Below are 72,089 nucleotides of genomic sequence, written 5' to 3' on the forward strand. Positions count from 1 at the left end.
TTATATGTGAAATCATGAGAGTCTGTTTTCAGAGCATTTAGAAAATGTGTATTTTGTGTATACTATTTTGAAATAACCTCATTTTTTAATCAATATATCTCTCCTTAAACCCCAAAGGAATATATTGCCATTTTACTTTGTTAATTTGACTGCTTAACTTATTCTTATGTACAATATTTTACTAAAGTTGTCTTGGTGAAGGTCAGAATATGGAGGGTCAAATCAGACAGAAAAAAAAAAAAAAGTCGTCCCTAATCAAGAAGCTGTTATCAGTGGTGATACATTCTGGAAAGGGAAAATTAGTTCTCTGCAATGTCACAGTCAACCACAGTCTTGGACAAGCCCAATGCCCAGAAGTAACTGGGAATACTAAACACACTCATATTGGTTTTGCTTGTTTTTGTTTTGTTTTGGTATTTTGAACTATTTTTGCTTGTTTTATTTTTTGGATTATGTATCTTTTACTTTTTGATGGAGAACATGAAGCTGGGTGCATAATGAGAATGAAGAAGATCTAGGAGGAGATGGGAGAGGGAAAAGAATGTGGTGTAAATGTATTGTGTGGAAAATACCTAATGAGTTATTGCTGTGACCAGCACAACCTGCATAGCTAAGACTGGCGGGGAGTGCCAGGATTGAGACACGGAAGCTTCTTTTCAGGTGGAAGAACAGCAACCTTTAGTTTGCCCAGCAACCTTTTATACCTCTACCCCTTCTGTAGAGACCCACCAGCCAGAAAGAACACAAACATCCTTGTCAATTACAGACTACAAGGAAGTTCCTTTGTCTGTCAGGGGGAGTGAGGGCAGCTGGAACCCAACAAGTTATTTTAAAAATTTAGAAATTCAAAACTATGTACCTTCAAAATAAACAGAACAAACATATTGTTTCATTTTAAAGATATTGGAGATGATTTTAAGAATTAAGAAAAGAAGAACAAATGTGTTACGTGAAGATCTGTGGGTACACAGGTCGTTCCCCATTTCCCCCCCCCCCCAGGTGCTTTGCAGGGCTGTTCTGCTTCCTGGTTCCATTGCATCAGTTTGAGGGTGTAGCATAGAACTGCCCTCTCCTGTTACGTTAATTTCACCTATGGCCCAAGGGTGTAGCTTAGAGAGAACTCTTCTGTCATGGTAATTCCACCTGCAAGCAAGGTTCTCACCTGCAGGCAAGGTTCCCGGGTCAGCTTTTCTCTGAGCCTGAGCGCGCCCACCTGGCTTCCTCTTTTCTCTGTTCAGCTGCTCTCTGACCTTGGGTGCGGCCCCCTGACTTTTCTCTTTCCTTGATCCTGATGGGGGGCTGGTGTCCTTTTGCCCCACAGTATATATACCCGACTTATGCTTAATAAAGCTGCCATTTGCCACTTGCTCCTTGGCAGATGAGCCCGGTCTCTTTGTGTGTGTGTTATGTGTTTAAACCCTTAGGACAATCGTCCGTTCTCATGGGCTCGAGTCAGGAAAAGCGTGCGCCTGTTTCGAGGTTCGGGTGTCCACAGAAAAGTGCGGAAGCTTACAAAGGTCTGGTTAAGGAATAACTAACATTGTTCATATAAGAACCATACACGATACTGGAATAGCTTGTATTTTTTTCTTTTTTTCGTTTCCTCTTTATACTCTTTTCTGGTTTCATTCTGTTGCGGCGATAAAACAGCATAATTAGAAGAGGAACATATTTATTTAGCTTATACGTTTAGGTCAGTCTATCACTGAGGGAAGTAAGGACAGAAAGTCAAAGAGGACATCAAAAACAGGTTTCTTTGCTATTAATTCTAGTCGGGAAACTCACTCATAGTTAAAGAAGTACAGCAGAAATTATAAGAGTGTTACCTTTTCATAGGGCCATGCTTAGCTAGCTTTCTTATACAGCCCAGGACCACCTGCCTAGGGATGGTTCTGTCTCCAGTGGTCTGAACCCTTCTAAATAAACTAACAAATGAGACAATTGCCCATAGATAGATTCATAGCTCAGTATTATCAGGGTAATCCCTTCACTGAGACTCCCATGGGTGTGGGAGGCCCTTCTGTCTATGTGTTGTCTTTATTGGCTAATGAATTAAGAAATTTGCTTGGCCTATAGCATGGGAAGGATAAAGTAAGTCAGAGGGAAAGAGAAGCCATGGAGCCACCAGAGACAGATGTTGGGAACTTTACCCAGTAAGCCACAGTTATGTGGCAATATATCAATTAATAGAAATGCATTAAATTAACATAAGAGTTAGACAATAAGAAACTAGAACTAATGGGTCAAGCAGTGATTTAATCTTTTTTCTTTTCTTTTTTTCTTTTCATCATTATTATTATTATTAAAAATTTTTACCTCCTCCCATTTCCCTCCCCCTCCCCCATTCCCCCCTCCTCCTCCCTCTCCAGTCCAAAGAGCAGTCAGGGTTCCCTACCCTGTGGGAAGTCTAAGATCCTCCCCCTTCCATCCAGGTCTAGGAAGGTGAGCATCCAAACAGACTAGGCTCCCACAAAGCCAGTATATGCAGTAGAATCAAAACCCAGTGCCATTGTCCTTTGCTTCTCAGTCAGCCCTCCTTGTCAGCCACATTCTGAGAGTCCAGTTTAATCACATGCTCCATCAGTCCTAGTCCAGCTGGCCTTGGTGAGTTCCCATTAGATCAGCCCCAACATCACAGTGGGAGTGGGTGGGTGCACCCCTCGCGGTCCTGACTTTTTTGCTCATGTTCTCTCTCCTTTTGCTCCTCATATGGACCTTGGGAGCTCAGTCCAGTGCTCCAATGTGGGTCTCTGTCTCTATCTCCATCCATCGCCAGATGAGGGTTCTATGGTGATATGCAAGATATTCATCAGTGTGGCTATAGGATAGGGCCAGTGATTTAATATTTTGAGAATCTCTTGGATTCTACTGCCAACAACTTGAAGGATGTGTTCTCATGCTTGGTAATAAGGTTTTGATTAGTTTTTGGTCTTGGGTAGAATATTATCAGCCGATGTGGTAACACCTAGCATTTCTAAAGATACAATAGAGCCTCCTCACTCATTTAAACATACTTGTCTATCACAGTTTCCAATCCAAACACCATTCTCTTGGGGGGACTAACTCAATCAGTTCATTTGCAGATAAAGTTACTAAATCCAAGATGACATGTCTAGTTTGACAAGGCACATAGATAACAAATATTTTAAACTTTACCTTCCCTATTTTAAATAAAAACAACACCTCAAATTTTGTGTGCATTGTAGTTAACATGCAATTTATTGAAAGCAATTTTAAGCCAAGAGAATGAATAGTGTTTATATAAAAAGCATCCATCATTAAAATAATAACATATGATTCTTCTGAGATCACACAGAATCTCAAAATTGCAAATTTCACATAGCATAGAATCAATTTAAATATTGCTTTAAATTTATTTAGCATATTCTGTTTGATGTACAAGAGAAATGAGACTTTAGAAAGCAGTTGTCAAAATCCTCATTTATTACTATTATTTTAAACTGAGGCAGCTGGAGAATGCTGTCAATTACGCAAAGTTAATCTGGTAACTTTGCAAAAAACACCCCTACTGGGTAAATAAATGAGAACCACATGCAAATTAACTGAATAGCTCACTGTCTGGACAATTGCTCATTTATCACTGTTTGTAGGGGTGATTTAAGAAGTTATTATTATTTTTTTGGATAGAAAAACTTTACTTCTTGACTTCAGATATCACCTGACTAAGATATCAAGCATCGGCTTGCTTTCCAGTGCATACAGAATAATCAAAACCTAATTTTGGCCAAATAATGGAAGCAACTACAAGCAGGTCTACCAGCAAACTAGACCGGAGCGAAAGTTCAAGTCTGTTTTTCCCAAAGGTGGGTGATAGAGGAATGTAAAGGAAGGAAGGGAAAGGAAGCTGCTTGCCCATTGTGTGGCCAGAAAGGCGGTGCTTACATTTCTTTCATCATGCATCTTCATAGGTCACATGATTAAACAGGTAGATGGAGAAATCATCTTGTTCTATGCAATATAGATTTTACCTTAAATGTGATGAGCTGGCTCCATTTGGACATGTCTGTTCTTTGACTACTCCATTTAGAGCCATCCTTGAATAAGTTCTAGAGGCATTTTTCTGTAAAATGCTTTGTTAATCAAGGAATTTAGGCCCATGATGTCTAAGATGTAAATTGTTTGGTTTCTGTACTTCTCTCACCTACTGTTGTATATTCCAGCCAATCATATTTCTTTTAGAGGAATGGTTTTCTCAATTTTTGGAAAGTAACCCAAATGACATATGAGGAACTTATATAGCCTCATTTACATATACCAAAACTGCTCATTTAAAATACCAACATTTTGTTGTTGCTCTTGACTATAAACTCTCAAATATAATGCCCTAGTATGTGGTGTTGTCTGGTGCCCACAATATATATATTCAGACATTGATATCTCTACTAAATCATGATAGGTAAAAAATTGCTTAAAGTCAACATGTTCTGTCTCAGTTTCCCAATCAATAGCACAAGTATAACACTTTATCCTAACACACAAGACTAGTAGAAGAATTAAGTATTTTGATTTTAAAATGGCTGTCATAGTACTTTGAACATGTTAATATCATTGTTTTAGGAAAACCTATGGTTATTATTAAGCATATGTATGGTAGTTGCCTGCTGAAGTGTGAGAGTATTCAGTTTTGAGATTTGAAGATGAAATTTGAAATTTATTTCTCTGCATGCATGATGGGGTATAGATTTGGAACTGAGAAATCCCAGATTGAGTAGCAAACAGCTTTAATCTCTGATCTGGTTCTTTGCTTTCAAATCATGTAGTTTTTAAAATTTGGATATTTTCTACTGTGTGGTTGTTAAGTTTTATTTTATTTTTACTTTAAAGTAAAATTTATTTTTTATATTTTTATTATATTTGTAAATTTTTAATTTAGTTTTTTATTTTTGGAAAATAAGAATTTAAAAAACACTCTTACTCCTTTTATTCTTATTATAATATTCTTCCCACTCTTTTTTCCCTTTCTTAATTTGATCATAACTATTCTTTGCTTTCTGTTTCCCAAGTCTCCCTTAATTTCATTCATTTACTACATCTGATTTAGATTTAAATAAAATATAATTTCATACAACACTCTCTGTATATATTTTTGTAATTTTCTGTTTTATAGTCATTGATAGTACATGAGTTGACTTCAATTTATTGAATTGTTTGTCTAGGTCATGTTCATTTTGGTTTTGGTGTTGAAATAGTTAGTTTTCTTCTCCTTAATGCTACTAAGAATGTCCCCTGAAGAGTAAGTTGTTTACTGTAATACTCATAAAATCTTAAGAGATATTCAGTATAGCAAATACAATAATCATAATACAGAAACAAAAAAAGCAAGACAGCACAAGGTCTCTAAGAAATCATAACTCTTTAATTTCAAAATACAAAGATACTGAGATTGTTGTAAAGTCAGACCAAGAATCAAAAATTTCACTTCAAAAACATTAGGTGATTTCAAAGATGAAACATATACAAAACTGAATAAAGAAAAGAAATCAATTCAAAATGTCCACAGTAAAGTTAGTAGTACAAAAGAGAAAGACACTAACACGGAAGAGAAATTCAGCAATGAAATTGAGATCTTGAAAACAAAAACCCCAAACAGATGTTAACGCTGAAAAGCTCGATCAAATAAAAAATACAGTTGAAAACATCACCAACAAATTAGAGCTATTGAAAGAGAATATCAGGGACAGAAAATAAGAGCAGAGTAAATTCCACATTTAGTTATCGCTAAAAGCAGAAAGCAAACAGGCAACCAAACACCAGAAAACAAAAAGCAAGTAGGTATGACCACAACCTCCAAGACAACTGAAAGATGCAAAAGAGAACAAACACAGTATTCCACGGGGTAGATGAAGGAGCTAAGATGCAGAAAATCTATTTAAGGATAGAAGAAAATTTACCAAACAAAGGAAAAGAAATTGACATCCAAGAACAAGGAATTTAGAACTCCTTTTAGGCACAACTGTAGGTTAAAAGAGGCAGCTGAAGCGGGAAACCAGCAAATCCCTGACTCAAAACCCAGAGTCAGAGAAAAAAGCACACCCTGTAATTGAGACCTGGGCCAAGGAGATAAATATCTTTATCCCTGAAACCAGGACTGAAGACATGTCCCTTGGCTCTGAAACTAGTGTCAAAGAAACACACTTTGTCCCTTGAATCAGAACCAGTGAAAAAAAAATATGCCCTGATCCTAAGATTAGAGTCTAAAAGTTAAAAAGGATCAGTAAAAGTTTGACCATGAAGTCAGAGCCACCTCTGCCCCTGACCAGTTAAACTGACTGAGCAGGGAAAAACAAACCAATCCCCCTTCTCCCTAAGAAACCTCCACCCTTAAGAAGCCCCATATAAGCCTCTGTACCTCTTCAATTAAAGGCAGCCTTTAATCCTTCCCTGGCAGAGGCAGCCACTCTCCTGGACTCCTTCACAGATAAATCTTTTTCTCAAAAGATCTTTGATGACCTTCATTCACCAGTGCAGACTAGAAGAACCTGGCTGGAATGTCCCTTAGGGAACTGAGCTGAAAAACTTTGCTGAGATGCTCCCTAGGTAGGAGGCCTCAGCAAGGCGGAGCAGAACCGAAAAACCTTGCTTGGACACTGCTTAAAGGGGGCTGAGCAAGGCCAGGCAGAAAACAACTAACAACAGATTGTTACATTTATGCAGGAGGGCTTCCCATTTGCAGAGAGTTAGCAAAAGAAGAAACATCTTGGGCCAGAGAAAAAGCAGAGAGCTCTCTGAGAGGATGTTCCCTTAAGGGAGAAAAGAACAGAACTCAGCTGAAGGGGGTCTCCAGGAGAAGAGCAGGATCCTTATATCCTGCGGGGAGACCATCCCCCACTGCACACCAGCTTCAGGTAGCCTGACTTCCAGATAGTCAGGACACCTTTCCTCCAGACTTGAGCTGTCCTGCTGTGTCTCTGCCCCTCCTGAGCTGTCCTATTGTGGCTCCATCTTTCCAGGGCTGAGCTGTTCTATTGTGGTTCTAGCCTCTAGAGCTGTCCTATTCCAGCTCCACCCCTCCAGAGCTGTCCTACAGTAGCTCTAAGTATGTTCTGGCTTTCTGATAAGTCAGGATATCCCTGCAGCACTACAACTAACACATTCCCTTATAACAACTACAGGAGAATTTCTCTGTGAAACTTGATAGTCAAAAACTCAAACTACAAAACAAAGAAATGAGGTTAAAAGATGCAAAAGAAAAATGTAAACCCACAAATACATACACACTGGAGGATCACTGGGATTTTCAACAGAAATCTTCAAATCAAGAAAAATACAGAATAGTATATTTCAGGCCCTGAAATTAAGTAACTCTCAGCCAAGATGCTACATATTTAAACAAACTGAAAAACTGATGGGTAGATTAGACAAACATGAGCTAGCATAATTTATGATCAAACCTACTTACGTGCATAAGATATTTAAAGGAATCTTATGCACAGAAGCCACTTGTGAGAGTCCCTGAAAGCATACAAAAGAAATAAAATCTCTTAGAATGTAAAGGAAAGGCTTAATCATATCAATATCAAGAAATCAACAAGTCTCTAATATGACCAAAAAGAGAAAGAAAAGAATAAAGAATAATTGAACTAGCAAGGAAATAACAGAATTGCAGGAATTAGAAAATCCCACTCAATAAGAATAATACTTATGTATTTAATTTTCTTTTATTGAAAATACTTTTTTCATACAATATGTTCTGATCATGGTTTTCCAACTGTACTCCCATTTCCATCCACCTGGATCTGCTACTGTCTCTCTCTCTCTCATTAGAAAACAAACCGGTTCCTAAGTGATAATCATAATAAGGTAAATATAAGACAAAAATCACAATACAGCAAAAACAACAAAGTCAGAAAAAGAGCCAAAAAACCCATATAGACTCAATTATAACACAAGTCCCAAAGAAACCTCAAAGCAGAAGCTATAATGTATATGCAAAAATCCCTGTACGGTGGGAAAATATAAAACCAAACAAAGAAACAAATAAAAATCAAAAAACTCTGATGCAATTTATGAGACAAAGAACCTCCAAACAGATAATTTGTTTTATGTTGGTCATTTATGGCTGGCCATAAGAAACACCTACCCTTTCCCCAGGGAATCTCCTTTGAAATAAACCAATGTTTTACTTTCACGTGGCTATCCAGTGAAAATAGCTTTTGGGTTAGAGATGGGTGTGTGTCCACTTCTCTTTTCAGTCTTCGGATCCCTTGTGGTGCAGATCCTGTGCAGGCTGCCTCAGTTTCTGTGAGTTCATATGTGTACCAGTCCTATAGTATCTACAATACCCTGATTCTTTGATGTACTCCATCTCCTCTGCCCCTTAAACCCTTTCTGCTTCCACTTCAATAGTGTTCCATGTGTCCTAGTAGGAGGAACTTGAGAGATATAATCCATTTTCAGGCTGAGTCTTCAAGGATCTCTTACTCTATGCCTATTGTCTGGCTGTGGATCTCTGTATTTGTTCCCACCTACTGCAGGAGGAAGCATCTCTGATGATCTATGAGTATAGCAGAATTACTTTAGGAGTCATTTATTATCATTTTGCACAACAACAGAATTTGCTTTTCCTTTAGGTCCCTGGCCTATCTAGTCTCAGTTTCTTGGCACCCAATCAGTGTTGGGTACAGGTGCCATCTTATGTATGGAGTGAGCCTTCAGTAAGATCAGATATTGATTAGTTACTCTCACAGACTATGTGCCACTATTGCACCAGTATATCTTGCAGGTGGATCACTCTTATGGATGAAAGGGCTTGGGCCTGGGTTGGTGTTTTGTTTTTTTATCTTTTGGTAATGTACAGAGTATCATACAGTAGTCCGTAAGATTACAGGCTCTAGGTAGGCACCAACTGGCTTTGTATTCAATACTTAATACCCGTGTTCTCCCTCCATTCATGTTACTATGTTCAATCTTTATTCTTTTGGTCCTTCAGAATATTTGAAGATTGCTTTTCATTTTCATAGGACAAACCTAGAAAATACTATTACATGAGATAGAGCAATGGAACCATCAAACTAAATGCAGGATGTTCCCTTTAGAAGAGATAAGAAAACCATGCAGGAGATCACAGTGTATGAGTTTAGCATGGTTATAGGAAGGGATGTGTTGATGAAGGCAGGAAGGAAATGTATTCTTATCACCTCTTATCCAGCTTCAGATGATTTTATTAGGCAAGGGATATTTTTCCTTGAGAAAGAGTAGAAGGTAAGCCTTAGCCTTTGGAGTCAACTGTGCAGAGTCTCTACCTTTGCATACATCCCCCCATTTTGGGAAACGGCATAGATACAGCTTCTGATCACTGGAGCACAGGACAGAGATGTCATAATAACATTCTGCATTATGTTTCAATGCCTGATCATTGCAAAACAACAGGGGCAATCCAGGTAAACTCTGTCCCTAGGCCAGGTCTTGCAAATGTAGACTCTAGACTCCAATACCAGTTTGAGATGTGGAACCCAATCAGATAAAGCATGCGTGTGGTCAGAATCACTTGAAGTGTATGGCAGCAGGTTCAGGCTAAAAGTATTGTGAAGAGACACATAGGCCATAGCAGGCTCAGTGTCAGTGCTACTAAATTGCTGAGTAGGTGTATGTGAGTTATGTGCTATGAACTTGAGTTCAATCTGGCCTTATGATATTATTGGCCATTGAATTTTATTCAAATGAGGCATGTATGCTATAAAGGGCAAAAGTAAATTGAATAACCATACACATTTGAAACAGCACTACTTTAAGTCAAGAGAAGTTGGAGAATTCAATAGAATAAAATACGAGACAAGAATTTATAAGCATCAAAGATCTTGTCTTTAAGTCTGCAGAAAAGCTGTTTTTGACATGCAAGGAAGCAAATTAATAATTTCTAGGTGTCTATCTTGAAGAATATCCCAAATGAGCTTAGCTAAAGTGAAAAAGCAACTGATATTGATATGAATATTTACCATATGAATGCTAAATATGTAGTGCTTTGTGGGTAAAGATGGAAGAGAATGAAGGGGAGAGAATTGAGTGGAATACATTTTTCAACAGTGTAGACAGTGTGATGTTGCTTAAGAATATGGAATCATGTAGGTAGAACATATGCAAAGATGTGCCTGCTTTCAACAGTTTTATTTGACTAAATCTGTATAAGTAGCATTGCTTTGAAACTGCTAATAAATATGAGTTAAAACAATGAGTGTTTTTTGAGATATTCTAATTCTGTTTCTTGGTTTTGAGAAAGAGCGTTTCTGTGAAAAAGACAAAAGACAAATGTATATTGTTATAATAAAAACTATAAGTTTTCATTTTCGACAATTAAAAATAAATTCTATTTATATTCAGTATGTGAATGTATGTGAGGAGGGGATAAATATATAATGTTCTATAAAGTCAAATTTTCTTCTACTTCTGACCACTGAGTAGGTCTAGAAAAAAAATACAAAAGTTTGTTGCAGTGAGCATCTTGATGTCCAAGTAGTAATGTTGCAGTAATATTTCTCATTAAACAAACCAACATTTCTTATATAGATAGTCAATCTAGTTCTGAGCAGTCAAAGCTTGCTTGTAACTTTTTATTATATCTGAAAGTAAGAAAGTTACCAAAGATGACCAGTGCCACATCAAAATGACTCAGTGACAATATACTTAAAAATTTTTATCCTTACCAGTGGCTGGGCTGCTTTGAACAAGATTGGTGTGCAGGTTTATGATGATTTGAAGAGAAATAAATATGTTGAAATTTAGGGTCGCATAATCACACAGGGGAAGAAAACAAAATGAGAAAATTTGGCGAACTTTGGACTCTGGTATTTAAATGTCCAGATTTAAAAATATTTGCTGTATTTTTATGCCTCTCTCTCTCTCTCTCTCTCTCTCTCTCTCTCTCTCTCTCTCTCTCTCTGTGTGTGTGTGTGTGTGAAAGTGTTTGTGTGTGTGTGTGTGTGTGTACATGTGTATGTGTGAAAGAGAGCGAGAGTGAGAGAGAGAGAGAGAGAGAGACCTGTGTGGGGATACTCAGTGATTCCAGGAGAATGTGCTGAATCCTCAGTACCTTGGGTTATTTGAGTGCTAGGAAAGTGACTTTCTATCTTCTGTGGGAGCTCTCAATTCTTCATCCATCTCTTCAGCCCATAGATAGATGTTCTTTATATTTTAAGGAGAACAATTCTGAAAATATTTTTTGAATGTCAACTGATCTGCTGGTAAAGTTATGAAAAAGAGTAAATATTTCAGGAAGTTGTGTTCCTGGAAATTAATGAAGAATATTATGTGTTCTGCAACATTAGTGAGTTTAAACACTGAACATGACGTTTGTCTCTCTGATAGAAGCACGTAGTTTTGCCTGTGAGATTATCAAAGTCATCAACCATGTGTCAGTTCAAATCTCTGCACACATTTGTAAACTGTAAGAAATATGGAGGGCAGAACATTGTGTTGAATTGCATCATGAGAACACAAGGAAAAACTTAAAAAAACTAAAAATCATATTTGGGGACATCTGTAGTTAAACACTTTTCAGTTCTTCAAGAAGGAGATGCAAGGGAACAAATTTATAGGAAATCAGACATGATTTAGTTTTTGTTAGAAGAGCTTACTAAATTGTAAAGAAAATACTGCATACGTACATACATTAAAAAGTGTCGCTCAATTTAAATAATTATAGATATAACCATTTATTTGTAATTAAAGGAAGAAATATTAAATGTGTTGTTATAGCGTGTAATTCATCTAGTACACCGTAGATCTTCATCCATATATACAAAATTCAGAAGACTAATACATTTAAGAAAGTAGGGACTGTATGGTCCATGGGTCTACCCCTGCTCCTGGGGTTCATCTTGAGGACAGTTCGGCCAGCCAGCTAAACATCCTGTTTGCTCCTGTGCTCCCTCTGCCCCCTCATACCTGCCCCCGTGGTTAGGTATAGGGCCATTGTTGACTCCACCTTGGGCTTGGTAATTTCCCACCTGCCTAGGGGGTGTTCCAGTGTGAAGCAGCTAGGTATTTAAGGTTTTCCTTAAATTTGAATAAAGAGCCTTTGCCTGATCTCCTTTGGAATGACCCAGGTCTCTTGAGTGTTCATTCAATCTCCAGGCCCTTGCTTGGCTGGTTCAGTGGCGTGCGAACTGTACCGAGAGTAACTCAGACGCAGGCGTTACAGGGGCATTTCAAACAATTTTTCCACTTGTTTTACTTTGACAGTTTTGCCCACGTACAATGAAATTCAGTCATTTTCATGCCACCCCTTCCCACCTTTACATCTTCCTCCTTTTCCAATGAAAACTTTCTTCTTCCCAACAGTTCCTAATTTCATATCTTCTTTTCATGTCTGATCCTTTGCCCTTAATTAGAGCTATTTAAAAGGTGGTTACATCACCTAAGAAATAACTTAGTGTCTCCTAGTTCAGCAGCTATTACCTGCCAAGAGTCCCCACGGCCTTGACTGGGTCTCAGCCCCTCTCCATGAAGAAATGCTGCTACTTCCAGGTTGTGTAGATCTTGAACAGGTAACCATGGCTGCAGTGGGTTTCATGAGAAGGGCTGTGTTGTATCCAGAAGACATCTTTTTGCTGCACATTGTCCCATCCTTTGGCTCTCATATCCATGAAGCCTCCTCCTCTGCAACAAACAGATGATCCTTTTAGGGCCCGGTATTCCACCACCACCTATTCTCAGCATTTCGGCCAGTTATGTGTTTCTTTATCAACTACTTTCTGCTGCAATAAGAATCTTCTCTGAAGAAGCCTGACTGTAAATGACTGTTACTTCCCCAAAACAGATTTACAATCTTTTAATAAATATTAATTTAAAAGTTTATTTTTTTTCATTTTATATCACAAAGTTACCCCTCCCTTCCCTCCTTCCACTCCCCCTACTAACCCCCACCCATCCATTCTTCAGGAAGGGTAAATCCTTCCATGGTGTAGTCTACAAAGTCTGACATACCAAGTTGAGGGAGAACTTAGCCTTTCTCCTCTGTATCAAGACTGAACAAGGTATTTCTCTGTAGGGAATGGGCTCCAAAAAGCCAGTTCATTCACTTGGGATAAATTCTGGTTCCTCTACCAGTGGCACCACAGACTGCCCAAACCACACAACTGTCACCCACATTCAGAGGGCCTAGTTGGTCCTAGACAAGTTTCTCACTATCAATCCAGAGTCAGTGAGCTCCCACTAGCTTGGGTCAGCTGTTTCTATGGGTTTCCCCCATCATGATCTTGACACCTTTGCTCATATAATCTCCCTTCCTTCTCTTCGACTGACAGACTTACATTCTTTAATATAGAGTGGAAATTATTCCTTGAAGTCCTGGAGAAGCTCAATTTACTCTTTGGTCCCTTTCTTAAAATGAGCAAAGCTAAACAGGTAAGTATGTAGAATGCAGAGTGACAATATGACTATTAATTAAAACCAAGATGGACAGCACCTACTCAATAGCCAAGGATGAGCTGGAACCCGCTATGACCTCTAACTTGTGATCATTCTCTTCCTTTCACTGCCTGAATTGTAGACATATAAGAGAGACTGTTGTGATCCAGCTGCCCTCACTCCCCCTGACTGACAAAGGAACTTCCTTGTGGTCTGTAATTGGCAAAGATATTTGTGTTCTTTCTGGCTGGTGGGTCTCCACAGAGGGAGTAGAGGTATAAAAGGTTGCTGGTAAAGCTTGCTGTTCTTCCACCTGAAAAGAAGCCTCTGTGTCTCAATCCCGGCAGCCCCTGCCAGTCTTGGCTATCCAGGATGCGCTGGCTGCAGCAAGAGACCTGTAACACAGGCTTTTAAAATTTAGCTTAATTTAGCTAAATTTTGTTTTATACAGACTAACAAAATCAGTAGAACAGATTGTATTTGCAAACACTGAGAAATAGCAAAGATTTATAGTTAATTAAACTTGCTAATGCAAAAGAATGAGAAAAACAATAAGAAATTTAAGCTTTTGTCATTGCTAGAATTTTCATTAATTTGATAAAGATTAAAAGTAATGCATATGATTATTGAGGCAAACAAAATATTCTGAATGAGAATGTGCGTGTATCCTTGAGTTCAAGAGGCTGGGAACCTGTGTGATCTCTAAAGATGCTGGGTCATAACAGCATAGTGGGAGGGGTGGCGAATGCTCATAAGACTGATGTTGCATTATAATGGAGGCAAATAGTTCTACCATATCACGATACTGCTCTTGAGACTGCTCTCCATCATATCACAGTATGCAATTAATGAACTGCAATTAAACATCTGCAAGGCAAAATGTTCATACTGGGTAAATATTTAAACACAGACTATAATTAAATGCTATTTACATATTATTTATTTGGAAATGATGTGGAAATAAACATGGCATTAAGAGTTTGATGGACATTACTGTTACTCCTGAGAAGAAAGAAACTGTGTTTTGTATTCTAGAGTAGGGGATTTTATCTTGAGGTGGCTGCAGAGATGCTTTTCTTCCTGGTTTCTCCCTGAAATGAACCAGGCACAGACATGCATCTGGTTTTGTGAATGGAATGTAGGGAATTTAAACCTTAACTAAAAGAATCGTGGCTTATTTTCTTCGTTCTTTTAAAAGGAGAGTTTGGTTTTTCCATTTGTCTTTATTCTGTCAATAGATGGAGAGAATTTCAAGGATATAGGGGACTGGCAGACAGAGCTAGAAGATGAAAAGTCTGTTTTCTGAATCACAAAGTAACCAACAGCCACCTTTGCCCAAAAAAATTTAGATGCAGCACTAGATGAAGGCGGAATTAGATTACATTTCATCAAACCACTGACATCTGGGTGGCTTACTAATGAAAAAAACCATAAGTTTCCTCATTAAAACATGTCTGATTTCAACCAACTGGTTATATATTTAGGTATATGTACTTACAAATAGAATTAATTAATTTGTAGGGCAATTTTATAAAATACTTATAAACTTGTTTTAAACCTTTAATGCATTTATTATATTTCAGAGGTTGTTATTAAGTGGCATAGTATTAATTATATTACTTTATAAAGAAGTCAAATTTACTCTAATACGTTTCTGAAAATTTCTATCAGATCGAAGTGTATTCATTTTAAATGGAAGTGTGGTTTTTATACAAAAAGATATTGGACTCAGTCATATACATTGAAGTAATAGCAACATGAAAAGCTTTGTATCTCTTTAAGTGTATAATGCCAAGTGCATACGGCTACAGAGTAGTTACTGAAACAAAATCGAGACTTATTGGCCATACTACCATGAAAGTCATTTATCCTAGTGAGTGAGGAAAATGCTGGGCTAAATTTCTTCACTCTGTTATTAACATGCATAAAATTACATAGGACTTCTGTTCCCATAAACTCAAACCGATTAATTTATATGTGATATTCTTCAAGAACTTTCATTGGTACTTTATTTTATGAACAATTTCCGATTATTTTCTCATTCTGCCTTGAAAAAAAAGATAAAATTCAAATAATGAACAGTCTTTTTCTCTCTAAATGGAGCACTTTTAACCTTGCTCATTCTAGACAGCTTTCTATTGTAAATGGATAACACTTGGGTAGAATAGATCCCCTAGACAGTGGTAATCTTTGGAGTACTTTATCACAATGTGTACATGTACAATAGAGTTAAACTAAGAAGTTATTCCCTCTTATATTCCATTTTTCTACTCTAATAAACATTCACCTTCTTTCCAAGGTGATTCTCTTCACTTCTTACTCAACAATCCATAATTACAGCAGAGATTTCAGCCTTTATAATTCCAGGGCTCATTTGGATGCCATGAATTATATTGGGGTAGGAATTGAGAGGATGAAGAGATAAGATAAGGAGAGAAGGAAAACCTATGATAATAGACACTAAAAAGACCTGTATAACTTTAATATAATGAGACATTTTGTAGTTCTGAAAGATTTTTGTTTTATGAACAGTCTTCAAAGGGTAATTATTAAAAGCCTTTGAACAATGTTAGTATGACTCAAAATACACTTTGGGGAAAAAGTTTCCTTTAGCAGTAAAAGATTTAGGGCATTAAAATGGATTATATTATTTCAATTAAATTTTGTATTCAATACTAACTAAAATGAACAGTATTAACCCAGGCTCAAGAAACTTGGAATTTTGAATTTTCATGTTTCTATTTTTTATAATTGAATAAATTTCTAATAGAGACCCAGAACAATAACTAAATGTTCTAACTAATAATTTAAGGATGTCAACAGAGGAAAAAGACACCCTGCTTGAAGGCCAGTGAAAGTAGACACTGCTGTGAGTACACAGGACAATCATGGGTGTCTCCGTAGCATTTAATTTTAAGAAGCAGGGCTGGGGGGAAGGGGTGGGGATAGTGACAGAGGATGCTTAAATATTCTGTCTAGCTTCATTTGGGCGAATTATGAGCCTAAATTTTTATAGCCTGTTTAATAATGCTTAATATTTAGAGTTAGTGAGGCCAGAAAATAATTCATTCTGCCTTAATTTCAGATGCCTTGGGTCATGAAAAAAGAAGGTTTGGCTGGCTCTAAGAGAAAGGTATCAAGCTAGTAAGAGTTCTGTAGGGATTGCAAGATATTATCAATAATTATAACAATTGAGATGAACAAAAGGATCATACCTAACTGAAGAAGAATACACACACACACACACATATATGCTGCTATCTCTGTTTCTTATATTAAGTGAATATTTGATTAGGAGAATGATGTTAAATTAGGAAAAGCACATATACTTTAAAAACACGTTGGAGCAGAAACATATTAGCATATCAATGGGTAATGATGAAATCAGTCTGAGAGATGAATAATGAACAATGTATTAAAGGAGGGATGAAATTGCAGGACTAAGTCCTTGATAACAGAGAGGAAGTTTTTGAGACCTGAACACAGACTATTTGAGAGGAGGTACTACTGAAGACCTGTAAAAGATCAAGGAGCAAGTCTACAATTAGGCAAAGCCTTTTTTTTTTTTTACTGTGTTTATATACTATAATAAAAAGAGATAATTGAGTTATTATCACATCTAATGGATTTTACTTTATTGTACCATAAAGGTGCTTTTCTGTATTTTAAAGTAAAATTAACATTAACTGCAGTTCAACTTTTTGTGGTAATAAATGAGGCAGAAAGATGTTGTATTGAAGGAAAATACAGAGAAAGTAGAATTTTTCGAAGAAAATAAAATCTTGCTTGCGTGTGTCTCTTTGAAAGTGCTGGAAGTGAATAATTCAGGGCAGAGAACAAGCTGTCTTCCAGCCATCACCCTCTCAGTGTTCCAGAGGAGCTACTGCGAGCATGGCTGTGAAATTTTAAGTTCAGGAAAGAGAAAGCTTGGAAATGTCCAGGAAAAACTTACATCACTGAACTAAGAGAACAGAGAACTACAGAGACACATAATGACCTTTAAAAGTATAGAGGATGTAAAAATTAAGCTGTTCTTTCCAAGACTGAGTATAAATTATAATTTAAATTATGGCTAAATGTTACTTACATGCTATGACATATTAAATTATGATTGACAGAATCTCTAAAAGAGTAAATAACATTTTCATAATTTGTTTAATTACTTAGTCTTCAAAGCTTATTGATAAACAATAACTTTGACAGGAGTTATTTAATTCATGTGGCTTTGACATAAATTATTTTTCTATGAGTAAAATGTTTTTAAAGCTTAAGGTGAAGCTTTTGTTTTAGACACAAAAGGAACTCCAGAAAAACAACGAAATAATACATCTTCAGAAAACAGATATATTAAAACAGACATTTTACCAATATATGAATGGTTAACTACAGAAATACAGATTAAAATCACTAGATGCCAGTGTACCATCCACTCTAATGGCTATGGTCATCATCAATAAAAGAAATTAAGTGTGAGTTTGTAAGAGTAGGAAGTTAAGGCCTATAGGGCCTAAAGAAGCAAGCCTGGAAGTCTGTCTAGCTCTGTCAGAGGTCCTGATCGTGTCTAGCCAATGAGGGGCTACCACACTATGTCAACTGTCAGCAGATCAGAATGCCTGGGTGCTGGGAGGATTTAAAAGTTTTTCCCGGTCATTAAATAAGGGAGTCTACTGGGACTTTGGTGGGTGGTCCAAGCGGTGTGACCTTGGGCCTGGATGGCAGAGAGAGGCTGCAGCTGGCTGCTCCAGTGTGCCCTCACAGCTCCTGGTCCGCTTTGACTCTTGGCAGCTGGTGGATGCAGCAGTAGCCACAGCTTCATGTTGCTGCTGCAGGTGTATACCCTCGGTTACCTGGGGCTGATCTTCAGTTGGATGTTGCTGGCACTTGTGTTTCTTGCCTGGTGCTTCTGGAGTCATGGCCTCAAGGTCAGCCACCTGTGCTATGTGTTAGTCTTGTTGGAGGACAAGGAGCAAGCCATGTGCCTGGGATTTTGTGTCTGAAATCAGCTCTCTTTGGTTCATTTTCCAGACATCAAAGAGTAGAATGACTAAATAAGATGGTAAAGCACACGTGGCTCTTTATTATATTTTATAATATATATATATAATATTAAATATATATAATATTATAAATTACAAAACAATATTATATAATAAAGTATATATAATATCAAATATTGTATATATTTCTCAAATTATAGAGAAACTTTTTTGAGAAACTATAGAACCAGCTGTGTTCCGCAAATGCCCACCTTAGCACGTTCAGCTTCACAGAAGTGAACATGGGTCAGCAATGCCTTAGAGTCAATGGTGTTAAGGCTTATATTGAAAAAGTAGATAAAAGACAAGTTATTCTTGACTTTCAGATTTGTTTTGTATGAAATGTGATTGATTTGGAGATGAAATAATATTTTTGTTGAGTTGGTGTGAAAAGTATTTGGATTCATGGGACAAGGTGGATAACACTGGAGCCCTTCCTTCCTTAGGAGATGACTTCTAGAGACTGACTGTACAGGACTGATTAATCTCCTGGACATCCCTGAACTGAATGGTTTATAAGATACTATAATTTTGGATATAATATCAAACTGACAGTCACTTGCCAAAAAACAAGATCTTAGCAGGACTCTGTATTTCCAGTAAAGATATAGTCACATACTGTCCCATCCTCCATTCCCATCCCTCATGTCACCCTTGTCTTTTCAGATTCCAATAAAAATTCAGAGGGCTGATCCCTGTTACCTATCACATTTAGATATTGCTCCCTAAACATTTATATGCCTTTACTTCTCAGAAAAGTTGTAGTCCCAACTCAATTAAAAATCAAAGCTGGCTTTGAAGTTAGAATATGGCTCTCTCCTTTAAAATCAAGCAAGTTGTTAGAAGAAAACTCCAGAGTTTCTGTCTCATCTTAGAAGAGACACCTGGTATGGAACAGAAGAAAACCAAATCTAGAAACTACTATTATCAAAAGTCTGTTATCTCTCCAAAAGTCTATTTCTTCCCTTACTAATTTTTGAAACTTTAGTACCTTTCTTTCGCTAAACAACTTAAGTACACATTGACAGACTGAGAAGTAAGATAGATAGATAGATAGATAGATAGATAGATAGATAGATAGATGATAGGTATATGACTAATGGGGAAAATTGATATGTAGAAGACAGATAAATAGATAGAAGATAGATAGGTGATGGATAAATATATGATATAAAGATAGGTTGGTAGATGAGAGATAATAGATAGAATGGTGATAGATGATAGATTGATGATATATAGATATGACATATATAGTCTATAGAATATTATTACATTTTAAGTATATAAATGTGTCTACATGTATGCCCCTGCCTATGCTGCTCAACAATTCAATGACTTTCTGGGTTCCTGAAAGATTTCCAATATCATTGGCTTTTCCTACAATTCACAGGGACAAGCCATTGTGGAGAAGACCAACAGAACTCTTAAGGAGCTGTTGACTAGTACTATCTCATCAAAGGCTGAGAGAGATCCTCATCTGTCCTTAATAAGGTCCTTTTCCATATGAAATTTCTCAGTTTTGATGACAAGGGACTCAGCCCAACTTAAAAGCATGGGGCATCTGTGCCAAAGAATACACCTTGCCCCTGGAGATAAAGAGATCCTATCTTCCTCCAGTGGTAGCTGCTATTCCCCCTACTAACCTGTGGAAGAGAGTATGCTTGTGTTTTTCTTCAGACTGCCACAATGCCAATCTGTGTCCTGATAAGAGATGTATGTCTGGCCAAGATCAGTCTGCTCCCACCATGGAGGGAATAACCCAGATTGGGTAATGTATATATTTCCCTTTCTTGCCTTCATTGCCCACACAAACAAATTGATTTATTAAGGGCAGAGGTTACAGTCTTTGACTTTGCATTTCTTGAAAAAGTTTGGCATAATATAAAATGGCTGTTGGATTCCTCCTGGATGTTCACAAATGCACTAATTGGTGGGGTGGTATTGTTAATCCTATTCTCTTTAAATGTCCTCTGCAGCAGATCCGACATCAGCAGACAACAAAAAAGGTGGCTTTTCAGGTGTTAATAGCTCTTAGGCATCCTTCTCATAGCCCTTCATATGAAGTTATGCATATTTGGCTATCTGTAATTCTAAAGGCTACTGTCTAGTACCCCAACCCTGGCAGCTCTCCAGGAATAAATGCTCTTCAAGGTATTGTAGTCAATGATGGATAAGAGCTTTTCAGCAGACTAATCTGTGACAGGCACAGTCCAGATGCTGAGCTCTCCTGAGGCAGGGTTAACAAGGCTTGAGCTATGAACTCTGCCTCCCACTGAGCACCCATGTAATAAATAAGAAAGGGTGGATATGTAGAAATCTAAGGCCTACAAGGCCAAAAAAAGCAAACCTGGAGTCTGCCTGGTGCTGTCAGAGGTTTTGATAATGCCTAGCCAATGAGGTACAACCAAGTCATAGTATTTCCTGAATGCCTAGCAACAGGTGCTGTCAGAAGTCCTGATCATGCAAGGCCAATGAAGACAGACCACATGATGTCAACTGTCAATGGATCAAAACGCCTGAGGGCTGGGAGGGTTTATAAGCTTTTCCCCATAGTTAAATAAGTCCACTATATGCCTTCTACCTGACTCCAAGTGTCTGAGACATTGACGCTAAACCTTCTTACCTCCTCCTCCAAGGAAGACACCAGGGCCCAAAAACATGCAAGGAGATGAGAAACCAAATGCTCAAGTATGCTGCTGAAACTGTATCATGGTATAACTACCCTGTCAATCAATGTGTTAGTTTCTTAGTAAGTTTAGTATACAATTGATAAACTTTCATTCAAAATTTTGATCAATTTATGAATTACAGAGTAGAGTACATAATCATACAACAAAGCTATAAAATAACATAAAGGTTTTGCTAACTTATGCTATCACATGATGGACTTCATTCACCAACAAAAACAGATTTTGTTCTTAATATATGAATAGATAATTGAAGGTTATCTATCCAGAAATTAGTATAATGGCTACTTATACTAGATGAACAAATGTACAAAAAGAACTTTAAGATAGGGGTAATATTCAAAATGAGATTACAAAGATGATTGCACAAACTTGAGATTACTAAAAAAATTGAATTGCAAGCTAAAATAGATGAAATTTTATGTAAATCCAAGCTATGTAATGTTTTCAAAAGCAGTAGCCAGTAAAGATACTAATGTTTAATGAACAAAACAAAGTAGTTTCAGAATGATTTTGGAGTTGCAATGTAAAAGAAAGAATTTATTTTATAAAGCTGGTAGATCCATAAAAATACATCATGTAAATATAAAACTAACTTCCTTTTCACAACCAGTGTTAAGCTTTATAGTTTTGAAACAGTAAATCCTGCCACCTATAACCAGTTAATTTCTATCCTGTTCATCAATCAATCAGTTTATAAGGAAACCAGAATTACTTTTTTCTATAAAATGTCATTTCATATATGTATATATATATATATATATATATATATATATATATATATGTTATAAATGGTTGCAAGTTATAAGACTGGATAGATTTCATCTTATTTGAGGTAGTCCCATGAACACAATATAATTACCACCTCAATTTAAAATACCCAGTATTTTTACACCTGAATTTTATTCAATTGTTTGAAAGACCTTTTGATTTTTGGAAATATTTGTGTGAAGATGCCATTGTGATAAACCATTAGATAGGACATGGCTCCTAAAGGAGAAAATGCATCACTATATATCTTCAAATAACCATATTTATAATTTATTTTCATCCTGGGATATTAGAGTTTATGCTTTTCTTTTGAAATTAAAGTATATTTTGAGATACCTTTTATATGTGTTCTCTGTGTTTGTATAAGCCTTATGTATATGTATGTATATATACTTTCTATGTGTGTGTGTGTTAATAACATAAATGAAAGGTAATACAAAATAAACTTTATGTATATACATATTTCTGTGACTTTTTGCACACACATACACACACACATGCATTTTGAGGTGGGGTCTAGGAAACTCTAGTTGTCTTGGCACTCTCTATATAGACTAGTTTTGTCTACTCAAACTCACAGAGATCTACTTTCTTCTGCCTCATGATTACAGAGATTAAAGGCATGAACTACTACATTTAGATATATGTATGTATGTATGTATATTTATGTATTTGTATGCATATTTATGTATATGTATACTTTGTGCTGCATTTGGAAAGAAAACATATCAATGTATCTGTTAGCCTCCGCACTTTTCTGTGGATACGCAGGCCCGATTCAGGAGCATACTTTCCTGAACTCGAGTCCACGAGAATGGACGATTGTCCTAAGGGTTTAAATAGACACACACAAAGAGACCTGCTCACTTACCAAAGAGTAAATGGCCACTTTATTAAACTCAAGTCAGGTATTTATACCAGTGGGCAAGAGGGTTCAAAAGGACATGGCCCCCTCCCATCAGGAGCAGTGGAATAGGATGACAGGTGCCCGGCGCCTCAGGCAGAATCCGCTGGGGGAACCAGGCGTGGCAGACGTATAGGGCCCACAGCTGGAACCTTGTTTACAGGTGGAATCACCATAACAAAAGAGAGCCAAGTTCTTTCTAAACTATACCCTCAAGCCAGTGCTAGTGCAGAATCTCCAGGGAGCCAGAGGTCAAATGGCCCTGCGAATCGCCAGGAAGAAGGGAAAAAGACCTGTGTACCTACAAGTCTCCCTTTAAATATATATAAAATATGATGACTAATAGCTGTCTTAGGCATGTCGGCAGTTGGGTGAGATCTCTAAACCCGTCTTCGGGAATGTGTTCAGGTCCAAATGCACCCCTTGTCTTAGGCGAGACCACCCCCCCCCCGTGCAATAAACCCATAATTGCTTTACTAGTCATACATTGAGTCCAGCCAGATTTATGCTGAAAGATATTTTGAGGCGAATGCCTACTAGGGCCAGGCCATGGCAGACCTGAAGTCATTGGCCAGGTGAAGACACTCCAGCATACACATAAGCATTCCTGGAAGAGACAGTGCTTGCACAATATCTGAAACGTTTGCTCAGAATAGAGCCCCTTGAGTAGGGCTACAGCACCGGCAAATGGGACCCCTGGTATGACTAGTCAAACTAAATTAAAGCCAATTAGCAAATTTGTATTCCGGGGTCCGAGAAAAAGCAGCAAAATCTTATCCTGCGACCAGCAGAGGTCAAAATCCACATCCAGTTGTAAAGATTAACTACAGCGTCCAATTGTGAATTTAGATTACTTTGAATAGTTATGGTAATTCTGTCTATCTGGCAAGGTTTTCACCGTGAGCACCCAACGCTGCAATCAGGGCAGGGGAAGCAGCTGTTTTCCCCTCAGGGGGTCAAGCAGCCTTGGCTGAAACGGGCAGATCAAGGCAGAGCAAAGATAGAAAGCTGGGAAAAGGGGTAAAATCAGGTGCTGGATCATCTCTCAGGAATCTGCCAACTCCGCTGCCGCCTCCACCGTCGTGTCCGTGGGATCTCTTGATCTCGCCTCGTCCTCAGGTCTCTGAATAGAGGAATCCACGGTCCGCACCAATCGCTCGGGGACGGGGTGCTTTGCATCCTGTGGAAACACACAAACCGCTCCTCTACCCCAAATCAAAACCCGGTCCGGACCATGTACATTAGTACATGACCTGGACCATGTCAGATGCTAGCTGAGGCAAATCCCGCCTGCGTGCACCATTGAAATTGGCTCCCCTCGTCGGTCTCTGGGAGCGATGTGCTTAGCTGTTTAGGATCTGAACTACAACCAAGCAGGCTTGGACACATAGAGATCTGTAGGTCTCTGTCTCCAAGGAGCAAATCCTATTGGCCTGTGCCATTGCAACCGGCCTAAATATTGGGCTGAATAGCCAACCTCAAAACATCATTTTTTATTGGCCTGCACAATTGTAGCAGGTCTTGAATTGGGTTGAATGGCCAGTCCCAAAACATTCTTTAGAATCAGCTCCGCCTGGGACTTTACCAGGGGCAGAAAATAACTATCTGATCCAGTACGTGAGCACTTACATAACTGGACAGAATTATTAAAATTGTTATCTTTATGGGGGCACATTGCCTCCCGCCAACATTAGAGAAATAATTAATAGGATCGACATATCTGGCTATAGATATGGAAATCTTTGTCAGTCATCAATTCATATAAAAAACATAAGGACTCTATAAATTAGTCCTCCAAAGAACATTTAATAAAATAAAAATATATGCAACAGACCTAAACTGAAAACTCTCAATAGACAAACTTAAAATGACTGAAAGACATTTTAAAAAATCCTTAAATGTAACATCTTTTATCATTGGAGAAGTGTGAATCAAAATGACTCTTGACTCTATCTTATTTTAAATGACATGACTAAGACCAAATATTGCTCATAACCTTTACTTAAGAGAAACTCCTCCACCACTGGTGGAAATGTAAACTGGCACAGTTTGGATTTTTAGAAAATTAGGCAACAAACCATCCCAAGATTTAGCTAAACCCTTTTGGGTCTGTATAACCTTTGAATCTATTACAGTTTCTAACTTAAAACTGCTGAGGCTGCGCTGCACAGCGGGGGGCGGGACGCAGGCCCGCTCCGCTTCGTCTGCAAACTACCACGTGAGTTTTGGCGGGCGGATTTTTAACTATCCTTTGTACCGCCAAGGCCTGGCTATTGTGGCTTTTTGTGGGCTGCGCGCCCAAGTCTTTCCGCCCTCCTTTTGGGGCGTGTGCCTAGCGTTTTTTATTTATCTGTCCGCCCAGGCGCTGCCACAACCGGCATTATGCCCTGTCCTAGATTCCTGCAGCCTGCCGCTCACCGGCCGCCTTGGGCGAGGGAGCCAGCATACGCGCGACTGCCTTTTGCGTCACCGCCGTTTGCTCGTGGGCTCTGCTCCCTTTCTGCATCTGGTCAGTGCTACCGTGCCTCCTGGACGAGTTTGCACCCGCAGCTGAGTGTACCGCTGCCTTTTTACCCTCCCTGGCCTGTCTGTAATGGCCCCGCCAGCCGCCTGTGCTCCTCCCCACACCAACTGGCAGCCTGTCTGTTCCTAAGTGCACCTTGCAAAACTTCAGCCACGGCCGAGTGCGGTCCTGTGACCCGCATTCAAACATGCATGGGAGCTTTCTATTCTCCCTGAAAGGCAAGCTCTGTGAAGCTGTTCTTTTGTTACTCAAAAACTCTTAATAGAACTTACAAATATATTTTTAATCCTCTCTCAGCCCGAGGCCCGCACCTATATGGGCCCTCGGCTATTTATATTGCTAGTTGCCAGTTACATTGGCCCTGTTGCCTCAGGAACAGATTCCCGCCGGGAGCTAACTGCGCCCAGCCTGTTCTCTTGGTAAAAATTAAAGTTCCCTGCATGTGAGAGCCAGGGACTGAGTTTTAAAATCATCTAAGCGATCTCTAGTGCAGTGTCATTTAATCCTGGTGCCTAGTCTCTTTAAGAAATTTAGCAGCTGATTTGCGCACTGGCCTTCAGCTCCGGATCAGACCTTTCGGCACCCATACTTCACATCAAGCTTATTCACCTCCTTATCACACGTGCACAATTGCACACTACAAAACTGGCCAGTTTTCCGATCGTGGGGGGACCCTTTTCTCTTGGGGCTCTCGTGGTGGATCCACAGATGGCAGAACGCGGTCCTTCAGTCCTTATTCAGTGGCCACCGAGGAACGCCATCTGTTAGCCCCCGCACCTTTCTGTGGATACCCAGGCCCGATTCAGGCGCGCACTTTCCTGAACTTGAGTCCACGAGAATGGACGACTGTCCTAAGGGTTTAAACAGACACACACAAAGAAACCTGCTCACTTACCAAAAAGTAAATGGCCACTTTATTAAACTCAAGTTGGGTATTTATACCAGTGGGCAAGAGGGTTCAAAAGGGCACGGCCCCCTCCCATCAGGAGTAGTGGAATAGGATGACAGGTGCCCGGCGTCTCAGGCAGAATCAACTGGGGGAGCCAGGCGTGGCAGGTGTGGCAGGTAGGGCCCGCAGCTGGAACCTTGTTTACAGGTGGAATCAGCATAACAAAAGAGAGCCAAGTTCTTTCTAAACTATACCCTCAAGCCAGTGCTAGTGCAGAATCTCCAGGGAGCCAGAGGTCAAACGGCCCTGCGAATCGCCAGGAAGAAGGGAAGAAGACCTGTGTACCTACATGTATCTGTTATGTTTTTACATGGTGTGAGTTTATATGTTTAGAGAACAGTTAGTTCTAACACTGAATTATTTGTAAAGACAACAACAAACAACAAAAAGTAAAATCAAATAGTATATAAGACAGTGATAGATATACAGTCCCAGTAAGCATCGTAAAGTAGACTTTTTTTAAAGCCACTAACAATATTAGTCTCCTCAGTGAATCAAATAAAAATATGTTTACAGACTAGGAGTTCTGTGAACATGAGTATTATTATGAGTGAGTCTCTAGATTTGCTATTCTTTTGTCAGCCTGATTGCTTTAGAGATAAACAATAGACTAAAGGATGTTTGGCCTTACTGACAAAAATTTCTTTGAATAACAAGCTAAATGCCATTAGTACACATATCCAGGCCAGATACATTATTTTAATACTCTTATTGTTATATTACCTTAAAAATATACCACTTAACTTTATGTAACTGAGATATATTTGACAAAAGTATTGCAAATATGTAAAAAAATAATCTTGCTTCAACATGTTAAGTAGATTCATTTATTCTCACCTTGTTCTGCCATGAATAAACAACTTAAAATTAATGTAATGGAAACAAAAGGAACAAAGATGATAAAGGATTTATCACATTATCGATGTACCTCCGAATTGCAGGAAAGAAATATTGCAAAGACAAAGCGGTATTTTTCAAAACCCTCTTTATTTTAGTGAAAGATGATAATGCTGTGAAATAAATAAGTTAAGGAAACTCTACATAAAACCAAAGAAATGTATGTAATACATTTCAATGTTAAAGTGAAAGCTGGAAACAGTTCTGAAAACAGCCAGGGAGGAATGGTCCTGTGCACCATTTGGAGCTCTACTTTGAATGGCATTGGATGCTTCAAGGGACCATGGAGGATTCAAGGAAGCTACACATTTTTCAACTGATAGAAATAGAGAGCTATCAACAGTGAATTCCATCTCCTTATGGTATTAAGGGTAAATAAATCATTCTCAAATTAAGATAAAGCAAAACACAAAATATGGAAGCATTTTCTTATAATTTTCCTTAAAGGAAGACTAAAATAAGTTTTTCAGAGAGAAAAGAGATTACATAATAAAAGCAGGAATGATCATAATAGGAAAACAACAGAAAAAGCAGAAATATACTTGAGCTTTTTACATTATTTATATGCAATATATTTGATAATGGAACAAAATGCTAATACCATCAGGTGCTGGATATGAAGCAATTGAAATAGAGAAAATACAGGGACCATACTGAAAGTTAGGTTTCTATAAGTCTACTGAAGTGAGGCGATGCCATTACCTTCATATTGTGACATGTGACATTTATGAATTATGATATCCAAAGCAAGCACTCTGAAAATGTGGATTTACAGAATTTATTCAATATATCAAGGACCATATTTTGGAAGTCTATAAACAACCATGATGAGGTCTTGTGAAAACTATCCTAGTAAAAGTGAAAAGTTGACTAGTTAAATTGGCTCACCTAATATTCCATGACTTAGGAGGCAGAAACAGGAGGCTTACTAACTTCAAGAATAACCTGCTGCCTTTGTGACCTTGTCCTAAGAATAAATGAAAAATGAACTGAAATTTGAAAAAGCTACAGATGAAACCATAAAAAAGCAACCAAGCTATGAAAATATCAAACATTTACAAACTCTGAGGATTCTGAATATACAGAATAAAATTTTTTGGACTGATGCCTGCCACCCACTTCAGGTCTGGATGCCTTGTGTGCCCACTCAGTGTCTGGAGAAAAGTCGCTGAGACCATGCCCATGAGTGCGGCTCCCTCCTGGTGGTCCCAAAGCTGACAGTGAATTACCGCTGCCATGTTAAAAGTCTGAGAGAAGGGGAGGCAATATACTAGGCCATTGTGATGGCACAGCTTACTATTTTTAAATGCGTTTTGCCGTAAAAAGATTTCTGATACACAATAAAGAGAAATGGGTCACAGTGTTGGATAAATGTACTTAGGCTTGAGACAGAGAAGAAAGACAATATAGACAGTTATAAAAAAGAAGTAACTGTTTTCTTAAATAAAACAAAGTCTTTAAAGAGACAGAGTAGAGACAACCATATATTAAAAGTGTAAAGAAAAATAAGCCATATAAAGATGGAATATACACAAAGAGTCTAAATTATGTATACTATTGTGATTTTTTCCTTTTTGAATTTTTTTTATTATTAATTTATAAAAATTTCTACTTCCTCCCCTCCTCACAATACCCTCCCATTCCCCCCACTCCATCTCTTCCTCCCTCTCCAGTCCTAAGAGCAGTCAGGGTTTCCTGCCTTGTGAGAAGTTCAAGTTCCTCTCCCCTCCCTCCAGGTCCAGGAAGGTGAGCATCCAAACAGAATAGAATCCCAAAAAGCCAGTATATGCAGACTAAACAAGACCCAGTGCCATTATCAATGGCTTTTCAGACAGCCTCCGGAACTGAACAAGAATGTGATCAAATCGGATTCTCTGAATGTGGCTGACATGGGGGCTGTGCGATTGAGCTATATTCAGAGAAACATTTCATTGTATGGGCTGCTAATTTGAAATAACACACACACACACACACACACACACACACACACACACATATATATATATATATATATTAAAGGTATCTTGATTTTAATATTTGGGTCTATGTATATGCTGCTTTGGAAAAAAAATGTTCTGCCTTTGTTTCCACAGAAGATGAGAACCTGTAGGTTCTTTCCAGGCTAATGTGGTTTGATGGACTAAAGTCCTCTGAAAAGCCGCTGAAAACCCCTAAAATAACTTCATCCAACAAAAGTCAGAAAGCAGTTTGGAGAGAACTATGCTCAAATTTCCAAATATTATTTATAAATGTTTCTTTACATTAAAATGGGATTTGCTACAGAGATAAATACTTTGAATTGTTATAGATCTTGGTTTATTAATAAAAAATTAAGGTCAATTTTGTATATGTAAATTTCTGTTCTTGATTAAGGTATTGTTGTATTTGGGTGGCTCATCTAAAAATGTAATGTATAATTGAGAAATATAGGTTGATAAATAATAGTCAAGCTTGTGGTCATATTAGTTAGGTTTTCTAGGTACATAGAGATACATTTCAGTGAAATAGTTATTCTTCAAACCTTTCAAGACTCACAGATTATGGCTTTTAAAATTTTTTTTTTAAAAAAAACTTAGCACTTTTTATGACAATAAGACAGATGTGTTCCTACCAGCACCAATCCATTCAAGAACATGATGAGCATCAAAGGCTCCTTATGGACTTGATGCTATGTTGTATGAACTGGACATGCAAGATTCATAGAAAAATGACTGCTGTTGAATTTTATCAAATGTATTTTCAGCATCCAATGAAATGATCATATGGTTTTTTTCTTTCAGTTTATTTATATGATGATTACATTGATAGATTTGTGTATGTTGAACCAGCCCTGCATCGCTGGGATGAAGCCGACTTGATCATAATGGATAATTTTTCTAATGTGTTCTTGGATTCGGTTTGCCAGGATTTTATTGAGAATTTTTGCGTCGATGTTCAAGAGTGAGATTGGCCTGTAATTCTCTTTATTGGTTGTGTCTTTGTGTGGTTTTGGTATCAGGGTAACTGTAGCTTCATAAAAGGAGTTTGGAAATGACTCTTCTGTTTCTATATTGTGGAATACATTAAGGAGTATAGGTATTAGCTCTTCCTGGAAGTTCTGGTAGAATTCTGCATTGAAACCATCTGACCCTGGGTTTTTTTTGGTAGGGAGATTTTTGATACCAGCTTCTAATTCTTCGTGACTAACAGGTCTGTTTAGATTGCTCACCTGTTCTTGGTTCAACTTTGGTATATGGTACTTATCTAAAAAAATGTCCATTTCTTTTACATTTTCCAACTTTGTGGCATATAAACTTTCGTAGTAAGATCTAATGATTCTCTGAATTTCCTCTGTGTCTGTTGTTATGTCCCTCTTTTCATTTCTGATCTTATTAATTTGCATGTTCTCTCTCTGCCGTTTGATTAGTTTGGATAGGGGTTTGTCGATCTTGTTGATTTTCTCCAAGAACCAGCTTTTTGTTTCATTGATTCTTTGGATTGTTTTCTGTATTTCTATTTTGTTGATTTCAGCCCTCAGTTTGATTATTTCCAGTCTTCTAGACCTCCTGGGTGAATCAGCTTCTTTTTTTTCTAGAGCTTTCAAGTGTGCTGTTAAGTCTCCAATGTGTGTTTTCTCGTTTTCTTTAATTGGGCACTTAGTGCTATGAACTTTCCTCTTAGCACTGCTTTCATAGTGTCCCATAGGTTTGAGTATGTTGTGTCTTTATTTTCATTAAATTCAAGGGAGACTTTAATTTCTTTCTTTATTTCTTCCTTGGCCCAGGGGTGATTTAATAGTTGACTGTTCAACTTCCATGAGTTTGTTGGCTTCCTGGGGGTAGCGTTGTTGTTGAATTCTAACTTTAATCCATGGTGATCTGAGAAGACACAGGTGGTTACTAATATTTTTTTGTATCTGTGGAAGTTTGCTTTGTTACCAAGTATGTGGTCAATTTTTGAGAAGGTTCCATGGGCTGCAGAGAAGAAGGTATATTCTTTCCTATTTGGGTGGAATGTTCTATAGATATCCGTTAAGTCCATTTGATTCTAGCCATAGTTAAAGGTCTTTGAGTCTATAATTTGTGATCCTCGAGAAGCTAGATAAGAAGGTAAACCTGAAGAAAATCATGTAGTTATCCTCCTGGATATTAGAAGTAGGCAAGATTGCCAGTCAAACTTGGGTGCACGGGGGGTGGGGGGCTGGAAGTAAGGGGAGTTGGTTAGGGAGAGGGGAGAGTGGGAGGACTGGGAATGGCTTGGGGGAATGGGAGGGGGGAGGGAGGAAGGATGGTTATGGGAGCAGGGAAGTTTATATCTCAACTAAGGGAGTCATTTTAGGGTTTGCAAGAGACTTGATTCTGGAGGGGTTCCCAGGTCCAAGGAGAGGTCCCCAGATGGTACTCTGGGCAGCAGAGGAGAGGGTGCCTGAACTGGCCTTGGCCCATAACCATACTGATGAATATTTTGCATGTCACCACAGAACCTTCATATGGCGATGGATGGAGATAGAGACAGAGACACATATTGGAACACTGGACTTAACTCCCTAGGTCCAAGTGAGAAACAGAGGGAGGGAGATCGTGAACAAGGAAAGCAAAATAAGAGGGGGCCTTCATCCGACGATGGATGAAGATAGAGACGGAGACCCACATTGGAGCACTGGAGGTCGGGACCGCGAGGGGTGCGTTCACCCACTGATACAAGGGGACTGGTCGGATGGGAGCTCACCAAGGCCAGATGGACTGGGACTGAACGAGCATGTGATCAAACCGGATTCTCTGAACGTGGCTGACATGGGGGCTGACTGAGCCCCCAAGGTCCAAATGAAGACTGAGAAGCCATTGGCAATGGCACTGGGTCTTGTTTCGTCTGCATGGACTGGCTTTTTGGGATCCTGGCCTGTTTGGATGCTCACCTTCCTGGGCCTGGAGGGAGAGGGGAGGATCTTGGATTTCCCACGGGGCAGGAAACCCTGACTGCTCTTGGGAATGGTGAGGGAGGAGGAGAGGGAGTGGGGGGAGCGGGAGGGTATTGGGAAGAGGGCAGGAAGTGGAAAGAGTGTTTTCGCATACTTGAATAAACAAATCGAAAAAAAAAAAAGAAAAATGACTGCTGAACTTGCATAATGGGGAGACAGCCCTTCTCAATTTCTACTTCATTAAAGAGTCTGTAGAAATTCTGCAGGAATTTCAGAAGAAAGTGACTGACAAACTGCCAATATATGTTGAACTGTCTTTGAAAATTTCTGTTTCTTGGAAAAGTCTGTGGGATACTATGGGCCTGTAGGGTGAAGATGGATGTTACAGTATTACAGAAGAACTTTGGGTGATTGTCCAGACAATGAGGTGACTCTGTCAATTTTAGTGTTTTTGAAGTTGCTTACAATGCACTTCCTATTTACCTAAATAATATTATATTATTCTGGAGACTTTAATGAAGTTAAAAATTAGATAGTTATAATTATTATTTTTCTTAGTTACGATAAAAATTAAAGCAGATGTAATTATTATTACTATAATTCTTGCTTGATACCTGTTTTTTATATGTAATTTTACTATGTTAAAATTAAAACCTTTCTTTGTATTTAGAAAGGAAATGGGAGGTGATGTGGGATTCTTCTCTGTATGTTGTGAATACCGTTGTATATTTAAAAAGCTGATTTGGGCCTATTGCAGTGCAGAATGGGGCAAGACAGGAATTTCAAGCAGATAGAGAAGGAGAGAGTAGGTACAGTCGGGAGATGCCATACAGACACCAGAGGAGACATACACCCTTGAACTTGCTGGTAAACCATGAGTCTTGTGGTGAAATACAAAATAATAGAAATGGGTTAATTTAATATGTAAGAGCTAGGTTGAAATATGCTTAAGCTATTACCAAACAATATTAAAATTAATACAGTTTGCGCAATTATTTCTGGTCTGGGTGGCTGGGAACGAATGAGCCATCTCTGCCTACAGTATGATAAAAATGCAGGCTTCAATTCTATGTTGCATTTTTAAAGATAAAATGTGAAAGAGAAATAAAAAGTAAGTAAGTAAAAATATATCGTACATTTATTTATTAAATAAACTTAAAATAATTTAATTAATTCAAATACGAATGACCAATTCATGTAGAACATATCCTAGCCCCATATTTACACTTTACCAAAGATTTGTAAACAACCAAAGCTCATATGATTGAAAAAAAATTTTCACTTCTAATCACCAACCTTATCACTATCAGTCTTAGTTACATTTTTACTGATGAGATAAACACCATGACCAAGCCAACTCATACAAGAAAGTACTCAATTTGGGCCTTCCTGTTCCAGGTTAGAGCCCAGGATTATCACCAGAGGTAGCTTGAGAGCAGGCAGGTGGGCTAGCATGGAACAGTTGCAGTATTTGAGAGTTCACATCTTGAAATGCTAAGAGGATGCAGAGGAAGACTGGGATTGATGTGAGTCTTCTGAAACCTTCAAACTCACAGTCTGTGACACTTCTCCAATAAGACCACACCTTTTAATCCTCCACCAAACAGTTTTGTCATCTGGGGAGAAGCATTCCAATGTGAGCTTTATGGATGTCTTTCTTATTCACCCTCTCTTTGGTGATTTATAGAACTGCTTTGTAGAAAATGAACAAGAGCCTCAAATGGGATTTCATTGCTGAGGAGTTCCATCCAGAGGGGTGAGTCTGTGCTATCCGGGGTGGACTGTCCTGAAAGAAAGCACAGCTCCCCCCACCCCACTCAGCCTCTGCTGCAGGGTCTTCTGAGTTCCACTCGGCCCTGCCCTGCCTCCACGTTTGCCCTTTTGTCTGCGGTGTCCTTGGAATACCAGCTATCCCTGTGTCTGTGCTGATGAGTTCCATCCAGAGGGTGCTGAGGAGTACCATCTAGAGGGACAGGGACAGTTCCTGCTCCTGCACTGAAGAGATCCACCCAGAGAGTCAGTCACAGCAAAAACTGAACCAAGACACCAAGACTCTCCTGGCTCCATTTGAAGGAAGAGATGGGCAGGAGCCAATGCAAGAATTCCTCCAACAACCTGAAAGGCAACATGACATCACCAGAATCCAGGGATCACGAAACTAGAAGAATTGAACACCCTACTCCAGAAGAAATAGAAGAAATTGACTCTAACCGGAACTATATGAAAATAATAGAGGACCTTAAACAGGAGGTGAAAATCTGCCATAAAGAAATGGAGATAACGAACAAAAAGTAGATGAAATGAATAAATCTCTCAAAGATACCCAAGAAAAACAAGAAATCCAAGAAAAAGCAATCAAACAGATAAGGGAAACAGTTCAAGACTTGAAAAATGAAATGGAGGTAATGAAGAAAACACAAACTGAGGGAAGGCTGGATATGGAAAATCTGGGTAAACGAATAGGAACTGCAGAGACAAGTATTACCAACAGAATACAAGAGATAGAAGAAAGAATCTCAGACACTGAAGACACTGTAGAGGAAATAAACTCACTGATTAAAGAACAAAACAAATCCAAAAAATTCTTAACACAAAACATCCAGGAAATCTGGGACACCATGAAAAAGCCAAACCTATGAATAATAGGTGTAGAAGGAGAAGATTTACAGCTCAAAGGACCAGAAAATATATTCACCAAAATTATTGAATAAAACTTTCCTAATCTAAAGAAGGATATTCCTATGAAGGTACAAGAAGCATATAGAACAACAAATAGACTGGATAAAAAAAAATCCCCTCGCCATATAATAATCAAAACACAAAACATACAGAATACAGAACAAATATTAAGGGCTGCAAGGGAAAAAGGTCAAGTAACATATAAAGGGAAACCTATCAGAATTACACCTGACTTCTCAATGGAAATCATGAAAGCCTGAAGGTCTTGGATAGATGTGCTGCAGAAACTAAGAGACCAAAGATATAAGCCCAGACTACTATACCCAGCAAAGTTTGTATTTACCATGGATGGAGAAAACAAGATATTCCAGGACAAAGGCAGATTTAAACAATACGTAGCCACAGACCCAGCATTACAGACAATACTAGAAGGAAAACCACAAACCAAGGAAGCCAACAACACTCATAATAACACAAGCATCTGACAACCCTCCACCAGCACAACTCAAAGAAGGGAAACACACAAACAATAGCACCAGGAAAAATAACTGGAGTCAACAACTACTGGTCATTAATATCGCTTAATATCAATGGACTCAACTCACCTATAAAAAGGCACAGGTTAAGAGAATTTATATGAAATCAGGATCCAGCATTCTTCTGCCTACAAGAAACACACTTCAAACACAAAGACAGACACTACCGCAGAGTAAAGGGTTGGGAAAAGGTTTTCAATCAAATGGACCAAAGAAACAAGCGGGTGTGGCTATACTAATATCTAACAAAATAGATTTCAAAATAAATCAATCAGAAGAGACGGAGATGGACACTTTATACTCATATCAGGAACAATTCATCAGGAGGAAGTCTCAATCCTGAATATCTACGCACCTAATATAAAGGCACCCACATATTTAAAAGAAACAATACTGGAACTCGGAACATACATCAAACCTCACACTCTAATAGTGGGTGATTTCAACACTCCTCTCTCACCAATGGACAGGTCAACCAGACAGAAACTTAACAGAGAAATAAGAGAACTAACAGATGTAATGAACCAAATGGACCTAGCAGACATCTATAGAACATTCCACCCAAGCAGAAAAGAATGTACATTCTCTGCATCTCATGGAACATTCTCAAAAATTCATCACATAATTGGTAACAAAGTAAACATCCATAGATATAAAGAAATTGTAGTAATCACCTGTGTACTATCAAATCACCATGGAATAAAGTTAGAATTCAACAATAATTCTAACCTCAGAAAGCCTATAAACTCATGGAAACTGAACAGTCAACTACTGAACCATCCCTGGGTCAAGGAAGAAATAAAGAGAGAAAATAAAGTCTTTCTTGAATTCAACGAAAATAAAGATACAGCATACCAAAACCTATGGGACAAAATGAAAGCAGTGCTAAGAGGAAAGTTTATAGCACTAAATGCCCACATAAATAAAATGGAGAAAGCACACGCTAGAGACTTAACAGCACACCTGAAAGCTCAAGAGAAAAAAGAAGAAGACTCACCCAGGATGAGTGGAAGACTGGGGATAATCAAACTGAGGGATGAAATCAACAAAATTGAAACACAGAAAACAATCCAAAGATTCAATGAAACAAAAAGCTGGTTCCTGGAGAAAATCAACAAGATTGACAAACCCCTATCCAAACTAATCAAATGGCAAAGAGAGAACATGCAAATTAACAAGATCAAAAATGAAAAGGGGGACATAACCACAGACACAGAGGAAATTCAGAGAATCATTAGATCTTACTACAAAAGCCTGTATGCCACAAAATTGGAAAATGTGGAAGAAATGGACTTTTTTTTTTTGATTTTTGAGACAGGGTTTCTCTGTAGTTTTTGGTGCCTGTCCAGGAACTAGCTCTTGTAGACCAGGCTGATCTCGAACTCACAGAGATCCACCTGCCTCTGTCTCCCGAGTGCTGGGATTAAAGGCATGCACCACCACTGCCCGGCCGAAATGGACATTTTTTAAGATAAATGCAATTCACCAAAATTAAGTCAAGACCAGGTGAGCAGTTTAAATAGACCTGTAAGTCGCGAGGTAATAGAAGCTGTCATCAGAAGCCTCCCTACCAAAAGAAGCCCCGGCCCCCATGGTTTCAATGCAGAATTCTATCATATCTTCCAAGTAGAGTTAATACCGATACTTCTTAATGTATTCCACAATATAGAAACAGAAGAGTCATTTCCTAACTCTTTTTATGAAGTTATAGTCACCCTGACACCAAAACCACACAAAGACTTAACCAAGAAAGAGAATTACAGATCAATCTCACTCATGAACATTGATGCAAAAATTCTCAATAAAATACTTTCAAACAGAATCCAAGAACACATCCAAAAAATTATACATTATAATCAAGTAGGCTTCATCCCAGAGAGACAGGGCTGGTCCAACATGTGAAAATCTACCAATGCAATCCATCATATAAATAAACTGAAGGAAAAAAAAACATATGATCATTTCATTAGATGCTGAAAAAGCATTTGACAAAATTAAACACCCCTTTATGATAAAGGTCTTGGAGAGATCAGGGATGCAAGGTTCATTCCTAAATATAACAAAGGCAATATACAACAAGCCGACAGCTAACATTAAATTAAATGGAGAGAAACTCAAAGCCATCCCACTAAAATCTGGAACAAGACAAGGCTGTCCACTCTCTCCACAGCTCTTCAATATAGTGCTCGAAGTTCTAGCAATAGCAATAAGAAGGCCTAAAGAGATCAAGGGGATTCGAATTGGAAAGGAAGAGGTCAAACTTTCATTATTTGCAGATGATATGATAGTGTACATAAGCGACCCCAAAAATTCTACCAAAGAACTCCTACAGCTGATAAACACCTTTAGTACTGTGGCAGGATACAAGATCAACTCCAAAAAATCAGTTGCCCTCCTATCCGCAAAGAACAAAGATACAGAGAGGGAAATCAGAGAACCATCACCTTTCACGATAGCCACAAATAGCATAAAGTATCTTGGGGTAACTCTTCGAAGTGAAAGATCTATTTGACACGAACTTTAAGGTTTTGAAGAAAGAAATTGAAGAGGATACCAGAAAATGGAAAAATCTCCCATGCTCTTGGATTGGGAGAATCAACATAGTAAAAATGACAATTTTACCAAAAGCATTCTATAGATTCAATGCAATCCCCATCAAAATCCCAGCGAAATTCTTCACAGACCTTGAGAGACCAATAATCAAGTTTATATGGCAAAACAAAAAACCCAGTATAGCCAAAACAATCCCATACAATAAAAGTACTTCCAGAAGCATTTCCATCCCTGACTTCAAACTCTATTAGGGAATTACAGTAATGAAAACTTCTTGGTATTGGCACAAAAACAGAGATGTTGACCAATGGAATCGAATCGACCCAGATCTTAATCCACAAACCTATGAACACCTGATTTCGACAAAGGAGCTAAAACTATACAATGGAAGAAAGAAAGCATCTTTGACAAATGGTGCTGGCATAACTGGATGTCAACCTCTAGAAGAATGAAAATAGATCCATATCTATCACCATGCTCAAAACTCAAGTCAAAATGAATTAAAGACCTCAATATTAATCTGTCCACTTTGAACCTGATAGAAGAGAAAGTGGGAAGTAGTCTACAAGACATGGGCACAGGAGACCACTTCTTAGGTAGAACCCTATTAGCACAGACAATAAAAGCCACAATGAATAATGTGACCTCCTGAAACTGAGAAGCATCTGTAAAGCAAAGGACACTGTCAGTAACACAAAAAGGCAACCTACTGATTGGGAGAAGATCTTCACCAACCCCTCATCAGACAAAGGTCTGATCTCCAAAATATACAAAGAACTCAAGAAACTAGACACTAAAACTCTAATTAACCCAATTAAAACATGGGGTGCTGATCTGAACAGAGAATTCTCAACAGAAGAACTTCGAATGGCCAAAAGACACTTAAGGTCATGCTCATCCTCCTTAACAATCAGGGAAATGCAAATCAAAACACCTTTGAGATACCATCTTACACCTGTCAGAATAGCTAAACTCAAAAACACCAATGATAGCCTATGCTGGAGAGGTTGTGGAGAGAGGGGAACTCTCATCCATTGTTGGTGGGAATGCAAACTTGTGTAGCCACTGTGGAAATCAGTGTGGCGGTTTCTCAGGAACCTGGGAGTCAACCTCCCTCAAGACCCAGCAATTCCACTCTTGGGAATATACCAAGAGATGCCCTATCATACCACAAAAGCATTTGTTCAACTATGTTCATAGCAGCACTATTTGTAATAGCCAGAACCTGGAAACAACCTAGGTGCCCCTCAATAGAAGAATGGTTAAAGAAGGTGTGGAACATATACACATTAGAGTTTTACTCAGCGGTAAAAAACAATGACATCTTGAATTTTGCATGCAAATGGATGGAAATAGAAAACGCTTTACTGAGTGAGGTAAGCCAGACCCAAAAAGAGGAATATGGTATGTACTCACTCATAAGTGGATTCTTGCCATAATCAAAGGTCTTTGTGCCTATTATTCGTGATCTTAGAGAAGCTAAATAAGAAGGTGAACCTGAAGAAAATCATGTAGTTTTCCTCCTGGAGATTGGAAGTAGATAAGATTGCCAGGCAACATTGGGTGCACGGGGGCAGGAGTGGATGGAAGGGGAGAGGGTTAGAGAGAATTTTGCATGCAAATGGATGGAAATAGAAAACGCTTTACTGAGTGAGGTAACCTAGATCCAAAAAGAGGAATATGGTAAGCACTCACTCATAAGTGGATTCTAGCCATAGTTAAAGGTCTTTGAGCCTGTTATTCGTGATCCTAGAGAAGCTAAATGAGAAGGTGAACCTGAAGAAAATCATGTAGTTATCCTCCTGGATATTAGAAGTAGGCAAGATTGCCAGTCAAACTTGGGTGCACGGGGGGTGGGGGGCTGGAAGTAAGGGGAGTTGGTAAGGGAGAGGGGAGAGTGGGAGGACTGGGAATGGCTTGGGGGAATGGGAGGGGGGAGGGAGGAAGGATGGTTATGGGAGCAGGGAAGTAAATATCTTAATTAAGGGAGCCATTTTAGGGTTTGCTAGGGATTTCTCTCTAGATGGATTCCCAGGTTCAAGGAGAGGTCCCCGGATTGTTCCTTAGGCAGCAGAGGAGAGGGTGCCTGAACTTTCCTTGTCCCATAGCCACACTGATGTATATCTTGCATATCACCATAGAACCTTCATCTGGTGATGGGTGGAGATGGAGACAGAGACCCACATTGGAGCGCTGGACTTAGCTCCCAAGGTCCAAATGAGGCGCAGAAGGAGGGAGAACATGAAGGAAGTCAGGACCACGAGGGTTGCATTCATCCACTGAGACTGTGGGTCTTATCTAATGGGAGCACATCAAGGTCAGCTGGACTGGGAGTGTTGGAGCATGTGATCAAAATGGACACTCTGAACGTGGCTGGCAATGAAGGCTGACTGAGAAGCCAAGGACAATGGCACTGGATTTTTATTCTACTGCATGGACTGACTTTGTGGTAGCCTGGTTTGTTTGGATGCTCACCTTTATAGACCTGTATGGAGGGTGGAGGACCTTGGACTTCCCACGGGGCAGGGAACCCTGACTGTTCTTAAGGCTAGAGAGGGAGGGGGAGGTGGGGAGGAGGAGGGGAAAGGGAGGCGGGTAGGAGGTGGAAATTTTTAATAAATAAAAAATAAAAAAATTTAATTGCTATTTATATATTTAAGATCACTTCAAAAATTATCTGGTAAATAAACTAATTTTTACACTCCATTGCTTTCATTTATAATGTATGACCGTTTGTCCTTTTGTGTTATATCTGTAGTCTACTTGTTTAACTTTCTTTAACTCCTTCATTTGGTTATATAGCCTTAAAAGTCTTACAGAGAGGAGCTTCAAAGACATATGTAAAGATCTTCAAGCACTTTTCAGTAGTTCCCAGAAAGTTATTTTTAGGACATGGATGAGTGAATGAACAAATGAATGAGAGATTATAGTTTTAGAAAATTAGGAAAGATATATATTATGTGATAATAAAATTCAAAACATTCCTTGTGTCTCTCACACACTGTTATTCCAGAGCTTCCTCTTAAGTACAGACACTCCCCATGAAAGTTTTGCCATAAAATCCCTCTTGAAATTAAACACCAAATAGAACTCTTCTAAAATGGAAAAGGCCTGCATGTGTGAATTTGACACTCAGTAGAACAGACAGACCTGATAAACTGATGACGTCCAATAAAAATGCTTTGGTATTATTTATGTTAAAAATAGATCGGCAGTGAAAAGTGGCATATTTTCTTCAATGTACCAGTGTTTCTTGGTAGCAAGAACCCCATCATTACCTGAATGAGATACAATAATAGCACAGGGACTTGGCCCATGGTCAGTCCACTCTAAACTACTTCCAAATGGTGCAATTAAAATTAATGAATAAAATCTTGAACCACATCCATATCCTAAAAGAATCAATCCTAAAACTTGCCTTCTTACTTTACCTTTATTAAAACTGATTTTACAGAAGCGTTTCATTGAAAATGACAGAATGAAACTGTAAAGGACTGCACTTGAATAGATTTCTTAGATTTATATTACTTATTAAGTAAATGGTCTTGTTTTGTTCTTTTTTCCTGATATAGCCTCAAAAACATTTGTATCCCGTTCAACTTATTTGTTTAGAAAAGAATAAAATTTTGAAGATGGAAAACATTATCAAATGCTAATTCACTGATAGCTACGGGTGTCTGAAACATACTGTGCTATGGAACTGCTTGGCTTTTGAGTACTGTAACATAACTTGAAGTTAGAAGGTGTCAAAAATTAACAAAATAAATTTATGAAGCGTCTACTTTCTTTTCATTCCTAGTGACTTGCTTCTTCATTATTACAAAGAAATAAAAGTATTTCATTTTCTTCAAAATGTGCTTTTTTGTCTATATCCCTGGCTTTTTTTTTATGAACTATTCAAAATGAACTATTTTGAACCATAAGATCCTATCCAATTTCATATTTGTCTTTGTTATGGTTTTATTACAGTAAAGTGACAACATGATCATGGCAACTCTTACAAAGGAAACTCTTTAATTGGGGCTGATTTACAATTAGACCATTATCATCAGAGCAGGAAACATGGCAACATGCAGGCAGACATGATATTGAAGAAAGAGCTGAGCATTCTACGTTTTGATCTGCAGGCAGCAAAAGGAGACTGTGTGCCACACTGAACATAAATTGAGCATATGAGACCTCAAAGCCTGTTTCCACAGTGACACACTTCCTCCAAATCTCCTAATAGTGATGCTCCATGTCGACTAAACACTGAAACACTGGTGGAGAGTCATTAGACTTCCCACCAATGTGAAAACAGAAGCTGTAATTCTGATTTAATTATGTAAATGCTCTTGTTTCTGGGCTCTCTATCCCAAACATTCATTATATTTACAAGTAAACAAATGGTATTCTTTGTGGTGGGAAAAAAAAAGAGCCTCAAATGGTACAAAGGATCTTGCCTATTTATAAATTCATTATCAACAGCTTTATTTACCTCTACCTACCATGTATCAAAAATACGAACTGCAACATTCCTGAATTGAGTAATTAATAGGTTATAATCACATAAATCCTTATAGAGTGATGAGCATTTATTTTGCCTTCTCCATCTCACCTGTAGTATGAAATAGTTTTGTCAAGAAAATTTACACTGGATATACTATCCGTTCTAGGTCAGTTAATGTGGGTGTTGTATATCAAATAAATTCTTGAGAAATCATAATCCTTGTGTTCCAGCTATTCTCTTTCACTTTAATAACACTGTAATGTTTTATTATCATTTTAATATATGATTTGTATCCTATATTAATTAAAATAGTATCACTGATTATCTACAGAGAAAAATGAAGTATTTAAGTTATGAGGTTTGACACTAACTGTAGTTTCAGGCATCCTTTGTGAGCCTTGTCAATTCATTTCCCAGAGAAAAGGGCAGACTACTCCATAATATAGACTACTTCACTGAGAAAAATAGAATACAGCTTTATGTGTGCAAATGGAATATTTACCAAGAGAAAATTCCCTGTGATTTTCATCTCAACGAATCTAAAATAGTTGACACATTAAAGCATATGAACTCTCACTATAGTAAATTCAGCCTATACCAGAATAACAACAGGCATATTTCATTTAGAAATTTAGTAACATTTTTTCCTCAATAAATCATGCTTGTAAATAATTCATAAATTAAGCATTGAAGCTGAAAAACTGAAGAAACTAAAATTAGGAAATGCAAAACTCAAGAAAGGTATAACTTTACTCGGCTGGAGCTCTAGCCACTTATGAGGCTGATTCAAGTGACCTAAGCTAATGAGTGTCAGACCCGTATAACCAAAATATGAGCTCCTATTGATAGAGATGCCTAATAAAAATCTCTACTCTGAGAAAACTTTGATGAAAAAATCTAGCAATTATCTAGAAAAGAATCAGCAGTAATTTTACACAGAACATATTAAAATAATCTTTTTAAAATGTATATGGATATTTAGCCTGAATGTAATGTCTCTGCACTATGTGTGTGCAGTTCCCACAGAGGCCAGAGAGGGTGATGGAGCCTAATAACTGGCACTGAAGACAGTTGTAAGACTCCATGTGCTGGGAATTGAACCCAGGCCCGTTGTGCAAGTGCACTTAACAATTGAGGAGTGACACCTCTCCAACTCTAATGGTGTGATTCATATATATATATGATGTATATATGCATATATATGTATCTTACTGTTTAAGTTCAGAAAAGCGGAAGAATGCCACTTTTCTGCTACTTTTATTTAATAATTTAGGTAATAGTCTTCTGTTAAAGTTAAATATATTATTTTGAAAAATAATTTAATACATATATTATATAGAAGTCTTAAGTAATCTGTCAAATGAGACATCTAGATGTACCAGATATGCCTATAATCCCAGAACTTAGGAGACAGAAGTAGCTGGATCCTGAGTTCAAGTCCAGTTTGGGCCATGGTAGAAAGCATGTTCAGAATGGAAATGCAAACCCCAAACAAAAGTTACATAAATACTAGTGTTTAAGAACTGTATAATAGAAGACTAAGAAGACAATTATAATTTCATTAAAAAATGACACTTAAATATACATTTAACAGAATTTGTTATACTTGCATACTAAAATCTATAAATTATTGTTTAAAAAATTATAAAAGACAAAATAAATGAATTTATTTGCTTGGGTTTGTAAGAGACCCTCTATAGGATAATTATCTTCCATTTAAAATGTGTCATGTTCATTTAAAATCTGACTCTTTTCCATAACCTTCATAAAAGTTTGCAATTTTTCTCTTTGATACTATCAACTTTTTGTTAACAAGCTGTTGATATTTTCTGACTGTATACCAGTTAAAAGCCTAATGGTTTGTCTGACTTTGTCTACTGGAGGCAGCATAAGAATCTTAGCAGACTGCTATGGGTCAAAATTCCTTACCTTGGTTCTTGATCTCTATGTACAGTGCATCAATTACATCTCTCTTATATTCTTACAATAAAGCTCTCTCCATGGTCTTTGCTGTTCTGAATATTTGTGTCCCACTCTGAATCTAGAGAGCCTAATTTCTTGGCAGCCTTCCCTAATAAATATCATAGCCAATAAAAATGACTGTCCCAGAATTCACTGTAATCCTAAAAGATTAATGCAAAGTTCAGCAAGCTTTCTATGAAAAAAAAACCAGCAACAAATAGTTTATGGATTATAGTCAAATATTTTTTCTTAGCTAGAATTTACAATCCTTTAAAAATTAAAAGTCATTCTTGGTCAACAGATATACAAGGCCATTCCTCTAGCCCCATTTAATCTCAGCCATTACTTGCTGAAATCCACATTAATGAGGGAAGTATGAATCAGGTACAGAGAAGGATAATATTTTGTTTTCACTAGTGTTTCTTGCTAAAGCATATTATATGATTATCTTAAACAGTGTGATGCTAAGTTTTACTGGACATTGTCATTATGGAACAACAAGATTGGGGTATTGTTTACCTTTGGGTATACAAATGAATATTCATTCTGGAATAACATCCTATGGGTTGCATCTATTATGTAGTTAGATATAATTAGGTTGAATTCTCAAAGAAGATTAATAAACAAAACAAAAATGTAGATTGATAACACTGGAATTTTCCAAGAAATGAATATGAGAAACAGAGAAAGCAGAGTCAGTTTAGAAGAGGAATTTATTATGCATCAGCTACAATTTAGATATGATCATAATTAAGACTAAGAAGACAATTATAATTTCATTAAAAATGACACTTAAATATGCATTTAATAGAACTTGTTATACTTGCATACTGAAATCTATAAATTATTGTTTAAAAAATTATAAAAGACAAAATAAATAAATTTATTTGCTTGGGTTTGTAAGAGACCCAGTAAGATAAACAGTAAGATATAATTTAGATATGAACATAGGGGCATAAAATGTAACTATGATTAGCTCTCTGGTTTGGAGCAGCATTGGGTAGATTCTCTGTGGATTGTAATTATCTTGGTTTAAGAATACCCCAAATCTTCAGTTATTTAAAGCAACTCTGAAGGAGAGGTTGGGAATAACTGACTTGCCAGTGTGTGGAGAGGTATAAATGAATGCCCACAGAGCTGTCTTGTCCACTGCGACTGGTTAAGACAATTCATGCAAACAACAGAGTCAGATGGCTACCAAGAGGTTAAAGATTTATATTCTCTTAGCTCAGTCCCAGTAAGGACAGCCTGATTCCTTACTGTATTTAGTAAATAAAATCAGACATGTTTATACTGATTCTTTTTATTTATGACTTTTTGGATGTCATTTTTGTGCCTGATAATGACTTGCATTTATTCATAACATTGTAGCGATACATTTTCAGATTTATCTTTAAATTCTAAAATACGTACATATCTTTCATAATGGAAGAAAACCTAATTCCTTTGATGCGTATTTTATGACATCATTTCATGCAAGAATACCAAACATCAATAACTAAAAAGCCCCGGAGATTCTAAGGAGGGTAATAAGTAGACAAAGAACTTCCAAAAGGTTAATGAGATTCAAGGGAAAGTTTCTTTACAGAGAAAGTAGATAAAAGACTGCATTTATCCTGTACTTTGTGGATGATAGGAAAAAGCTTGGTGGAATGAGCAATATTGACATATTTGTAAGACTTTGAAAGGCCATTTTACCACCCAAGTATTCAATGGGTTTTATATTGCTCATAAAGGGCAAATCTACATGAGCCCTTTGGGGGCAGGAGAAGGAGGGAACACTGACAGTGATAGTTATGCCTTCAGAGTTTATTTTAAAGACTGCATTCAATTTTAAAAGAATTATTACTTGAGTCTTTTGTGTAAACTCATATAAAACTGAAAAAATTCTCAATAAATGTTCTTAGTGCTATATTGAAAATACACAGTTTTTCCCAGTTAAAGTAGCTTTCCCCTGACCAATAATCTTTGCCCATTTAATTATGAGTTTTTGTATCATGCTACAAAAAGTGAGTATATGATCATTATTTATGATATAGGAGAAACAGACTTATAATATTGGCCACATAATTTATAATCTAATAATTCTTCCCTTTATATAAATCTAAAAATGTAAAGTAATAGTGAAAATAACTAGAGAATGTAATTCAAACTTTGTCAGCTACTCTATAAATCATATATAGCAAAAATTAATCTTCTTAAAGAACATATTTTTGTTTGTATTTCTTTGTTTTTAAGTCAGTGTTGAGAGAGCCTTGTGTTAGAGTGTTTTGCTTATGAAAAGCGCCTTAAAGGATATAATCAGATTTGACTTTTGCAGGTTTCAACAGCAGAACCAAAATCTTGTTGATTTAAGCAGTTGTGGATATAAAATAATGGACTTGGGAAAAGATGCATGGAATTCCTGTGTGTTTTCTTGGGACCACACAGAAACCAATGCAGCTTGGAATATAAATATCTCAACAAGAGTCAAGCAGTATCATTCACTGAGGGCTTTGTGTCTGATACACAGATCTTGATATGCCTTAGACCGCTCATGAAAGGAAGCCTTGGGAGAATGGAGAAGTGAACCTGAAGAACTGTAGCCCAGTAGCTCTGTGATGTGATAGATCACAAATCAAAAGATCCTGCGGTCTCTTACATAATGAGTCATATTGAACTTCTGTAAACTCCCCCATTGAATCATCTTCAAATTATTTGAAAGACACAGCATGGTATAAATAGTATGCGTGTAGTTCTTTATGATGAACAATGACTAGGAAATGATTATATATATCCAGTGCAGATTGGTCTTTTTTTCCTATTTGTGGTTGGAGTATTTTCCAGCTAAAATTACCTGACTATGTATAGACAGGCTCTCTTACAGAGAGAAGACTGAAACCTAGTTCTTGGGATCAGCTGTGATTGGCTTTTGTTTATGCGGCAGAGAATGACACTAAGGTTTATTAAGATCATCCATGATAAAGTACATGTTTTAGTCAAGAGCAGAAGTGAATTAACAAAGGTGTTGTGCAGACTAAATTTGTAGAAAACAAATTCTCAGCCCATGACTCTATGACCAAAATACAATGAAATCATTAAGACTAATTAGGTATAATGATTATACATTTTCTTTTTAAAAAATTATAAATATTTAACCATTAATCGAAAATAATTAGAATTAACATAGCTAAGACATTTCAATATTTGATGACCGTAATGTATGTGTGATTAGTATTAAATCTTTCAAAATAAAAATGGTCTTATCAATGTTTATAATTTAGACATCTGAGGGGACTTTTACTGGCTAAATTTGAATGAATCGTAATTAGCACATTTCTTGTCTTAAATGACTTCTTTTAAATACTAAATGGCATACCTAAGTGAAGTAATAGCATGATTAATTAATGTACCATTTTTAGAGTTCAATTACCAAAAACTCTCAGATCATGTTGGGATTTGTTTTTGGAAGTGTGGAAAAAAAATAGAAAGGCCACAACTCACAGCTTTTTTTCTTTTTTAAAACAAGAAAGTCAGCTATCATCACTTATATTTGGTGAAGAATCAAAGACTGAGCAAGCAGTGAAAGGTTGTGGTGAGAAGAAGAGGAAATGCTCAGACTTTATAAAATTAACATACGTGTATAAAGAGAAGCTAAATAATATTATACCTAAGTTCTGGAATCTTATCTCAGACAGGCAGCATTAGAGATTCTATTTCCTAAGGAAGCAGTATCAAATATGGACAAATGGGTATGAAGAAAAATAACATTCATCCAGTTGTTCTTAACACCAGATCAGAGGAATGGTTCCCATGAGACTGATTCTGTAGTTGAATTCCTATTATACTTTTTGATAGTAAATATTTAGGTGTTATTTCATGAAGAGTCTTGAACTCAAAGTATAGGTTTATTGTTTTTAATGAATGAGCACACTATTATAAACATATTTTGACTTTAAATTAAATGTTCTCAAACACAGATCAATTAGACTATTGCTACATTTAATCTAAAAAATCTTCTTTTTAATACACATTTGCTTTAAAGATTTCTCTGCATATTTTCAGAGCTTAACCTGAATATGATGAATAAACTACTACTCCTTCCCTTAGTCAACCACAAGTGGCCACCTGACCAAACTGCATTCCACCAAGAGAGCTGTGAGCCACACTAGTCAGGCTGCCTTCTCCTCATTTCTATTTTCTGTAAACAAGAGACTGCACTTTCATTCCCAGCTTCCCAGACTTGAATAATCACATAGAACCTATATTGCCAACACTGTTTGGCCTATTAGCTCAAGCTTTTTATTAACTAACTCTTACATCTTAAATTAACCCATTTCTATTAATTTATAATTTATCACAAGGCTCATGGTTTTTTGTATCTTTCTCCTTGGGTGGTTACATGGCATCTGTCTGACTCAACCTTCTTTCTCCCTGCATTCAGTTTAGATTTCCTCTTGCTCTATTCTACCCTGCCCTAGGCCAAAGCAGCTTCTTTAGTAACCAATGGTAATAAAACATATTCATAGTATATAGAGATAAATCCCACATCAATTTTCTGCATATGCTATTATGTTTGCTGGCTACAAATAGAATGTACTCGTCCTGTAAACCTTCACATTTGAACATTTGTCCTGAGTTGGCGGCATTTTGGAGGAGTTGTGGAGTCTTGGGGATGTGGCTGCTGCTTGGTATAGGTAAATCACTAAGGCAGGTCATTTAATGTTATGAGCTGGTTCTGTTCTCAATCTGACACTTTGTTTCCTGGTCTGAACAGCATGTGAGGAGCCTGAAGCCCGCATTGCCATAGCCAGCAGGAACTTTCTAATGCCTTACCAATCATGTACTCCAAATGCTCTGATACCATGTGGCAAAAATAAATGATGCTTCCTGAGGTTGTTTCTGTGAAGTATTTTGTCACAGTAAAAAAAGTGACAAATATATAGAGAAAGACTTTATTAAGAGTTGTATATTTTTCTAATATTAGTATAAGGATATAGTTGGTCTTTTCTTTCTGCCTTTACAAAAATTATTGGTGATAAGGGAAGTAGAGCTTTAATAAGTAATGGATTACAGAGTTATGTTTAATGGTTCCATAAATGTGTGTGTTGGTTACTTGATATGAAGCTTTTCACAATCCAGTTAAAATGTATACAAATAAAGCAGATGTTTTTAGCCTCTAGTGGCTGACCGTACACTTTAAACATAGAACTTCTTTAATTCACTTGAAAACTGAAGACAAAGCCTGAAGTGATTTTTGAACATTTTCAAGCAGTTTTTTATTTTGCCTTGTCTTCTGAAGATAGCCTACCATTATAAGTTTTAAGAGTCATATTTTTAGTAGATAACAAAAACCCCAAATAACTTCTGACATATTTTAAGATTTTATTATCAAATTTAGATTTAGATAGTGACCACATTTTTCTACATCACCCTTAGTAGTTTCATGGGCAAATTTAGCTAACATCCATTTCCTCTGCAATCAAGTGCCAGGCCATTACGTTACACCAGAATTATGATTGCCAGTTCTAGGATTAGACGCATGAAATGAAGACATTCACAGAAAAAGAATTTCTGAGATACACGAGGGAGGGGTATGTTCCAGATCCTTGGGCTTGGCTTGCGCTGTCTTCTACCTTTGACACTTTATTCTTCATGAGTATATGCATGTCTGTCAAAAATTCCTATTCTTGTATGAACATTGTTTGTGTTGTGCTAACATCCACCCTATTTATATCCACTTGATTTCATTACCTACATATACATCCTGTCTCTAGTTATGAACATATGCTGAGGCAATGGTGATTAGGGACACTTCAAGCTACTAATTTGTGGTGATTGCAAAATTCAGCTAATCACAGCCACCTCATGTATGTTTGTGGAGATCCTAATCATTTGTAACCAGATGTTTTCTGATATTTTTTTTTGTTCACAAAATCAGGGACTAAATGTTTATACTTCACAATGGCCATTTTGAATTATCCCATAGACTTTAATATTCATCAGTATCACGACCATAACTAATATTTCCTATTTGGTTCATGTCCGAGTTTTCTTTCCTTTGCTGTAATAAACATAATGACTAAAAGTGAACTTGTAAAAGAGAGGGTTTATCTCATCTATCAGTTTATATAATTTCTGCAGGGAGGGTAGGACCAGAATTTAAAATGAAACCAATGAGGAAAACTTTTACTTACTCTGACTCTGTGGCAAGCAGATTTCTTATACAACTTAGGACTAGGAAGCTCCTAGGGATGGCACTGCCCCCAGTTAGCTGGGATCTCCTATGTAACTAGCAATAAATAGAGGTCATAGAGTCATGCACAAAGGCCACACTCATCTTGGCAACAGCCCACTCCAGACTTCCTCTGATAACTCTGGGTTGTGTCAAGTTGATAGCTGAAGCTAACTAGGAAATTATATGATTGACTTCGACATTACTTTAGCTTCTACATTCTTACCTTTTACTGACGCTCTGTCTTTACAAACCCACATCTATAGGAATTAATAGAGTATGTAGAAGTTCCTTACTTGTGCACATTTGATGGTCTTTGTAGCAGTGATGACAGAAGTCTTCTTCCAATGTCAATTAGTATGCCTGCTATTTGTATATACTTCTGCTCTTTGAGCTTTCACTAGAAAACAAGCCCTCATAAACCACTAATTTCTAATCTGAGATGATTTGTAGTAGGTGACCCAATTACATGGAGATTGTCCATGACACATGAATTACTAAAGCTTCTAAGACATAAAGTTATGTCTTCCTCTTATGTCTATGTCCTCTTTCTTTAAACTTATTGATACTTCCAAAAAGCACACTTGACAATCACACTCTATCTCAAGAACCTTCTGCAGTAGAAAATTATACTAACTGAACCAACTAGGCATTTGAGACAACATATTTACGTCTTATGAAACTTTGCTGCTCTAGCTTCTCACATATTATTCAGGAGTCCAAAACCCAGAATCCTAAGACTTCCCTGCTTCACAATTTCTTGCTTAATTTACCAGCTAGAGTACTTTTCCTATCCATCCTGTATGTCACAGTGACTCAATTTTGACAATTCATCTATTATTTGTTATCAATAGAATCATTAAATTAATAAGGAGCAAAAAGAAGTAAGTTCTCATTTGAAAAGAAAGGTTGTTGATTCTTGTGTTGTTTAAAAGCATACTAAAAATATGTGGAGCAAGGTCCATACCAGAGAAGCAAGAAAGCACAAAGATAGTTTATGACAAGGTGGATTTGTATCAGTCACTGTGAAAGAAGTCTCTAGAAAAGAAGCTATGTCTGCATAGACTGAGGGAATGAATAGAATTCCAGTACTTTAAAGAGGCTGAAATGTTGCCGTTCTAGAGTTGAATTACCATATTTTGGGCTGTTTCTAGCCCTCTGGTACACCTGTTGCTTGCTGGGTCTCAGCTCACATATTAGGACAAATAGAAATTTTTTTGGAAACTGTTATCTTAGCATAGTACTAGATTATACCAATCCAAAAGCAAAGAATGATATCAGATAACATCTTAGGCCTATAGATATGTTTCTGCCATCCTGCTGAAGCTGTTTCTCAAATGCACCCACCAACATATTTCAAACAGACATTGATTTATGGTTTTCTTTGTGTTCTAAAGTGATAAAAATTTATAAAACTATTTTCACATTGGAACATGGAATTTGGGGTAACTATATCTTTGATCCTTGGCCATGGTCACAAAAAATGGCTCCAGAAAAAATTATCTCTTAATCATTCAAGGATAAGAGCTATGGTTTTCTATAGACAGTACTACAGTTCAATAAATGTTAATGATTCTGTTGATTTTCATGGGCATCCTAAGCAAACAGTTTCCCTCATCTGTGTTGCATGAGTTTGTGCACACTGAGTTTTGTTTGTGTTTAATGCAGTGGAAGAGAAAGGTTTTACAATTTCTAGTGGACTCTATCATGATGCCCTTTGAGATGAGCCCATCAATGTACCTCTATATTCTATGGCTTTTGGCCTTCATATTGAGAAAATCTGAGTAAAGCTTTGGTATTATTGATCTAAAATTTAGTAAATTGAAACTAATAAATTATAATTTTTCTATTTTTGGATTTTAAAAAATTATCATTTTATATGTATGAATATTTCTTAATATACATATACATATATGTATGTGTACCATGTGGTCATGGTATATATGTGTATATATATTTTTTTTAAGTAAATTTTATTAAATTATAAAAGTTTCCATTTCCGCCCCTCTTCCCAACACCCTCCCACTCCCCCCACTCCCTCTCCTCCTCCCTCTTCGTCCCTTAGGGCAGTCAGGGTTTCCTGCCCTGTGGGAAGTTCCAGTTCCTCCCCCCTCCCTCCAGGTCCAGGAAGGTGAGTGTCCAAACAGACTTGATCCCCAAAATCCAGTATATGCAGAGGAAACAGGTCCCAGTATCATAGTCAATGGCTTTTCAGAAAGACTTCAGGCCAGCCACATTCAGAGAATCCGGCCAAATTCCGAGAATCTCATTAGATCACTTCCTCATTCAGTCCCAGTCCAACTGGCCTTGGTAAACTCTCATTAGATCCGTTCCATTGTATCAGTAGGTGATAGCATCCCTCGCAGTACTGATTTCGTTTTTCATGTTCTTCCTCCTTCTGTTCCTCATTTGGACCTCGGGGGGCTCAGTCCGGTGCTCCAATGTGGGTCTCCGACTGTATCGCCGTCCGTCGCCAGATGAAGGATCTATGGTGATAAGCAAAATATACATCAGTATGGTTATGGGCCACGGCCGATTCAGGCACCCTCTCCTCTGTCCAGAGAACAATCTGGGGGATCTCTCCTTGGACCTGGGATCCCATATATAATCAAGTCTCCTGTAAACCCTAAAATGACTCCCTTAGTTGAAATATATTCTTCCCTGATCCCATATTCATCCTTCCTCTCTCCCCCGCCCATTCCAGGCCACCGAGCTTTCCCCATTCCTCCCCTACTCCCTTCTCTCTAACCCTCTCCCCTTCCATCAACCCTCCCACCCCCCCATGCACCCGAGGTTACCTGGGACTCTTGTCTATTTCCTACCTCCTGGTGGATAGGTAAATAATCTTCATCAGGTTCATCTTCTTATTTAGCTTCTCTAGGATCACGAATAATAGGCTCAAAGACCTTTAATTATGGTCTGTAAAAAAATGAAAGTAGATCCATATCTATCACCATGCACAAAAATCAAGTCCAAATGGATTAAAGACATCAACATTAATCCGTCCACTTTGAACCTGATAGAAGAGAAAGTGGGAAGTAGTCTACAAGATATAGGCACAGGAGGCCTCTTCCTAAGTAGGACCCCAGCAGCACAGACAATAAGAGAAACAATGAATAAATGGGATCTACTGAAGCTGAGAAGCTTCTGTAAAGCAAAGGACACTGTCAGTAAGACAAAAAGGCTGCCTTCTGACTGGGAGAAGATCTTCACCAACCCCTCATCAGACAAAGGTCTGATCTCCAAAATATACAAAGAACTCAAGAAACTAGGCACTAAATCTCTAATTAACCCAATTAAAAAATGGGGTACTGAACTTAACAGAGAATTCACAACAGATGAACTTCGAATGGCCAGAAGACACTTAAGGTCATGCTCAACCTCCTTAGCGATCAGGGAAATGCAAATCAAAACAACTTTGAGATACCATCTTACACCTGTCAGAATAGCTAATGTGTATATATTTTTATAAATACATGTGTGTATCTAGTGTTTATGTGTGTGTGTGTGTGTATACACATTTTTATCTAGTCCCCATAAAGATCACATTCCCTAACCCTGGAGTTACATATGGTAGTGAGCTGCCATGTGGGTGATAGGAATTAAACCCAGGTTTTTTGCAAGACCAATAAATATCCCCTACACTAATAATTCATGTGAGAAAGAAATATCCACTTTTGAATTTGTTTTTCCTCTCTGCTGTATCAAATGATAAAATTAATTAGTATAGGAAAATTTTACATATGCTTTGGGTCTACAGATCAGTGAATTGAGAGTTCAATGAGCTAAATTCAAGTTAAGAAATTAATAGGCTTGCATTGCACAGTATCTTAAACTTTTAGAGACTATGAATATTCCTTGGTAAATGAGTATCTTCTATCTTCAAAACATTCTAGCTGCATCTCTCTGGTCATTGCTCTATTGTCTAATTTCTACTCTTTTGTAAAACCCTTGTACATTTCTTTCTTTGTTTGTTTGGTTTTTTCAGATAGGGTTTCTTTGTGTAACAGCTCTAGCGGTCCTGGAACTAGTTCTTATAGAACAAGTTGGCCTCAAACTCACAGAGATACACCTGCTTCTGCTTCCCACTGCTATGCCCTTGTAAATGTTTTAAGCTTACCAAAAGATACTCAGTTTCCACTCTGTAGTTAAAGGTCAGCTGAGAGAACATCGAATTTCTTCTATAAGTTAAATTACACTTTGTTTTGTAACCCAGCATTGAAAAAGCCACTATGGCTGAAAATGCAGAACCATTTCACAAGGACATTGCTATGCTTCTCAAATCCTGCTAAAATAATATCTTAGAAATGAAGGAACACTTTCTGACCACAGGTTTAATGTAAGAAAACAAACTAAAGAAAAACAAAACCTGTGTTTTTTTGTGAATAATTGTACCTTGTTTTGCATAATTGTTCCCACGAACAGGGGACAAACACAGTAACCAGGGAGTAATTAATGTAAAAGTATAGTTGTGCCTTTTCTTCTGTTGTATTGCTGAATTAGTCCAAACAAAGGTGTTTTGTTTGTTCATTGTTGTTGTTTGTTTTACAAGAAACAGAACTTTTGGAACTATTTCCCCTATATTTTTGAGTTTATTTGATCCCCAAGTCTACTATATAAAGAAGGATCCCATAGGTTACTCAGCTTCTAGAGTTCTGACCAGTGATTCTTCAAATCATTGTTTTGTTCATCTGTGGACTTTGAGTCATAGGTTCAACAGAATATTTTGAAAAACATTTACTTGATGCCTTTGTTATAACTGTGATTCTCTTTATGGTGAACATGTTTTAAGCTTGGCAATGTGCAACAGGGAAGCACTCGAAAAACGAAGGTGAAAAGAGTCTGTCCCACACTGATCCACAGAGGATATCCAATAAATGGAATGAAGCAAAAAAAAAATCTAGGAATGAAACTAAGAGCTGTTGCTAAGGAACTCAGTTAAAAAAAATACAGAATTCAGGCTTTTTGTTGATTTTTCAGTTTGTAATTGACTTTCTAAGCCAGAAGCAGTGAGGCACAGCATCCTCTGTGGGCACTTCTCTCCTCGAAAGCTGGGCCTTTCTGCAACTTATACATGGAAATTCTTTCGGTGGATTTCCCAGCGGGGAAAAATCTTTGAATGAACATGAAGATCATCCAGTAAAGTAAACATAAAGCCTATTTAAAGTAGAACATAGTAACTCCTGCTTATCATCCTGACCTTTGGAAGATGGAGGCAGGAGTCTCAGATGCCAGGCCAGCCTGGGTTGTTTAGTGAGTAATAAATTTCCTGCTGCCACATGACTGCTTTACATACTCAAACAAACAAACATACACACAAACAGACCAAACAACAGCTACACAAAGAATATTTATAGTTGGATAAAACAAGGAAGTTGGCCACCATGTCAAGAACTATAATCAGGACAGAGAGGGCACATGTTATTTACAGAGGAAAAAAAAAGTCATTTGATGAGTTTTGGTTCAAGTGGTTCTTACCATGAAAAGGAGCATGACATTTGTTTGCTGTAGGAAACATATCTGATTTTCTTAGATTCTCCCTAGCTGCAATTGGGTGCAAAAAGTAAGGAGTAGTCTGGCAAACATTTAACATCTTTATTGTTTTAGAAATGAAGCTGCAATTGTTGTAACCTAATAATTAAAAGTCTACAAATTTATGGCCCCATCCATGACTCACTTACCTTTTTGGCAAGCAGGAATGTTTAATGGGGCTATAACACAAATCACTGTCCATTCACCTTTCACATCTCTAATGATGGCACTTCCTCTTGTAATTGTTGTAGAAATGAATAATTGGGTTAGGTTTACTATCTTGCTGGAGGCAGAGCAATTGTGGGGGCTCAATTTGGCCCTTTTCACCTGCACTCCATCATTCTGATATCATTTATTTCCTCTGAAATAGGAAAGCTTGGTTATATTAATGAATTATCTCCTGTCACTTCAATCTCATAGACTTCCCCAAAGATCCCAAAGTTCTCCCTTCTGTCACATTACTAAACACCTGAGAAATTTTTGAAACTATACATAGTAGTTGCATGAGCAGACATAAACTAACACACCCAGTTCAGTGTTTCATCCCTGTCAGATCCCAGATCTTACTCGATAAAACACATGAGAAGGTTTGTTATTTTAACAACATCTAATATACTCATCATTAAATTTAGGATTTAATTAGCCAAACTAGTAGACTTTAACACCACTCCTAAAAGTTTGTGTGCCACACAGAAAATCATGTGTCCTAGGAGAATGCACCATTACCTGTGAACTTATTTTCAGTCTTAACGTTCACTCCTATACACATTGCTTCATGTGCAACTGAATAGTGACAATTATACTCTCAAAATTCCAAGGTATAGACCACAGCTTCTTCAAGGAGATCTTGCTACAATCAAACTATGTGTATCTAAATTGAAATATAAAGATAAGGAAAAATCAGCTATGAGACTTCCAAGAATAAGTTATGACTAAAAAATTATAATGATGAATCAGTATTGCTATGTGGGAGTGGCATGGTTGTCTCTGCTAACCAAAGCATTTAAGAGAAATTTAAAGGATCAAAGTCTGCTTACATATTTTGTGGGGTATTTTTATTTATTGTTTGATAATGTCATTAATAAATATAATGTATTTTATTCAAATTACACCATTCCCCTCCAAATTTCCCCATAACCCACTACCACATCTTTTCTTTCCTAACTTCATGTGAGTTTAAATTTCACTGAGTTATCCTAGTTTGGCCCATCCATAATTTTATATATTGATCATTGACCCTGTGTCAACAAAATTCTTAATTTACAATAATTGGCATTTTTAATCAAGTATTTTAAATAATTTATTTTCCTCTGACACATCATGTTCTAGGAATGGTCCGATTCCCTAACCAAATTGTTGCTTCAAAGATTTCATTTCCTACTTGGGTTATAGTCTTATTCTGAGTTATAATTAATTATGCCATTGTCTATGAAGCTACATAAATGGTTCTATATTTTTTCTACAGACTACTTGTGGTAAGAGGTAACATAAGCACACACTCTTATCACCTCTTTTACTCAACAAACAACTACAATGTCCTAACTCTCTGCTAAAACTTTTGAAAACTTCAGGAAATATTATTACTTCAGCATATAGACTTACCCATCCAATCAGCAAATAAGTTATCTTTCTGTACTGCCACAGTATGACAAACATACAATTATAATCTTTTCTTGGAATTATGGTTTCTGTCTTATGCTGGATTTCAGTAACAAGGTCTCAACAGGTGATACTCCTCACCAAGATTTTAGAAAATGTAAATTTAATAAAAAAGACTTTAGCAATCATAGAGAAAGAGCTCGGGTAAAACACAAAATAAACATAATAAACCATGGCCATAAAAGCAGAGTTGTGACAATATGTTGGCTTAAAATAACTGAAAAGAAGAGAAGGTACAATTCTTGCATTGTAGGAGGGTGTAGCAAGAACTTATGGCATTCAGTCAAAAGGTTCATTTATGCAGAAACAATTATATATAGAGAGAGTTAGAGGGGTAAAATGCCACAGTCCATATTCATTCTGTTTTTGATTTCTACCAGAATTTTCTGCTGTTGAAGGGAAATAGAAAGAATGAAAATTGTGGCAGTTCAAAGAATCTACTTACTGGTTCACAATGCAAAATTTAGATGAGGGAGTGAGAAACAGTCTTTGATAATGTGGCTTTTGGTAGGTTTTCCAGTCTTTTGTGGATGGACCCACACTCACTCACATATTGTCAGAACAAATTGCACTTAGTGAATTATCAAAGAAGAAGAGGAGGAAGAAACATAAGGCAATGACTTTAATGTGGAAGGAAGATGATATATTTGGAGAGGAAATGGGGAGGGAGATAAAGGGGAGAAATGATGGGCAATAAAATTATGTACCATTTATGTGTGTGTGAAATCTTGGGGTAATAAAAATTAAAAAATGTAACTCTTGAGTAAATATAAAATTAGTATATAATCCCAAAAACATGTATGCTAGGTATCCAAAACGTACAACCTCTTTGTAGGACTATGCAAAAGTTCAAAAGAGACTACTTGTTGTGGGAAGTCGTTCTGTCTGTCTTTGAGCCTATGGCAGAGAAGAAAAGAACTAGGCAGGGAAAGCCAGGCTGTATGTTGGGATGAAGAAGGGCAGAGTCAGAGAGACACCATGGAGTTGTAGCCAGAGTCAGACATGCCGAAACTTTGCCAGTAAGCCAATTCCATGTGGTGATACACAGGTTAATGGAGATGGATTAAATTAGTATGTAAGAGTTAGCCAATAAGAAGCTAGAGCTAATGGACCAAGCAGTGATTTAGTTAATACAGTTTATGTGTGGTTATTTTGGAGCTAAGCTAGCTGGGAGGCTAGGAACCAACAAGAAGCTCACTCCATCCAAAGAACTGGCACCCACATGGCCAACTAAATCCACTTAAAAACCTGAGAGAGCTTGAAAAGGAATTATAGACACAAAAATACAGAGTTTAAGACAGCTTCTTGCTGTTTGTTCCATCAAGCCACATTAGACTGGAAGAAATCCACATGATCTCATCCTCTGTGGAAACAAAAGCAGAAAAGCAGAACCTCTTTCCCAAAGCAACAAATCTTTAGACTAAAATTATAAGTCAAGATACTTTTAAAATATATGTGTTGGCTTAGCTGAGCAGTCCATAAAATAAAATGTCTCTCAGTGATTCACTCATTCACAGTCAAAAAAAATACAATAGTATATGTAATCCAGACTCTCTGTGTATTTTTCATCTTTATGTGACTTTTTTCTATTAGTTTTTAATATTTATTATCTTTACTCTTTTAATCTATGTCTGTCTATACTCTTTTATATAATGTTTTTTTACAATTGTCTATATTATTTTTCCATTCTCTCCCAAATCTATAGGTGTTTATTCAGGACTGTGACCCATTTACAGTTTTTTTTTTCTGAGTCTGTCTTTATTGTGTATATATAATGATTTTTTGATCAGAAGCACTTTTTAAAATGCTAACCAGTATGTCTAGGACTAACCTTTGTGGCTTTGCCTTTTGAATCTGTCCCATCCAACATAACAGAAGTATAATCACTGCCTCTGTGAGACATGATTACTGCCCCAGCTCCAGGGACTCAGTGGATCCATGTTGCCATTAAGCAACAAATAGCATGCTGCTCACAAACCCCATTTAAGTGCAGGACCTTCCAAAAGAGTCAGAGATATTCATGTTGCAAGTTCCAGCACTCACCAGGAAGCTGTTTCTTATAGAAGCTGTGCCTTTGCTCATGGTCCTCAAATAAAACCTGTCTGTGAAAATGCAACTATGAAGAAGCTGTGCTTGGCTCACATTTTTTGGGAGGTCTAGAAGCCCTCCTTTTCTCATGCGTTTATAGGCTTTATGTGAATACATATTGCCAAATATTTGGGTGCCATTATGTAAATGGAGAAAGCTCATTTGCTTCCTGGTTGCCCAAACATGGATAATTACACAGAAACTATATTAATTACAACACTGTCTAGTCAATGGCTCAAGAATATTCCTGGCTACCTCTTACATCTTAAATTAGCCCATTTCTGTTAATCTATGTATCATCACAAGTCTGTGGTCTACTATTATGTTTCTGGTGGGAGTCTTTCTTCTTTGGCAGCTACATGGTATCTGTCTGGCTCTGCCTACTCTCTCTCTATCTCTGTTCTGATTTCCCACTTAGCATTACTTGGCTAAAATTTTGGCCAGAACAGCTTTATTCATTAACCAATGAAAGTGTCACATATACAGAAGGACATCCCATATCAGAAGGTGGATATGTAAGGGTGGGAAAATGAATGGGATGAAGATGCATAATGTGAAAGACAGAGAATAAATAAAAAAGAAGGAAAAAAGAGAAGATATGGTTAATTCTGGAAAAGCATAAAAGGCTTACAGAGATTTAAGGACCTCTGCTGCCTCAGCTTATAGAGATCAGAGCCAAAAGGATAGTTGAGACTTTGAAATCCAGTGAGTGTGGTTGTTTGGATAAGACCACATGCCCACCAAGTTTATATGCTTGAATACTTGGTCTCCAGTTGGTAGACCTCTTTGGGAAGGATTAGAAAGTGCGGCCTTGTTAAAATAGGTGTATCACTGGGATAGTCTTTAAGGTTTCAAAAGTCCAAGCCATTTCCAGTTAGGTCTAAGACAACTACTCTAGCTACAAGCCTGCCTGCCTGCTACCATGATCTTACCATTATGGTCATGAATTTCAACCTTTGAAATTGTAATCTCCCAAGTTAAATGTTCTCTTTTATAAGTTTTCTTGGTCATGGTGTTTTATCATGCCAGTAGAAGAGTATTAAGATAGTGAGATAGTACAAAAAAAGTGAATGAGAGGTTTTCGAGTAGATAGGTATGAAATAACTTGAAATAACAGTTAGTATGGAACTGAGGATGTTTTAGAAATGCAGTGTGTCATTAAGTGTTGATTTTCAAAAGGCAATGTGATCAATTCTGCATGTGCAGCAAAGAAAATATATTAACCTTCTTACTGATCATGAAAGAGAATGTAAGTCAGAGATAAAAAAAATGTTCAGACAAACCTTAAGTTCAGTTGCAACTTGAGCTATTTCCCTAAGTGTACTTTTAAAAGATTTATTTTATTTTTATTTATGTGCATGCTCCAGTATGCTTAAGTAAATGTGGGTGCCAGGAAAGGCTGAAAGAAGGTGACAGAGCTTCAGGAACTGGGGTTTTGGAGGGTTGTGAGCTGGCCAATGCAGGTTCTGGGAAACAAACCTAGGCTCTTTTCTACAGCAGTCTGTACTCATAACCACTGAGAAATCTCTCCCGGTGTGAGTGAGTGCTTCTTTATATGGTTACACAAATAGGTACATAAATTGGTGACTATGTAGTTATAGATACTAATTCATGTAGGTAAATATACATGGAAATAATAGATTAATGAAGAAAGTCCACAAAGAAAGAAAAATTTCACTCTGGGGAAAATATTCATTAGTATATTTTAGTGAAAAGAAACTATTAATACCCCTACTTGGTAGCTCTTATGGGAACAATAAACTCATCAGGTCCATCTGCCACCAGGGCTTTCACTCAATGGCTGGAATCACCTCCCATGTGCTTCTGGCTGATAACAAATGGAAGTATGGTAGAGTTTCAGAAGGCTGCTCCTGATTGCCACACCATCACCTTTGTGTACTGTGAACAAAAGTGTATAACCTACCTGCAATTGTCAGGAAACATTCAAGACACAGAGATTGAGAGCACAATATATAACAAATGATTTACACTTTTCAAGTAAAATCAGGGTTATACATAAAAATAAGACTTAATGCTTGCCCCTGGTTAAAGGGGGTATAATTAGGAATGACACCCAAATGTATCGAGTGAACTGCAAAAGACACAAAAGGAAAAATACATTTTACAGAAATCATTGAGACACATTTTTTAGTAATTTGAAATATTTCAGCTTTCTGAAGATATGTAAGAATCATTAAATGCCAGTTATTTATATGAATCCATTCATATATACTTGTTTACATACATATGTAGAATAAAGTCAAAGGGATAGAGAAAAAAGAGAGGAAGAAAATTATAACATTAAAAAGAGAAAAAGAAAATATCTAGTAAAATGGGAGCCTTCTTAGAAACTTGATGCTATATGAGAGTTCTTTGTCGTGAATTAGAAAATTTTAGTTATTTCATAATTAATACTTAAGGAACTAATAGCTTTCTTTGTTGCGAAATGGAAGGTGAGTGACAATCTCTATCAGCATTATAAATCAATAATATATGTTGCAATGTGTGACTTGGTGAGCATTCTATTTTATTAATTTACTTTTTATTCATTTTAAATTCCAAACCCATTTCTCCCTCCCATGCCTCCTTCTGCCTCCCATCTACCTGTCTTTCCTCCAGCCCTCCCTCCATCCACCCCTCCCAAAGTGTAATGCCTTCCAAAGGAAGTCAGCAAATCCTGGCTCATTAAGTGGAGACAGGACAAACCCCTCTCCCTTGCATTAAGGCTGAGCAATGCATCCCACCATAGAGAATGGGGTCCAAAAAGTCAACTCATGCAACAAAGGTAGTTCCTGATCCCACTGCCAAGAGCCCCTCAAATAGACCAGGCTTCACAACTGTCTACCACATGTGAAGGACCTAGTACAGTCCCATGCAGGCTCCACAGTTGTTGGTCTAGCGTTCCTGAGTTATAACTATCTTGGTTCAGCTCTCTCTGTAGATTTCTCCATCATGATCGTGACCCACCTTGCTCATACACCCCCTTCCCTCTCTGACTGGATTCCCAGGGCACGACATGGTGCTTGGTTACAGAGCTGTGCATTTCGTGTTATTGGATGAAAGTTTAATGGATGACAGGTTATTCACTAAACCAATTACAGGGAAAATCCAGTTCAGGCATCAATAATCATTTTGCTGTCCTATTTTTTATCTAAAATGTCATATAATAACTTATCAAGACTGTACAAAAGTTTTGGGGATTACGGAAGAGGAACAATAGCATTGAATGATTTGACTTTTATCACTTTTTCTTTTACCTTCTAATGAGATGGGAGAATTAAAGCAGATTTAGTAGTATTTGGTCAGTCCACTCAGGAGCGCAGCCATCCTTGAGAGTGACGGTGACTTCAAAACAAAAGAGCAAAACAAAACAAACATACAAAAAACCAAAAACATGCATGCACACAGAAAAAAGGAATGCATAAATATATAGAAATAACTGAGGAAAATCTTGAAGATTAACACTTGATTTAAAGCAAATGTGTTATATCTATCAGAACAGTGAAGAAATAAACAACAAAAATGTCTCACTTTTAGTACTTTAATTGGAGAAATTATGATTTTCTCGTTTCATCTATTGTATAGCAAGGGACTGGATTTTGATCTTGTTGGCAGCTGAATAATAGTCCATTGTTTACATGTGTCACATTTTCTTTTCCCATCATCAGTAGATGGACACTTCAGCTATTTCCATTTCTTCGTAGTTGTGAAAAGGGCTGCAAAAAAGCTTGAGAGTGTCAATGTCTCTTTGGAGTCCTAGCTTGATTTCTTTAGGATATATACCCAGTAGCAGAATTGACGGAACAGATGGAAGATTTATTTTCAATTTTTAAGGTATTTTTTCAAAGAGTCTGAGATTTTAAAAGTCATTTCTGAAATATCTGGTATGATACCAGGCATACAGTGAACTCAACGCTAATGCCCCCAAGAGAAGATAGGATAAGATTAGGTAAGTTCATTCGTCTCTAGTCAGTGGCAGGTGATAGTTCTCCAAGTCCTTTTTTCAAGGTTTCCTGTCTGCCTAGAGTTTTATCAGATAGGAAAATCAGCTGCCCATTAAGCTGCCAGTTATGTTTTCCTTGGCTCTTGGTTGTGTTGTTCTATAGCAAGGAGGTTACAATCCTGTTTTGAAATAAGTCTTGGATTCCAAATTGATTTTTATTATGCAGGGAAACTTGAACTTTATCACTTCCTTCCAGTCCTTCCAGTGGTTTATTTATTTCCCTTACTTTTATTTTCTAATGAGCTTCAAAAAAATAATAGTTTTTAGGTCAGTCCACTCAGGAGCACATCCATCCTCAAGCCACAGGGGAGAAACATTATATTCAATTTTGGTTTTAGATATTCCCAGAAAGACAGTTCACATATTCCTTTCCGGAGAGAAATTACTCATGGGTTTCAATTTCTACCACAATTTTTGATGTAGTTCAAATCATAGGAAGGATAGGTATCAACGTGAAAGATGGAGTTTGCCCAATATTGTCTGACACTCATTCATCGCCAAATTGACAGTAATAGATTGTGACCAGGGCAGGTAGAGTTCACTGCAAAGAATTATGATTCCTTCCTGTCCTTGGCTGTGAAGTATGCTGCCTTTCAGTGTTCACTAGTTATTTATATCATATTTTAAAAGTATATTACTGTTATCTTACCTGTGGCTATCATTAGCTTTTCTGAGTTTTAAAGTAAGCAAAAATAAAAAAAATAAATGACTAAAATTCATTTATTTAAATGTATGGTAAATAAAAAACTTGTAAATAAAGTAGTGATTCCATTGTATTACACAAAGTAAGCAAGTTCAAACTTGATCTTATTTGGGCATTTCAGTACAAGATTTATAATCTTTTTCTAGTGTTTTTATATTTTATGCACAATGAAGACCAAGTTTTTCCATAGATATTACAGATGAGGAACACCCAAGTGGGACTGGATGTAAAACACTAATTATGAAATCATTTAAATTTCCCCAAATCTAGCTTTATATAGTCATTTCATTTGAACTGCTGTAATTAAAGTAATGAACAGACTAATAGGACCCGATTTATTTTGATGTGCACTTGTATATATGAAACACCCAGATGAATTACAATGTACATTAATTAATATGTACATTGTTGTTTTTCAGAATTATGAATGTGGATGCTAGTTTAAACAGGAATTACAGGAAAATAGATTACATTATGATATAATCAGTTTTATAACTACCCTTAGTAATAAGAATAATCAATTAAATTAGAGAAAATTAAGAGTCCTGAAAGTCATAATATTTTATGTCCATAGAAACATCAATTTAGTAAAAACTTAAATAGCAAAAGTTTGTTTTGTAATATTTCCTTAATTTCGACCTACATTTTATCATATTATAATTTGTAAATATTGATCAATTATGCTACCATTGATGTATTTTCTCTACATTAGATTCTCACAAATTCATAGATATTAATTTGTAATTCTGTGTTGAAAAGGATAATTTATAATAATACATACAAAAATATGTGTAGTTGAACATTCTTCTTTTGATAGATTAATTACACATTCTACATGCTTATATGTATTGACATATTTAAACATCTACATATGTTTGTTTATAAAGAATATCAAGGATTACTCCTGAATCACTGAATAAGAAGAAAGAAGCGTAATTTTCTAAAAAAATATTGAATAGCATCAAATATATCTTTGATCTTTTTTGAATATCTAAAGAAAAACTATAAGTATATTGCCATATATATGAAACTTACTATGAACATATAATTTTATCTGTATTAGAAACTGGAGAACACAGTCACTCATAAAGAACTTATACTGCAATAGATAGGAAAGAAGGCAGACACCATAATAATAAATTTTGAAGAAAACAAACTATATTTGCATCATATTTCAACAGCTCTTATTGTTTGGAAAGAATTGCACATTCCAAAATGTCAAGATTGAGGAGGGAAAACAGCATCAGAAGAGAGCGTCACTGGCCTGTGAGAGTTATGTTAAATATGAATAAAGAACAAGGCATAACATATCAAAAAGGGATCAAGGCCCAGATATTTGTGAGGTTATGTCAAAGTTGCAACCCTGGCAATTTTAAAAGAGAGAGATTCTTAAGCTATATACCTAGAAATGTCTCAGGTGGCCTCTGAAGGCAATGAAGGGGAAAGGTCAGTGATAGAGTTCCTATAATGAAGTCCTGAGAGATACAGAACTTGAAACAGAAATGGAGAAAACCCTACAAGAAACATAAATTACTTCTCCAGTTGTATTTAGAATTTTCTACTAAACAAGCAAACAAAATACATTTCTACTAAAAACACTTTCAAGTATAATCAGACCTGAAATAATAGATAAATTTTTATGACTGAGTCCATTAGTGATGAGTGCAAATATAATTAAATAGAATGACTTCTAGTGCCTTAAAGGAATGCTCCTCTCTTTTCTTTCAAAATTTTCAGAAAAAATAAATTAAAACAGATATTAATTTTTAAAAGTTATAATATTCTTACAAGTTACAATGTTTTTCCATTATATTTAGAATTTTAAGCTTGTGGATATTTTAGAGTTTTCTTAGAGGAAATATTGTCCAGGCATCAGGTTTTGACACTCTCATCTCTCTGATACTATCTGTCCTGTGCCCACCAGTCTCTAATATCTCCACTTTTATTGAAGGGAAACACAGTTCATGGCTGTCTGTATCATTTTTCTCTTAGCCAAAAATTCCTTTTAGAAAAGAGAAACATTTTTATTTTTGATATTTGCCACATGATTTATTTTGAAAATTCTAATAATCAAGCTCTGTTACCTTAATACAGTGATTTACTTCATAATATGCCTTACAAATATTTGCTCATGCTTTCTATGCAAGTAATGGGAAGGGATTGCTTGCTGTATCTTGCAAATAATGAGTATCAGTTCCTGTAATTTCTAATTGTTAGAACTGTGTCCTTTTGTTTTCTTTGCTATTTGTCTTCATCATTCTCTTAAGCTCCCACAAATTCCTGAAAACCATAAGAGACACAAGTGATAGTTTTGCATATTGAGACCAAGCTCCCTACAAGGTAAACTCAAAGAAAGGAATAAATTATGTGGTAATTCTTTTTGAGATGTCAGGTGAATCTACTAGCAAGGTATGGTAGAACAGTGCAATCTACATCTCGTAGGACAAGAATCAGCCTAAAACAAACAAACAAACAAACAAACAAACAGCAAGGAGTTAAGGCAAGACAGACCCTAAGAAGAATGCATCTGATGACTTGCTACTCCTGACACCTGTCAATAATTCTATCATTCATCAAGGTATGGGTCCATTCATTAATGAGGTCAAACTCTTCATGATCTAGACTTCTTTGGAACAGCCACACCCTCAAAGAAATGTCCACAGGTATAATTACCAGACACTATCCTTTAAACAAGAAACTTTAGCTATTACACAAAGTATAGTAGGATAAAGTATGTAAACAAATACAATGTAGTTACTGCCTTCATAGAGATTAGAGTTTAAAAGATGAATACAAAATTAAATACACAGAAAAATAACCTCATTCTGAATGTTGTCAGTGGTCTCCTTGACTCTTTAGGTGCACTTGACTTGAATCACATTCTATGCCTCATGGTGACATCCAGAATTTTCTCCTAGACTGTTGAACAATCACTGGAGCATCGATACAATAGGCTATCCTCTAATGGAGCTCCTGCTGCGTCCTACTGTGTGCTTGGTTTCTTAAAGGAAGGAAAAGGAAAGAAAGAAGGAAGGAAGGAAGGGAGGAAGGAAGGAAGGAAGGAAGGAAGGAAGGAAGGAAGGAAGGAAGGAAAAAAGAAAAGTAAAGAAAGGAAGAAAGAAAAGAAACAAGCACACATAATGGGACAGATATTACCTTCCAGTAAATGACTGAGGGATTTAAAAAGAAGAAGAAACTAGGTTTTACTAATTTGAAGAATGTCAACACTAGCCTCTCTGTATATATGAGACTACTTACCTTTAACTCACTTTTGCAGACTTTTCCTTTCTCAAATTCTCTAACCTTCATTTTGTTCCCTTGATTTTTTTGTCACCTTGACCACAGTTAAAAAAATAATTTAAAAAACATCTTTATATTAATGCTCAATTTATATTAATGTATTCTGTGAGAGGTCACTCACACTATAGGATTCAGAAATTTGTAATGAACTTGTTTTACCATTAATCATCTTCACATCACTGTGTCTGCCCTCACTGGTCTTTCTTGATAGCTCCATACACCGCCTGTCTCTGGACACCAGGATTATATTTGCAGCCTTCTCTTGCTCTCTGTACTTTTTCTTCATATACTCCTCTGATTGTTTTCTTAGTTTTAACTGCCAACACATCTTAGGGTTATCTTTTAAAAAAAAAAGAATATCAATTGCCAGGAAGTGATGGTACATGCCTTTAATCTCAGCACTTGGGAGGCAGAAGCAGGTGGATGCTTGTGAGTTTGAAACTAGGTTGATCTACAGAGCATGAACCAGGACAGGCTCTGAAGCTACACAGAAAAACCCTGTCTTGGAAAAACACAAACAAACAAACAAACAAAACAACCACAAAGAGTATTGATTAAGTATTTTTTATCAAGTTGGATCTGTGGGCATTTTTGTGAGGGATTATCTTGATTGCTAATTGATATAGGGAGAACAGGCCACTGTGGGGGGGACCAGTACATAGGTATGTGTTCCTGAGCTATATAAGGATATTGTATATCTCTAGCTTAATGTGGAGTCTGTGTGCGACAGCAAGCAGAATTCCTCCATGGGTTCTGTTTCAAGCTCACATGAATTTATTTCCTGGCTTTTCTTAGTGATGGATTGTGACCTAAACTGTAAGCTAGAAAAGTCCTTTATAGCTTTTGGTCCTGATGTTTACCACTGCAAGAGATACAGAACTAAAACAGTTGTGAAAATAAATTCCTTTCCTTGGCTAATAAAGAAGAGTGTATTGTTATCTTTGAGTATTTGTTCCAGCCACATTTTAAGAACAGCCCATTATCCTTTAGTAGCTTAGATCTAAAATTATTTTTGTTATAAGTCATCCAAGTAACTTATACATTCAAGTATTTTGCAATCGCAGGTAAGGCTGTGTGCCTCCATGGTTTCCATGGTTTCCATGCATGATGCATCTATCCTATTAATAATCATGATTAACGTACCATGATTTGTTTTGTGAAATCCTTACAGACCCCCAATGATCTCTTTTCAATAGCTAATCTTTCTCATGACAGAGTATTTTCAGTATTATTGGATTCTGTGGTCTTCAGGGTTATGCAGTGAGATTTCAGCTGACAAATCAGAAGGTCAACACACAAGAAATAAGCATTCTCATGTAGACAAGCCCAGACACAAGATGCTATGAATACTGTCTTTTGAATAGTCACTGTTCTTGCTGTAAATCCCTTGTTTGGCCATTGTACTCTCCTTCTCAAGAAGGACTTATCCCAAAAGATTCGACAGTGTAGTAATCAAAACCCCCTGACTCTAACTCTAAAAGGTTATTAGTACCCTGAGCCTATTCTCAACTCGGTTTAATTGATACAGAATTTTAGTCTAGAAATTTAAATGTGTCTTAACCCTGAGAATTAACAGGAAAAAGTAATTGTCACTTAACTAGCTCTGGAGAAAGGTAATCCTTTTTACATGGACAGCATGGGAATAAACGGCATTGTTTTTCAAGGGCATCAGAATATTGTCAGGCCCAAATTTTGTACTATATAATCATAAATTATTCTTGTTCTAAACATTTAGGGTGATGGATGTAATTCTGAGATCTGAGATGTCCTCCTTAGCTACCTAATATTGATGAAAGTGCTAATGCAGACTGGGCTCTGCATGTCTTCCTCCACAATTTATAATGGTCTCCATGGCTACCCTGATGCATTCCCATGCACCCACAGCTCTCTTGACCAAGAGTGCCAATCACCTGAATTCCTTCCTTGGTTTTTACATATAACAATCACAGACCTCTAGTCTAACTAATCACACTTAGGAATGCAACACATGAACCCCCTTTATTCCCTTCTTAAATTTTGAAGCTCTCTGAATCAACGTTTTTGCCTTGTAGTGTTGCCTGGATGCTTTTCTAGCCACGCCTCCCTAAAGCCATAAGGATAGCCTCTCATCTGTTTTATGACCCTGAGAAATTCAAGCCTTATAACCTTACTATTGCCAGAGAATTGTTGATTCTGTGTGTATATAAATTGTATACAAACTGGAAACACAGCAGAACAATAAAGAAACTGAATCAGAAAAGCATGAAATGAGACATTTACTCACCATCAGGCAACCCAAATCCTTTGCTGGCTACTGCTTCCTCTCTGAACCCTGAGAGGGCCTTGAGACTGATCCCCAAAGGCTCTCAATAGCTGTGCAAATGACAATTTCAGATTTATCTAATATCCAAAAGTTTACATCTAAAATATCTAATTTATTTTACCTTTTTTTCTTTTATTAAACATTACAGATTATTTTCTCACACAATATATTCTGAATTACAGTTTCCCCTCTCTTTTCTCCTCCTAGTTACTCCCCACCTCTGCTCCAGATTTACTTGCTTTCTGTTTCTTATCAGAAAAGAAACAGATTTCTTTTTCTAAGAAAAAGATTTATTGATTTTTATTGTGTTCTATATTTTTCTCTGCTCTTCTCCCTGCCTCTCCCCTCCCCATCAACTTTCTCCTAAGGTACCCATGCTTCCAATTTACTCAGGAGATCTTGTCTTTTTCTACTTCCCATGCAGATTAGAGCCATGTATGTCTCTCTTAGGGTCCTCATTGTTGTCTAGGTTCTCTGGGATTGTGAATTGTGGGCTGGTATTCTTTGCTTTATGTTTAAAAACACTTATGAGTGAGTACATGCGATAATTGTTTTTCTGTGTCTGGGTTACCTCACTCAAAATGATGTTTCCTAGCTCCATCCATTTGCCTGAAAAATTCAAGATGTTATTTTTTCTGCTGTGTAGTACTCCATTGTGTAAATGTACCACATTTTCCTTATCTATTCTTTGGAAGAGGGTCATTTAGGTTGTTTCCAGGTTCTGGCTATGACAAACAATGCTGCTATGCACATAGTTCAGCACATGTCCTTGTGGCATGATTGAGCATCCTTGATACATACCCAAAAGTGGTAATACTGGGTCTTGAGGCAGGTTGTTTTCCAATTTTCTGAGAAATCGCCACACTGACATCCAAAAGGGCTGTACCAGCTTGCAGTCCCAACAGCAGTGCAGGAGTGTTTCCTTTACCGCAGGAGTGTTTCCTTTACCCCACATCCTTTCCAGCATAAATTGTCATCAGTGTTTTGTATCTTGGCCATTCTTACAGGCATAAGATTCCTCTCAGAGTTGGTTTGATTTGCATTTCTCTGATGGCTAAGAATGTTGAGCATTTCCTTAAGTGTCTTTCAGTCATTTTAGATTCCTCTATTGAGAGTTCTCTTTTTAGGTCTGTACTCCATTTTTTAAATTGGATTATGTGTTCTTTTGATGACCAATTTTTTGAGTTCTTTGTATATTTTGGAGATCAGACCTCTGTCTGATGTGGGGTTAGTGAAGATCTTTTCCCATTCTGTAGGCTGTTGTTTTGTATTGTTCAGTTGAGTCAGTTCTGCCCCTGTAAATGTTTCTGGTCTGGATCTGCTCCTCTCCTTTGAAGCTCACCTTCTCAGGCCTGCTCCAGCCTAGGTTGCTGACTCAGTCCTACTTCCCTGAAACTGGCTGCCTCAGGCCTGATCTGGCCTACGTCTCTGGCCCAGTCCTACTTCTGCAAAAATCAAGAACAGTCTTCTAAGAAATAACAACAAAACCCAACAAACTAAAATATAAGAAGATAAAACAAAAACCAACAAAACATAACAAAATAAAATATAATAGGTAAAACAAAACCTACCATATCTAAGTTGGACAACACACACCAACAGAAAAATCAAAGAGCTCATAATGAAGGAGAAACACAAAATCAGAGGCCCAGTCATTTACACATTCAGGAGTCTCATAAAAGTACTCACCTAAAAGTTATTGTTTGTATGCATAGGATCTGGTACAGACACATGTAGGCCCTTGATTGTTGCTTCAGTTTCTGTGAGTTCATATGAGCTTTCCTCAGTTATTATAGAGGGCCCTGTTTTTCTACTGTTCTCTCTCTATCTCCTTCTCTTTCTGCCTCAACTTACACAGCATTCCCTGAGTTCTGAGGGGAGGGTTTTGATGGAAACATCTCATTTAGAGCTTTGTGTTCTAGGTCTCTCACCTGGTGTATCATGTCAAGTTGTGGGTCTCTGTACCTTTTCTCAGCTGCTGCAGGAGGAAGCCTCTGTGATAATGGTTGACTGAGGCACTGATCTCTAAGAATAGCAGA

The sequence above is a fragment of the Myodes glareolus genome, chromosome 23 (assembly GCF_982192425.1).
Source record: "Myodes glareolus chromosome 23, mMyoGla1.1, whole genome shotgun sequence".
In the NCBI taxonomy this organism is placed as follows: domain Eukaryota; kingdom Metazoa; phylum Chordata; class Mammalia; order Rodentia; family Cricetidae; genus Myodes; species Myodes glareolus.